Source organism: Phyllostomus discolor, chromosome 4 (genome assembly GCF_004126475.2).
Source record: "Phyllostomus discolor isolate MPI-MPIP mPhyDis1 chromosome 4, mPhyDis1.pri.v3, whole genome shotgun sequence".
Lineage (NCBI taxonomy): Eukaryota > Metazoa > Chordata > Mammalia > Chiroptera > Phyllostomidae > Phyllostomus > Phyllostomus discolor.
In genome coordinates, this window is record NC_040906.2 from 8,221,625 (window position 1) to 8,287,908 (window position 66,284).

Sequence of the window (66,284 nt, forward strand, 5' to 3'; positions counted from 1 at the left end):
GTGTAGATGGCAAATAAGCGCATGACAAGATACTCCCACCACCTGTCATCAGGAAAACCCCAAATGAAAACAATATTGAGACACCACTCCCTACCTATCAGAATGGCCAAAATCCAAAACACGGTCCACACCAGGTGCTGGGTGGGGGGGGACGTGGAGCAATGAGAACTGTTAGTCGTCGCTGGTAGGAATGCCAAATAGTACAGTTTGAAAGACAGTTTTTTAAAAAACCAAATATACTCCACCCAGCCATTGGACTCATTGGTATTTATCCCCCCAAAAGTTGAAAACTTATGTCTACACAAAAACAGATATTTCCAGCAGCTCTAATCACAAATCCCAAACTTGGAAGCAACCACAATGTCCTTCAAGAGGTGGATAGATCAATAAACAGTGGCACATTCCACACTAAAAGAAATGAACTAAAGAAAAAGGGAAAAAAAAAAGCCAGGGAAAGACGTGAAGAAACTTGAATGCATATTACTAAGTTGAAAAAGCCAGCGTGAAAGGCTACATCATGTGGGATTCAATGACACGGACATTCAGGAAAAGGCAAAACCACAGAGTCGGTAAAAGGATCAGTGTTTGCCAGGAAATTAGCGGATGGAGAGGAGGGATGAACAGGCACCGGGCACAGGGAATTTTTAAGGCAGTAAAAAATACTACAATACCAACCATGATCATGGATATACTTCCTCACACATTTGCACAAACCCGTAGGATGTACAGCACTGAGAGTGAACCCTGCTGTGAACTCTGTACTTTGGATGACAATGATGCGTCACTACAGGTTTGTCATTCACACCAGATGCACCACTCTGGTCTCAGATGTTGATGGTGAGGGAGGGTGTCTATAGGAAATTTCTGCACCTTCCTCTCAATTGTGCTGTGAACCTAAAACTTCTGTTAATAGAGCCTAAGGATCAAAGCAATCCCTGGCTCACACCATGTACGTAAACCGTATGGCATGTGATAGGTGAAAGAGGGTCAGTGTTCACGCGGTGAGACGGGCTGTGTGGGCACAGGGCTTGACTGGGCCACTGAGAAGCATGAACTTTGTTCCCAGACTATAGCCTGCCCCTTTCATCACATGGGCCAAAGAACAGACAGATATGACTTCCTACAGCTTCCAAACTCTCTCTCTCTCTCTCTTTATGTGTATTCTGGCTTTGTTTTTTGGCTTTGCACTTTAAGTGGTATTTGTGCTACTCTGGGGACCTCTGGGAGAGAAGCGCCAGAGGAGAGCCTCAGTAATGACCCAGGAGACCTCACGCCACTGGCCTTTGCCAGCTAGACTTCCCTTACGAGAAGCCCAACAGGGCACTAACAGACAACCTAGCAAAGTCCTTCGCTATACAGGGAGGCCCCAACAGCTCAAGAAGGCAAGGGGCTGGCCCCGAGTTATTCAGGGGGTGGGAGCAGAGCTGGATCTCCCGATACTGAGATCAATGCTGAAACAACTATGTTGACTCAATTTAAAACATTCCTCCACTCCAGCAAGCTTTCAACCACCACCCACAGGACATTCCTGTTTCTGGCACGGAGGAAATGAACCACGGTGCCCAACGCCAGCAGGCTGCGTCCTCGGCTGGAGCCTGTTGCCTGTATGAGTTTGTGTGAGCAAAACAGAACTCTGACACAGCTCCATGGGCTGTGGAAAGGAAGTCCCAGAAATGGGGAAACTCGAAGGAAAACACCTCTCGTGCAGACCGGGGGGAATTAGCGGAAGTCGTCACGACAGGGCCAATGGTAACAATCCATGACATACAGATAAGAATTTATAATAAAGAGCTGCTATTCCAATAAAATATATTTCCAGCAAACAAATGTTTTGTTGGCTAGCAGGTCACAGTTCTAAAGAATGCTAAAGGAAGCATTTTCTTTTTTTTAGAACAAGAGTTGTGGTTTTCTTTAAAGATTTTATTAACTTATTCATTTTTTTTTTTAGAAAGAGAGGGAGGGAGAAAGAGGGGGAGAGAAACATCAATGTACAAGAGCTACATGGTTTGGCTGCCTCCCACACGCCCCCAACTGGTGACCTGGCCCGCAACCCAGGCATGTGCCCTGACCTGGAATCAAACCGACGACCTTTCAGTTCGCAGGTAGGCACTCAATCCACTGAGCCACACCAGCCAGGGTGGAAGCATTTTCTTTGACCAAACTACATGTCCTAAAGCAAAAACCTTAACATTTAATGCAGTTCCATTGGCCATTTATTTTGCAAATATTTTCAGATCTTGTGAGATGTTCCCCCCAACTAAACATGATCCTCCTCTCAGTCATCCAGGGTGACTCAAGTTCAAGGGAAAGGTGCCGTGGTCGCTGAATGAGGGTCCCCTCATCCCAGAAACCTTCGACTGTGAAATCACCAGGCAACACAGCCTCCGCAGACGTGATGAAAGATCCCAGACTGGGAAGGTTATCCTGCATTATCAGGGCAGGGCCTGAACGGAATCTCAAGTGTCCTGACACAAAGAAGACAGAGGGAGCTCTGACTCCACGGAAGGAAGAAGGGACAAGCGAATGGAAAGGAGTCGAAGAGATGTGAGCACAGTTTTTGCCTCAAGGAATGCACGGAGCCTCCGGAATCCAGACCAGGCCAGGAAGCAGATCCCCCGCCCCCACCCACCCCCAAGAGCCTGCTGCAGGGCCCAGTCCTGCTGACGCCCGGATCTCCCCCAGTGAGGCTGCTTTCCGACTTCCAGTCCCCAGAACTGGAGGAATATCAGGGAGTCTCATATGGAGCCACCAAGTCTGTAGACAGTGGCAGTGGACAGTTAACACGATTTGTGATGAACTGCCACAGGGTGAGCCAGGGCGCACATTACCACTTAAAGATAGAGGTGACAGGCATTCTGGCCAGTGTGCGGTGCTGTCTGTGGTTTTTAACTGCATTTCTCCGATGATTAGTGACGCTGAGCATCTTTTCAAATGTCTGTTGGCCCTCTTTAATTGGATTGTTTGTTCCTTTGATGTTGAGTTTTGTAAGTTCTTTATAAACTTTGGATATTAACCCCTTATCAGAGGTACTGGCAAATATGTTCTCCCATCCCGTGGGTTTCACTCACAGGTGGAATCTAATGAACAAACTGAACTGCCAAGCAAAATAGAGACAGACTCACAGATGGAGAGCAGATGACGGCTGTGGCGGGGGAGGGGGTTGGGGGTTGAAGAAATCGGGCAAAAAGGAAAAGGATCTTGGGCATGGACAGCAGTGTGGTGATTGGGAAGAAGGGGGGTATGTGGGGGCTAAACAGTAATGGGAAAATGCACTAAATTTTTTTTAAAAAAAGATACAGAAACAGAAACGAACTCTACTGCATAGAAACCAGCAGAGTAGGAACCGGCACACAGGGAGCCCCACGCCCCTGGTCTGGCCCCTGACACCTTGCTCGGAGTCTGTTTACACATATCAGGACCTTCTTCTCCTACTTTTCTAGTCGCCCTAACACCAATTCCAGGGCATAAAGAATTTCCACATTAACAAAGGAGCCTGGAGTATGTTACTGACAAATTACCAAGCAATTCCCTTTCTTTTTTTTTTTAAGATTTTACTTATTTATTTTTAGAGAGGGAAGGGAGAGAGAGAGAGAGAGAGAGAGAGAGAGAGAGAGGAGAGAAACATCAATGTGCGGTTCCTGGGGGCCGTGGCCTGCAACCCAGGCATGTGCCCTGACTGGGAATCGAACCTATGATGCTTTGGTTCACAGCCCGCGCTCAATCCACTGAGCTACGCCAGCCAGGGCCCAAGCAATTCCCTTTCAATGCTGTTTTAAAGTCGTGGCCAAATTAAAAACATGCACGGTGTTCAGCAAGAGTGAACTTGAGCAGAAAAGGAGGGTCACAACGTTACCCCACTCTGCTTCGTAGGGTTCCAGATCTTTCTTTGGAAAGTCTCACATCGCAGACACCACCCCTGGGAGTGAGTCAGTCCCGCTCCTATCAGGTAAAGGCACGGACGAGTGTGTACCTAAAGACCGGGCTCTCGCCTCAGGGCCCACCCTCTGGCGTCTGCGGGGACCCAGGCCTCAAAGCCTCGCCGTCTGCACCAGCGGCGGGAGAGAACGCACTCCTTGTAGGAAGAAGGGGAAGGCCACGGCCACGTGAGCAGTGAGCAGTGGCAGGGCGGTTCATTTCCCCTCTTTATCCAGTTGTTTACTAAACAGAAAGAGCTCAGGAGTAACACTGGGAAGACAGCCGACAACGGGGAAAGGCACTTGGGACATTCATAAACCTCAAGACTTCACAGCACCCCTCCCCTTCCCAGTTTGCCATTTCGTCTAAAGCACCTGCCAGGCTCCCCCCAGTGCATCGGAAGACGATGGGAATTAGTTCGGGGCGGGGGGGGGGGGGGGGGGGGGGGGGGGGGGGGGGGTGGAGGACTGTGAGGGGAGGAAGCGTTTCGGCACTTCTTGACATTAGGAACAATGCGTATCCTCCCTGGCTCCAACAACCTGCAATTTGCTCCCCTTACTTCCTGTCTCTCTTATCACGACAAAACATTGGAACCGGCCTCCTGCACGGCCCCCGATATCAAAAAATACTGTCCTTTTCAGACCCCATGGAGAAACTGAGCCAAGCAGAGTTCTAAAACCACAAAGTTTGTTCCTAGCAAATGCGCGCTCGGCGTGCTTCACACACACACACACACACACACACACACACACACTGCCTTGCCTTGTCCTGGGTGCCCAAGGAGAGTGTCTGTATCTTTAAAGAACCTCCATGTTACTGCCACGGCCGTCTAGGCTTCAACCGGTGGTTTTCTACCTAAAACTGGTACCCAAGAGTCGCAAACTCTTATTAAACGTTGGCTTTGCCCCAAGGAGAGAAAGGAAATGTGAAAGTCTGCAAACCTTCAAGGCCTGAAGAGTCTGCGAAGTCCTGTCAGGCAGTTACTTTTCTCTCTGTCCTTCAGATCCTATATGTAGAGTTTTTAAAACAGTTCTTAGAAGGGGCAGCGCTGTCAGGTAGGGGAATCAGGTTACCTTCACTCTGGCAGCCTGGGGGATGTCAGGCGTCAGAAGGTGGTGCATTTCCACCTGGGCTGAGGCCGTGACCAAAATGTGTTGAGCCGAGGCAGGGGGTCCGTGAGCATCCATGGGCGGAGGGAGTCCAGCTAGCCCCCTCGGTGTACCTACCCACCACTGTGGGTTTGCAGCATTATTCTTTGAACCGGGTTGTTCACAGCACCATCGGTGGAGAATAACTCATCTCTTGCCAGGAAGTGCAGTGTGAAAAAGGGTTTTCTCCTCCTAGATCAGTTCAACACGTGATGTTTTAGCACCTGGCCAGGCTGGCCTGGAAGAGTGCCAGTTAATGCACACTCGTGGCTCCCCATCGCTGTTGGGATGAAGGCCCAATGCCCACCAGGGCCAAGGCCTGGGCGGCCGGGTCCCCGGCGGCACCTGGAGCCTCATCTTGCCTCTGGCCTGCAGCTGTGTGGCCTTGGAAGGAAACGACCTTTCCAGACAGACAAGGCCACCTTCCCGTCACTGACTCGGGCGGTGCTCCCCTCAGGGGTCAGCTAACGTGTTCTGCAAAGCCCTGGATAGCAGTATGTCAGGCTCTGCAGGCCCCGGTCTCTGTCACAACTACTCAGCTCTGCCGTGGTCACACAAGACCCCCCAACATTGAGTAAAATGCATGGACGTGGCCGGGTTCCGACAAAACTCTGTGACACATAAGTTGGAAGTTCATATTACTTTCATTTGTCACAAAATATTATGTTCTCTTGACGTTTCCCCGACCATCTAAAAATGGTGAAACTAGTCTTAGTGCACATGTCAAACAAAAACGGGTGCAGGTCCGATCTGGCCCTCGGGCCGCAGTGTGCCAACTTGCTCTCAATCCCCTGCCCTTGCAAAGCCCAGGCGAGGCCCTGCTACTAAGGTTTTGTGGCAGGAAACCTCCCTGAGCCACCTCACTGCAGAGGGACTCTCAGGCACTAGAGGACGCGGAGTGTAGAATCCACAGTGACTGGGAATCCATGCTGCTCACTCCAGCCGTCACCGCAAGTGACCGTTTCTACAAAGACGCCCGGGTAAGCCTGCTTGGGCAGCTCCAACCAAGGCCCCAGACTGAGCGACTTCAACAGCACAAGCCTACCGCCTCAGGGTTCCGGAGGCCGGGCGTCCAAGATCACGGTGCCAGCGTGGTTCCTGTTTGCTGAGACCTCCCTCTGTGGCCTGTGGATGGCCGTCTTCTACAATGTCTTCACATGGCCATCTCTCTGGGTGTCCTCATCACCTCTTCTTAGAGGGACACCAGGCTTATTGGATTAGGGCCCATTCCAATGACCTCTTTTCATCTAAATTATTTCCTTAAAGGTCCTGTCTCTACATAGGGTTGCATTCTGCGATGCCATGGGGTTAGGAATTGCATATATGAATTAGGGTTGGAAAGGCACCATCAGCCCATAGCAGCGCCCTTTGTAGGAAATCATCTACGGTCATCTCTTCGTCCAGCTCCAAAGGCCGAAGCACTGGGGGTCACACACACGGTAAATGGCAAGACTGGCCACCCTCCCAGGGCAAATGCACGGGCCCTTCTGCTCCAGAAGTGACCTCCTGAATCCAGACTCACAGGAAGCAACCACTTTCCTGTCTCAGCCAGGGACCCTTGTCAAGGCCGCCGACTGTCACACCCAAACCTCTCGGCCTCCAGTAATCCCCTGGAGTTCCCCCGGCTAGCAGCAGGGAGACGCTCCCTGGGGCAGTTCTGCAAGGAACGGGCCTTGGAGAAACGGGAAGTTCCTGCTTATCTCTAGGGAAGGTAACATTCAAGTGAATTCTTTTTGTTTTGTCAGTTTTCTGCATTTCTAACTTTTCCACAATAAGTATGTGTTACCTCTGAAATAAACACGAACCAACAGAATTTCTTTAAATGATTTACCACGGGGTGACCTGGTAGTTCATCCTCCGCAGGGGACATGGAGATTCATTTCTGCCCCTTTGCTGTTTTGCAGGGAGGTGGGGAGGGGTTGCTCATCTTTTTTTCTCTCCCTTCTGCATATACACAAACGAGTACACGCCAGTGTTTTACATAGTTGAGACAGTGCTTCAGATCTCAATTCACAGCTACCTATTTTTACTTTATACTACAGTGTGGATACTAGGGAGACCCTCTCGGTGTTTCCAGACCTGGGCTCCTTTAAGAGCAGAGCCTGTGTTGAAGCTCGGCTCCAGGGCAGCAGCGGGGCGGGAGGCGGGCTGGGAGGGAGGGCCAGCCTCACAGCACACCCCACAAAAGAAGATCCTGTGCTTCCCAACAGCTCATGGGGGGAAAGGGCAAAGAAAGACACCTGCTCTCCCAACTCTGGTCGGTCCAAGTCCATGCCATTCTGGGTCATGCTGTCCGCCTCTCAAGGCCGTGACCATGACCCCCAACCTTCTGCAGAGCTGGTCAGAGGAGACCCAGGTGCCTGCTCTCTGGCTCCTCATAGGGCTGACGGAGGCCCAGTGCATGGCAGGCTGATCAGACGACGGAGGATGTTGGCTGGAGGCTGGGACTGTCCTCTGAGCCAGCAGGTGAGGCCCCACAAGCAGCGGGTGGAATAAATCTGGGGTGACACCCACCCAGGGTCCTGTCACCTGCCTTCTGAATGTCATACCCTGAATCTGCACTAATGAGAAACCCTTTGTCCCCTAGCTGTAATATGTTTCATATTCTCAGCTTTTCAACTGAAAATAACTTGGGTAAAATGCCTGTGGCCAGCCCCACATTTAAACTGTCCCCTGACCTTCTATCCCAAGGTCTCCACCACAAGACTGCCCTGCTGGGCGCTGGCCCAGGGGCCCCACTCCCTGCTCCCAGGAAGGACGCCCTAAGAAAAGCCTGGAACTTACCCTCAGAACAATGAACACCTGTGCAGGAGAGCCTGACTCCTGTTAGCCTCCTGCTATATCCAGGGACTTCCCTGAAACGGGCGATAATCTAGCTGTCTGAGCTTCAGAATGTATTCCTGGACCTACAGACGCCTATGAACCCCTCACAGGGGCTGGATGAACACAGCCCCACTGTAGGCCAGGGACCGGCTGGGGTGCTCAGCCTGGGAATCTGTCCTGAACACAGCCTGACTTCTGAAACAGGCATTGGGTGGGCAATGCCTCTTCTGCTGTGGCCCACACGCTGCATGGGGGAAAGGGGCAGGGCACAGATGCAGGGCACAGATGCAAGGCACAGATGCAGGGGACAGGGCCTGCCCACAGCCTGCACCAGGTTCCTCGCCAGCAGCCACACAGCCAAGCACTGGCACGACACTGGGTGTATGCTGAGGCCGGCACCTTTGACTCTTGGGGGCTCAGAATGCTTTGCTGCGGGGGCTGTCCTGACTACAGCAGGATGTTTGCCGGCTCCCCCTAGCACCCCGCCAGCGCACACCCCCACCAGCTGTAACGACCACAGCAGTCTCCAGACAGTGCCAAATCTCTCCTGGGGGGCAAAACGCCCCGATAGTGCGGGCTGCGATGAACTCCAGGCGCAGTCCGTGACAGCTGTGACCATGTCTTTTTTTTTGGTGTCCCTGAACCTGCTGTCCTGCTTTCTCCTTGTTTCAGATCCTAGGACCAGACTACCAACCGGGCCAGTGGCACCCACTCTCCTCCTCTCACCCCGACCGCTCTGCCTCCCACTCACTTCTTCAATCCACGCCCTCCGCCCCTCCAACAGCCCCCAGAGATTCAGCCACTGCCCCTCTCCAAGAGGCTGCTCCTCCCCGGGTTCCCACGCCCATTGTCCTGCAGCTACTAGGGAACTTATATCCAGTGCAAACCGCATCACAGCTCCCCCGAGACGGAAAGGTCTTCGGTGGTTTCCCGTCGGCTCCAGGACAGAGTCCAGGCCTCTCCCAGGACCTGGTCCGCGGAGACCTCTCAGCGTATCTCCTAACACACCCCTCTCCTCTTGACTCACCAAGATCGTCTTGTTCCCCGCGCATGGCTCCATGACTGCAGCCTGCACATGCTGTTCCCTCTGTCTGGACCGTCTTCCAGCCCAACCTTCCTAATTTCCTGCAAGTTCACATCTTCTAAGGAGCCTGACCTCCCCAGCTGGCCCCAGGCCCTTGTACTGTTGCACCTCCCGCTTACAGCCACGAGGTGGCAGCACGGGGCTGTGTTTAAGAGCTTCCGCTCCACCAGCCAGGCTGCCTAAATTGAGCTGCCTGCCAACCACCAGTTAAACGACCCTGGGTAGGTCGTCTAATGCCTCTCTGTGCTTTGTTTTCCTGATCTATAAAGGTGAGGGTAAAATGGACTCTGTTTCCTAAAATCACCGTGTGGGTGACGTGAGCTAGTAAATGAAAAGTGCCCAGAGATTCCCATGGTAAATGCCCAATTATTTTCTGTTGAGATGTCTGCCTCCCACAAGACGGGGATTAATAGTCCCTGTGTAAGCATTCACAGCAGCCAGGCCACTTCTCCCAGGAGTCTCTTAATTCTATCCTCAGGGTTTACATTTTCCATTTGCAATAACACCGCCCACCCTTCGCCCCACTGCCCACCCCCACCTCCCGCTGTGCATTTCTTTCCCAACCCCTTTACTCTTTTATTTCCTTATCAAAGGGGATTTTAAGGGCCGTTCTAATCACACCACTCCCTTGGTCCAAAGTCCTGCCTGGCTCTCGGTTGTTTGGAGGGTAGAGTCCAAAAGCCTCAGCCCTGCTCCCCAAGGTCCCGGGGCTTCCAGGTTACTGCGGGGCATCTGCACACCTGCACCGCCCATTGCACACGCGTCCTGGCTCCACTGGCCTTTCTCACACTCGCGGCTGTGTGTCCCAGAGGTTTCTTTCTGCTTGGGGACACTGACTGTCCTCACGGGGCTTTCCCCCGCACCACAGCCCCCCAGCACCCCCAAAGCATCTCTTCCCCTCTCTGTGTTTCCACTGCAGGTGCTTCTGTCCCTCTGACAGGACTGTCTCCCAGTTGTCGGTGCTGGCAGCTGACTTGTACGGACAGATTTTCATGCAGCTAGTCCACGTTCATCAATTTTTCAGTCGGGACGGCATCTGGCTGTATGTAAATGCATCTTTTTTTTTCCTCCATTAACAGTAACAGTGTGGGGAGCCAGAAATGAACAGAGATTTGACCTTAAACGCTCAGGAAATTTGGCTGAGACACACACAAAAAAAGGATCTCAGCCTAAGCCAGTGTGGTAGAGTACAGGTGACCCCGAGTTCCTTCCGCTCCCCTTTCCAGAGGGGGGGTCCCGTGAAGAGGAGGGGCCTGGGGCTGATGGGAGGGGGGAAGAGGTCTGCGCTGCTGCCCCACGTAGGACCTGGAGGGTTCCAGCCCCACTCACCTTCTGAGAGCCAACAAGCAAGGTGAACGGGAGAGGCGCCACGCTAAGCCCATCAGCCCACAGCACTGCAAAGAACAAGGCAACGGCTGTGTTTTAAGCCACCGAGTCTTGGGGTGATTTGTGATTCAACAACAGATTGTGGAAGCAGCCATTCTCAATTACGAATGAGTTTTCCGAAGGATAAGAATTAGCACCTTGGCCTCCTGTCGACAACCCTGAATTTTGACGGACCAGAACTGCCCCACGCTGATGTGTGGTCAGTACATGAGTAGCTGTTTTAGCAGACTCAGCTGTCTCGATCCGATACTAATCAGCCCGACGATCATCAGACACCCTCCAGGGCAAGGACAGGGGAGGTTTACTCTCCTCTGAACACAAGGAAGGAAAATCAGTGCCCGTTCATTGTGTAATGATTGAGCTGAATGAACATAAATTCCTCCCACGTGACTTAGGTTTATTGCTCTCATTTTCTATGGAAATCATGAAAAGTTGGCAAGCTCGGTGGCGGTGGCAGGGGTAGTGGGGGACTAGCATTTGTTTACCTAAGCACACTCACATATTTTCTGAAATGAAAATGCTGAAGACGTATCTGTGGGCTTGAGATCTAAACGTGAGATTTTAGTCGTGATTTTAGTCACGACTCTGACCAGGGAATGAGCTATGATTGTTCGAGCATCAGAAAAGAAAGGGAAGACACGAGGTCACCACTTCCTGATGATATCCGCAAGCTGGGCGGTGACATGGATGTTAGCAGACACGTAGAAACAAAATCTGTGAGAGTAGCCCTCAAATGTAAAAGCGGTTACATTTAGGTGACCAGATTTCTGGTGGACGTCTACTTATTATTGTGTCTAATTGTGAACTGTTAAAATTTCTCCATTATCATGATGCATTTGTGCAACATACAGTGAACATAGGTGCGGAGTGGCAGGTAGACAGAATGTGTGCATTCTTTAGAAGGCTACAGTGCCTTGTGGTTCATGTCCGTTCCAAATCCTAGTTATCAGGAAAGAATTATAACAATATAAATACTCACAGCAACCTCTTAGCAAAGTCCAAAGTGGGCAGTGAGTTACAGAAGCCAGAGAGAAACATCCTAAACGTCCTTGTCCCTCTGTCTCTCTGGTGCCCTCCACACCAGAGCAGGGCACGACTCCTCATCTCCCCCACTCTTTCAAAGCCACCCCCAAGTTCCCGAAGAACTTGGTCTTGGCTTTCTTCTGAGGACCCCACCAGTATTCCTTCCTCGTCGAATCCTTCCCTGTCCTCCAAATAGAAATAGATTTTGTCTTTTTGGACTTGACGTTCAGTTCTGCACTCACTGGCTAACCCAAAGGCTGCGGGGTGGAGGGGCGGACAAGCATGGTTACCATGCCGGCATTTACCTATGTGACCCATGCCACACTTTGGACAAAGACTCTGAGCACACCTCTGTGTACCACGGTGATCCTGCCTTGGTTACTTCTCCCAGAAATACGTGAGCTGCAAGAAGCCAAGTGCAAGAAAAGATAACAAGGATCTCCGACGTTATTTGTTAATATTTGATTTATAGAACTTCCGACCAAGATGGAGGCATAGGTGAATACACTGTACCTCCCTGCACAACCGAAAAAAGGTCAACGACAAATTTAAACACAAAAAACAACCAGAACTGACAGAAAATCGAACTGTGTGGAAGGCCGACAACCAAGGAGCTAAAGAAGAAACACTCACCCAGACCGGTAGGAGGGGCAGAGCCGGGCAGCTGGGCGGAGAGGACTCACAACAAGGAGGCAGCTAAAGGACCAGGTGGGCAGGTGGCAGCTGATGGACCCAGTGAGGTGGCTGGCGGACCAGGCGGTCCCACATTTCTGAGCAGATAAACGGGGAGGAACAACTGGGGAGTGAGGCAGACCACACAACCCAGGGTTCCAGGGTGGGGAAAGAAAGCCTCAAAGCCTCTGACTAAAAACACCTGTGGGGGTTGAGGTGGTGGGAGGAACTCCCAGCCTCACAGGAGAGTTCATTGGAGAGAACCATAGGGTCCCAGATTGTACACAAACCCACCCACCTGGGAATGAGCACCAGAAGGGCCCAGTTTGCTTGTGGGTAGTGGGGGAGATGACTGACTGAAAGCCAGCTGAGAGCTGAGTGGGCCGCATTGTTCCCTCTTGGACCCCTCCCCACATAAAGCATCACAGCACAGCCAAGTGGATTGCTCCACCCTGGTGAATACCTAAGGCTCTGCCCCTTACTACGTAACAAGTACACTGAGACAAAGAAATATGGCCCAAATGAAAGAACTGATCAAAGCTCCAGAAAAAAATACAACTAAGTGATGAAGAGATAGCCAACCTATCAGATGCACAGTTCAAAACACTGGTAATCAGGATGCTCACAGGATTGGTTGAGTATGGTTGCAAAATAAAGGAAAAAGTGAAGGCTATGAAAAGTGAAGTAAAGGAAAATGTACAGGGAACCAACAATGATGGGAAGGAAACCAGGATTCAAATCAATGGTTTGGAGCAAAAGGAAGAAAGAAACATTCAACCAGAAGAGAATGAAGAAACAAGAATTTAAAAAATGAGGAGAGGCTTCAGAACATCCAGGACAACTTTAAACATTCCAACATCTGAATCACAGGGATGCCAGAAGGAGAAGAAGAAGAGCAAGACATTGAAAACTTATTTGAAAAAAATAATGAAGGAGAACTTCCCCAATCTGGCCAAGGAAATAGACTTACAGAAAGTCCAGGAAGCTCAGAGGGCCCCAAAGAAGTTGGACCCAAGTGAACACACACCAAGGAACATCATAATTACATTACCCAAGATTAAAATGAAGGAGAAAATCCTAGAAGCAGCAAGATAAAAGGAGACAGTTACCTACAAAGGAGTTCCCATAAGACTGTCAGCTGATCTCTCAAAAGAAACCTTGCAGGCAAGAAGGGACTGGCAAGAAGTATTCAAAGTTATGAAAATCAAGGACCTACATCCAAGATTGCTCTATCCAGAAAAACTATCATTTAGAGTGGAAGGGCAGATAAAGTGCTTCACAGATAAGGTCAAGTTAAAGGAGTTCATCATCACCAAGCCCTTAAAGGGACTTATCTAAGAAAAAGAAGATAAAAAATATGAGCAGTAAAATGACAACAGACTCACAACTCTCAACAACGGAACCTAAAAAAAGAAAACCAAAAGCAAACTAAGCAAACAGGTAGAACAGGAACAGAATCACAGAAATGGAGATCACATGGGGAGTTATCAGAGGGGCAGGGGGAAAGGGGAGAGTGAGGAGAAAGGTCCAGGGAATAAGTAGCATAGATGGTAGGTAGAAAATAGACAGGGTGGGGTTAAGAATAGGATAGGAAATGTAGAAGCCAAAGAACTTATATGTGCAACCCATGGACATGAACTAATGGCGGGGAGGAGGTCGGAGCAGGAATGCAGGTGGGAGGGGGTGTGCAGGGTAGAAGGGAATAAAGGGGGAAATTGGACAACTATAATAGCATAATCAATAAAATATATTTTAAAAAATATTTGATTGATATGCTTTTATTTCTTCATTTTGACCCTCACCTGGGAACACCTTCCCAATGCTCCTAGAGAGAGAGGGACATGGCTGCCAGAGAGAAACATCAATCAGCTGCTTCCTGCACGTGCCCCAGCCAGGGATCGAACTCACAACCGAGATATGTGCCCCGACGAGGAATCAAACCCCCAACCATAAGCACGCACAAACACGCATTATACTTCCTGCCCTTTTGAAGACAAAGAACAGTACCTACCAACTACGTTAACCCTTTAAGAAGCTATTTTCCCCACTTTAAAAAGAGAGTCTGGGGAAACGGCCATAAAGATGGATTGGAGCCAAATACTAAACTCTGCCCTTCCCTGGCCCGGGTGCACTTTGCTCCCCTGCACTGCGTGCCAGAGCTCAGCACAGAAATGTCCACGGTTATCCAACGTGCCGTTGACCCTTACTTCGCATGCTTGGCATTTAAACAAATGAGCATTGCTTGCGCTGTGTGTGACACCAGCTTTCCTCTCTAGGCCGACCTTGTGCAGAACGTCTGAGAAGTGCTCTCGCACCAACTAGCAACCATGCCTGGCATTCCTGCAAAGGCCAGCGGTGCCCAGGTACCAGTAAAATGTTCAGTGAAAATGTCTCCGGGGCTCATCCGCTTCAATAAATGTACACAGTGTTTAGTAACTGACTTCTGCTATCAAACAGTTCCTGGGAGAAGGTCCTAGAAAAGACTGGAACACCTCCATCACTGCACCCCTTGGAAGGCATGCGCCCTCCTCACCACCGTCACTGCCGACGGGAGACCCAAATGGGCACAGGAGTGAGGGCACCAGGATAATCTTCACCGGTCGCTCCTGGCTGACCCCAAGAGGCCCCATCCCTGGGCTCCAGCCAACTGCCCCTCCTAAAATAGCTTCACGGGGATGCACAGCCATTGCAGGCACGTCTATGCCCATGGTCGCCTCTGGATGCCGTGCTGCGGGAAGCTGTCCCTCTGTGGAATTTGCTCCGTGTCTTCACCTGCAAAGCTCCGGTTCTTGCAGAACAGGCCCAGGGCTCATGGGATCCCAACTACATCAAGGTCTGTTCCGTGACTGGAGGCTTAGCCCCAAAAAGTCCAGTGAAAAGAGATGTCTCTTGAACAGAGAATGTGCATGAACAATAGGGTTGTGAAGATATTCAAGTATTTATAGCTATTTTTTAAAAACTAATAAGGTTTTGTTTTTTTATAACCAAAAAAAATAAGCCACCAGAAAGGTTATGTCTATCTTGTATAATAAGAAGAAAAAATATTTTTCCAATACTGTTTTTATTTAGTAGTCATGTGCTAGTTGATTCCACATACATGATTTTATATATATATATAATATATATATTACATATATATGCTGTTTTTTCACGTGCAGAAATAAAAATGCAGTAACATCAAGAAAATGAAGTCAAGAGTGAATTTCATACAGAAAAAGGACTCTGTGTTTTCTTAACCAAGGATCTCAAATTGGGGTGAATGTCTCAAAAAGCAGTGTTTGCACAAACAAGCATGAGAAGACACCCCAGAGTAATGATTTGGATTTGGGGAACAGGCCACAGCATGGGAAGACGAACAGACAAGTGGTTCAACCCCTGATTGGACCTCAGAACGAGAGGCTGGGTGTGTCTCGGGGGACTTCAGCCAATCACTTTTCTCCCCCACTTGGGTGACGCTTACTCAAAGTCTGTGTTAGCAGGTGTGCCTTTCAGGATAAGAATAATTTCAGGGACCACCAAAAACATAATCTACCTGGATTTCCACAAACAAGGTATGACTGTGAAGCGTGCAGCCCCACCTCTGTGGATGAGAGGAAGGCAAGGCCTTTATCACGGTGCAGGTGAATGTGTCTCCTCCAGCCTCACCTGCCGCTTTGACATGATGCACAATTTACTACTTTGAGGAGTCATGCGGTCCATCTGGTATTATGCATCAAAATAAGGCAGCTGAGAGTTTGGGGAAAATCATCGTAGAGAAAAGTGACAGGTGTTCACAAAGCACGCATTTTACCTGCAGGAAGGAAAGGGCTCGGCGTCTACCCATCAGGGCCGATCAGAGAAGCCGAACTCCGGGAAGCTCCAGGAGAGAAAAGTCACCAGCAACGTGTTTCCTGCTGAAGCGCAGACGGCTTTTGCTTGACAGACTTTCTTCTTGCTTGCTTACCTGTAGTCCACTTCCTTTCACAGAGGATTCGAGATGGCTTTCAAAAAACACACAGAAAGACAAAGAGTTGATGAAATCACGGCAAAGGAGAAACAGGGCTACGTAAATCCAAGTTGAGAGGAAAGACTGATGCAGAGGAATATATAGTATGCAGCGCTCCTCACAACTAGAATGGACAGAGCAGTGGACGTCACGGTTTCTCCCAACCAAGTCGGGCAGAGAAGGTGGAGACCCACTTAACACGGTCTCCACAGCATTCAAAGTGCAGAAAATGGGCTTGGAAAATGACTTTTGCGGGGAAGGGCCTTGGGCTAGGACAGAGACACACAGAGACAGAGAAAACATATATATGTACGTATACACACAACCTTATTTTTCAACCAGGGACAGTTTGGCTCTCTAGGTAACACTGGCAATGTCCGAAGACATCTTTGGTGGCCACCGTGACGGGGAGAAGGGTGGCGGTGACAATGAGGGCCTAGTGGTGGAGGCCAGGGCTGCTGCTCAGCCTCCTACCATGACCACACGGAGCACAGCCCGACTGCAAAGAGCGACCTCGCTCACCACAGAGCCGAGGCTGAGACACTCTGACCTGAAGATGGGGGGAGCGACCAGAGAACGGTGCGCATGTGCGAAGCAGATCGGCGTGAACTGGCCTGCGAGGATCTCCAAGACGTAATACTAACTGAAAAAGATCAACGTTCTGGAAAATAAATACATTTGGATGGCACTGCTAGCAAAAAAGGATCAGGGTGCATTCCTAGATGTGTCCGTATCGGCATGCAGTACAAAGACAGCCCTCTGTAGGGAAGGGTGGGGTTGGGGGAGACAGAGGACCCTTCCTCCTGACACGATCACAGAGACTAGAACTGCAGGGACACGGTTCAGCCCATGACATCTGTCGTTACTGTAAACACACACAAGGGCGGAGGAGGTTGAAGGGAACACGTAGTATCAAGGGGACCCCAAACTAGAACCAAAATTAAACTCCGAGAATGACATTAGGAGGACGTGAAGTATCATTTATGCATCTTATGATATACAGCCACCGCCGTACCTGAGGCCATGTGCCGGGCCAACTGCAGATGCACGGAGGGAGAGGAGTCACGTGTTGAGTCATCAGATTCAGACACTGAGAATAGATATGCACGTGTACATAATATATATCCTCATAAGTATGTACAAACACACACGTGCATACATATACACAAATATAGGTGTGTAAACATTGGATATAACATATAACGCATTAACCTGGCATGCATATATGTATGTGTATATAACATGCATAATCTACATACATGAATAAATACATGACAAGATAAAATTTGATAAATATAATACATAACCATATATAATTTATAGATTATATATACACATGTAGTATCTATTTATTTTAACAATATTTATTAGCATACCATAATGTGTACCAAAGCCCTGTGATTCATACAAGCATGCTTTCAGTCTACAATCGGAATCTAAATATTCCTCTTACAAATGAATGCAAAAGGTTAAGATTAGATAAATAGACCAAAAAACAGTATTTTCAAGCCTAGATCTTCTTAGATTAGCCAATACAGCAAATTAAACTGACCTGCCTCTTCTCAAAATGTCCATGCCAATGGAATAGAATAAATACTTCATTGGCCCTGACTGGTGTGGCTCAGTGGATTGAGTGCCGGCCTGTGCACCGAAAGGTCGCCGGTTCAGTTCCCAGTCAGGACACATGCCTGGGCTGCCCGCCAGGTCCCCATTTGGGGGCATGTGAGAGGCACCCAATCGATGTATCTCTTGTACTCTGATGTTTCTCTCCCTCTCTTTCTCCCTTCCTTCCCTTCTCTCTAAAAATACATAAATAAAATCTTTAAAAAATATATTTCATGAATAGGACCAGAGTGATCTATGAGAGGAGATAATGTGTAATTTACGGGACCACACTTTTAGGTTGTCAACCCCCTTAACCTCCACGCCTTACAGAGTGAGACCAACAACCTTAGAGGAAATGGCCCGTTCCTCACCCAGGTGTTGACCATATTTATTATAAATTTTAAAATGTCCAGTATCCCACATCTCTCAGAAAAGGAAAGAGGTTACCATGTATTGTTACATCACTGTACTAGCCACCGCAGGCCACCAGACCAAAATGTCACGGGTTGGGGCTTCAACAGCAAAGCCTTGTGTCCCCACAGTCTGGAGGCTAGAAGCCCGAGATCCAACTACCACTACGGTCGGCGTCCGGTGAGGGCTCTCTTCCTGGGGTGCAGAGACCACCTTCTCACTGTGAGTCCGCAAGGCAGAGAGAGAGCTCTAGGGTGTCCACCTCTCCTCTTCTCGTAAGGGCAGCAATCCCCTCCTCAACCCCACCGCCTCAGGCCCCACGTCCAAGGATGGCACCATTGCCCTCCTTCTCGGAATATCTGTCCCCGATGTTCTCCACTTGTCAAAACCTTCCTAATTCTTCAAAACACACCCGCCCAAATGTCATCTCTTTCTTAAAGCTATTTTGCCCTGCACACCCAGTCCCCACCCAGACATGACACTCGGCATCAGGGCCTGTTGACATGTTTGTTACTATTCTGACCTGCGTTCAAGGTTATGGGTGTGACACTGTATCATAAATCACACCAGGGCATAATTATCTGTGTTATCTTTGACCGACCTACCCAATAGGAGACCATAATTAACAGTAGTTCAATAAAAGTAGCTCTAAAAATAAAGCAAGGGAAACGGCTTGGAGTTTGTATTTGCATTTTATTGAGAGATTTTTAGGAGAGCATTTAGGATGAGTCTATGGCCACGGTAAGGACAGAACGTGTAGGCAACAGCAAGAAGACTCGATGCATAGACAGGAAAGAACTGAAAGAAGTAAACACAGTAGAAATCATTATCACATCTTGCTGAGCTCAGTAATCAATATGTTCTCCATTTGTTTTTCTTGGGTGACATTGTATGAAATGTCCATGCGGCTACCTTAAAAACAGTGAACGTTGTTGAGATTTAGAACATGAGACCCAAGAGGACAGGGCCATGAGGTGGACCGACCAGGGAGACGACGGGAAGCAGACAGACGGAGGGAGGGAAGCATAGCCAGGGGGCGAGCGGAGGCCCCAGCAGTCCCTGCCGACCGGCCCCGTGCCTAGCAGCAGCACTGCCTCTGGCAGCAGCACTTCTGCTGGCAGCAGCCCTTCGCCCAGCCGCAGCCACAGCCACATGAGCCACAGCCACATGAGCCGCAGCCACAGATGCGACGGCGACAGCAGACCAAGGGGATGCTGCAGCAGCCCCCACAGCAGCCACAGCAGCAGGGGCAGCAGCGGGAGCAGCAGCCGACCCGGTAGGTGCTGCAGCCGCCACAGCCACCACAGCCACCGCAGCCGCCACCGCAGCCACCACAGCCACCACCACAGCCACCGCAGCCGCCACCGCAGCCACCACAGCCACCACCACAGCCACAGCACCCCATGGTGTCAGTAGAGAGAGGACTCAGGAGAGGCGAGCAGGGAGACTCAGGAGGTGAGGGAGGTCTGATGCCCCTCCTGCAGGGGGAGCCCTTTTATACCAACCCCACGAGCCGAGCCCAGGAGAAACAGCGTCCTGTTGTTGACCCCACTTCCCATAAAACACCTCGTGAGGCCTCTCGTGTCCTTCCTGGTTGAAGTCTTTGCCGGGTAATGTTGTTCATTTGAACTTGGACTCGACTCTTAGGTCTAAATTTGGACCAGAACACATTCTGAGAGTTTTGATCCCTGAGAACTCAAGCACGTGCCTCCGTGTTGCCCCAGGGCCCAGGACAGTGCCTGGCTCATTGCAAGTACTCAACAGAAGTCTGTTGAGTTAAGTAAATGTCTAAAATATTTAAAAATAATTCTTATTTTTTTATAACCATGAAAGTATGAATGTAGAGCCAGGTAAAATCCTTGTATTTCTGTATATACTTTTTAGTCATCATAGCTTAGAACAAAGATTATTTTCTCTCTACTGGGGTTCATTATACACCCCTAAATTACTTTTTTAAAAAGCTCTAGAAAGAAAAGAGGTAAAAAAAATTTTCAAAACAGAAAGGGTAAACATCTTTACATGTGTTTTCCATCATATCATATCTCACCATTAAAAACACCACAGAGACGTACTGCTTCTGGGTCTCCGTTTCTTTGCTTATAAGAAATGTTGGGGTTATTAGAAATTTCAGACATAATAATCATGTGATGTCAGATGCTAAAAATATCATTTTGTGCAGCCGGCTCCTCAGTCGGCTTCCTGGAGGGAAGTTTCTGCTTGCTGTCCGTCCCTCCGGTCGCTGGAAACACGAAAGCGAAGGCCGCACCGGCCGCTGGCGTCCGCTCCTGCCTCTCAGGGTGGAGACCTGTGGCCAGGCCCAGCACGCGGCCGACTGCGGTCCGGGGAGAAGTTTATTTTAAATGAGCCGCTTCCACGATTGTGCCCGATGCCCTCCACCTCCTGCACAGGCAGCCCGTGGGGGTGGTCAGCCGCCCATCGAGGCCTGTTCTTGCTTCGCCGTCTTGAGAACTCGGGCCAGACCGGCTCAGCCATGTAGGGCAAGACGACACCTCAGTGCCTCTTGGAACTTAAGCTGCAGCTCCTGGATCTGAGACAGCCCGGCTTGGACGGGTCTGCTTTTCCCCCAGGGCTGGTGTCCCTGGGTTCACACCTTGCACCTGGTTCACGGGCTTACCTTTCAAAAGCTGGAGAAGGAAGCCTTGAAATGCCCTCCCTTGATCTACTCCTCGTCAGACAGAAGGCTGGCGGGTGCTTCTAGCCCTCCCTCTCCACGGCCCGGGGTCCTGGAGACGCCGCCTGCTGGGGGACTCGGGAATGGCCACGCCGGTCCACGGCTGTGACGCAGGCACCGTTTGCAGGCCCCTGGCACGACCTGGTTTCCTGCCCTCTGGCTATCATTTCTCCACTTCTGGACTAAGACGCAGCACACAGCTGTCTCCAAGGAGGCTGCTGTGTTAAAAATAGCAATGTTATCATAGCCAAGGGGTGCAAGAAGGAAGTAAATTGAAGGTCTTGTGAGATTCTTCCCTGGAAATTGGGCTAAAAAATAAGGGAAGACGGTATAAAAGGGCTCCCCCTGCAGGAGGGGCATCACACCTCCCTCACCTCCTGAGTCTCCCTGCTCACCTCTCCGGAGTCCTCTCTCTACTGACACCATGGGGTGCTGTGGCTGTGGTGGTGGCTGTGGTGGCTGCGGTGGCGGCTGTGGTGGCTGTGGTGGCGGCTGTGGTGGTGGCTGTGGTGGCTGCAGCACCTACCGGGTCGGCTGCTGCTCCCGCTGCTGCCCCTGCTGCTGTGGCTGCTGTGGGGGCTGCTGCAGCGTCCCCGTGGTCTGCTGTTGCCGCCGCTCCTGTGGCTGTGGCTGTGGCTCATGTGGCTGTGGCGGTGGCTGTGGCGGCGGCTGCGGTGGCTGTGGTGGCGGCTGCGGCGGCTGTGGAGGCTGCTGCTACATCCCCGTGGTCTGCTGCTGCCGTTCCTGTGGCTGTGGCTCCTGTGGCTGCGGCTGCGGCTGTGGCTCCTGTGGCTGCGGCGGTGGCTGCGGGAAGGGCTGCTGCCAGCAGAAGTGCTGCTGCCAGAGGAAGTGCTGCTGCTAGGTGACGGGTTAGCAGGTACTACTGGGGCTTCCACTTGCTCTGGCTGCTAAGGCCTTCCTCCCTCCGTCTGCTCCCCACTATACCTCTATCGCTTGAAAGTGGCTGTGTGCACGCCACGAAGAGAGCCCTCCCCACAACCAGACCGTCCCCGCAGCCTGATCCAGGACCTCCAGCCTCCCACACCGTGAGGACATAACTCGTGGGTTGAGTCCCTCGTCCTCGGAAGCGTCACTGAGTCTTCACTTCTCGAGAAGGACAGCAGGAACCTCTTACAACCCTCGGACAGAAAGGGATGGAGACCATCTGAACTGCTCACCTATGGCTTGGTGGCTCTGGTGGCCACAGCACTTGGTTGCACTGCCCTTGAGGCAGGCAGGCCTGGCCTCTGCCCCAGGCCGGGGCTGTGGGGACCCGACACCCTCAGTCTGTTCTGTCTGCTGCCCCCTGACCCCTTGGCCTGCTATGAGGTTGGGCTGTGCGGTGGGACCTTGAGTTGGGGTCTCCCCCTTTCGCTTTGGATGGCTCAAGACTTCACACCTGAAAAGTGTCTAAACCAACAGGAATAACGCAATTCAAAGGTGTGAGCACCTCCCTGTGCCGGAAGAGCAGCCCCACAGCCTTGACCTCAGGCCAGCAGGATCAAGATCTCAGGATTTTCTCCGTGGCTCCTGCTCAGTGCGTGTGCCCCAATGTCTGCCTTTCCCCTCTCTAAGTGCAGTGGACTCCTGGGTTTTCCACTGCTGGTTTGTATTTCTGGTTATTACACAGTGGTCTTCTAAATGTCTAATAAACTATGCGAAATCACCCTCCAAATCGTGACTCTGAAAAGCTTCTTATCTGGTGGTGACCTCTGAGGGAGGATGGGCGGGCAAGGTGAGCAGGGAGAAAAGACCTTCCTGGATCACCTGAATTCACTGTAGCACAAACTCCTTCGGGAAGATCTACGCTAATCAACATTAGCATTTTTTATGGTTTTGTTCTGTTTCTCATCTAATTGTGACCTGAAGTTTTTTTTTTTTTTTCAAGAAGACCTCAAGCACACTGACAGTAGTAGCCAAGCACGTACACAAATTTGACAAAACCGACCAGCCGCATCAGAGCGCCTGCCAGGGTTCTGCACGTGTATCCCTCCGCAGGCGGGACAGTTTCGGGAAGACATGGATTGCACACACAATGTAAACCTCATTGGGAAGGGCATCTTTTTGACAAGTGGCTTGCCTTGGTTGAATTTAAAACCCTAGTTTAGTTACAAAAGATTGATTCCCCCCCCCCAGGTTCTTGGCCGACCCCAGGGGTACCCACGATCTAAACATTCTCTGTAACAGGCCAGCACAACACCGCTCTTTAACCTAGACCTTTATTTCTGCATGAAATGTGAACAAATCCACTTCTGTGGTTACGCCGCAGGCCGTCCAAGAGCGGGGCAGATCCCTACTGGAGGAATGATTGGAGATCTATTAAAGGTTCGAAAAGCAAACAACTGTACTTGAACAACAATAAAAAAAAAAAAACACACACAATAATTAGCACCCTGGCTGGCATAGCTCAGTGGATTGAGTGCGGGCTGCGAACCAAAGTGTCACAGGTTCGATTCCCAGTCAGGGCACATGCCTGGGTTGCAGGCCACCACCCCCAGCAACCGCACATTGATGTTTCTCTCTCTGTCTCCCTCTCTTCCTTCTCTAAAAAAAAAAAATAAAATCTTTAAAAAAAAACAATAATTAAATAATCCCCCCCTCCAAAAAGAGGAGAGGGTGGACAGATCACTTGTGTAAACAAAATTGACCCCCAAGGTTGTAACAGTCGAGGAGACGGAGTGATCAGTGAGGTGTGAGGAGGAATTGTGTGGGGCGCCTACGGAGGAATGAAAGGGAGTAGGGAGATTTCGGGAAGAAAAAGGTGGACTGATGGAAATCCTGCCGGATTTGGATGCACACACACCACGGAGCCGGGTAGTGCTCCTGTGACATCACACCTGAGAAGCGTTGGCACCCCGGGAGGCACCCAACCACGGAGAGCAGTGCTCCGGGCAGACGGTGGCCTCTCTCTGGGCACACACGCTGCTCCGGGGCTGGGCTGGGGGGGCGGGGGTTCCAGGTGAAACGGTGGGGACATTTGTGGCTGTGTGGGGTGCAGGTGCCTGAGTCTCAACTGGCCAAAGACCTCAATGTCTCTCTCGGGGTTCCTATGGGCTGAATTAAAGCAGTTTAGGGGGAAATCAGGGAATTCCTATATTCCCATTAGCTCAATCACATAATTCACCCTCATCTAATTCCCTGCGGGTTGTCCAATTCCTACAAGTTCTGTCCAAAAGATCTTCTATTGTCAGGGAATTAGACCCACAACTGTCCCTCGGATGCCTAAGGAGACACCCAGAGGAGAGGGACTTGCCCCGAATACATCCATCAGAGAGTGAGGAGTGTCCCAGAATGCACGCCACGATCACCATGAACGGACAGAGCACTTGGGCAGACTCGCAGAGAGGTGAGACGCGGAGGCACACAGGCCTGCCACCAGCCCCCTCCTGAGCCGCCTGCTCTCACGTCACATCCTGGAAATTGACGTGAAACATTGGGAAAGCAAAATGGAAAAAAACAGAGTATTCTTTCTTTCCTTGTTGAACATCTTTTTTCTGATTTTAAAGTAACAGAATCTCATGGTGAACAGCATTACAAATACCTAAAATTATAACAAAGTAAGTATTGCTTAAAATAACCCCTTTTACCATTTTTTTTGTGTTCCCTTCCATTGTTTTCCTATGCTTTTATGTTTCCCAATATTTTCACTTTGGAGAATAACAAACTTGCAGGAAAGTTGTAAGGGTATTAAAACAAGTTCCTGTATACCAGTGATTATCCTTTTGACATACTTTTAGTTTTAGTTCTGTGTCTCGCACAATTTGACAGTAAGCTGCAGAAATGATACTTCACCCCCCAAAATATCAGCATATATTTCCCAAAAGGGATGTTCTTCTGTGGGACCCCAATATAATTATCACTCAAGAAACCTCATAGTAACACATGCTGTTATGTACTGCACAATCAATTTTCAATTTCTCCAATTATCCAAAAATGCCTTGTCATTTACAGCTGCATTTTTAATAATTCTTTATATCTAATCAAAGATGTACTTTAAGCTGACTTGAATTGGTCATGGCCATCTAACATTTTATTTTTGTCCTGGCAACCTGGCAAGTTGTTTTGCAAAGTAACCACCCTCAAAATGAATTTGTGCAATTGTTCCCTCATGATCTAATCCAGGTTCCACATACTTCCAGAATCATAGCACAGGTGATGTCATGTGTGATGACAGTTCATCCCGTTACTAGTCACATCTGGTCCGGTACTCAATGTGGCATCCCCCACATTTCTCCATCATTAATCCACTCTTCTCCCTCTTAATAAATGTGGTGCTATTTCCTGTTCATTTATGTGACAACATGGAAAGTACTGATTGTTAACATTTAATCATATAAATTGCCCTTAATATTAAATATTTGCCTTTTAGAAACTATTTGTAACGACCATGTAATAGGCAATTATGTGCATAATTTCTATAACTACCTCATATCCACCACTAAGACACCTAAGCAATTAAACATTTAGCTAGCCATTTGGAAATATAAACTTGGATACCAACCACAACAAGGAAAGGAAAAAACGATTTTTTCTTGTTTTAAAATTTTCATAGATTTATGATTACAAAAATATTGTGTAGAGGTTTCATGTACTTCTAACCCAGTATCCCTCAAAGGTACATCACATCAAATGCCCATAAATTTGGGACAGATTAAGTATTAAAATACAAAAGTAAAACCATAAAAATAGTATAAAACATGGCAGAATAGTTTTATACTCCTAGAATGTGAAATGCCCTGTTTTATATGTCACCAAAACCAAAAATCATAGTGAAAAATGTATACATACGACTTATAAAACATTTAAACTTCTACAAAAAAATAAACATAAACAAAGTTTCAAATTTTTTAAAACTGGGAAAACTATATATGACAAACAAAAGATTAATATCTTCACCCTGGCTGGCGTAGCTCAGTGGATTGAGCATGGGCTGTGAACCAAAGCATCGCAGGTTCAATTCCCAGTCAGGGCACATGCCTGGGTTGCAGGCCATGACCCCCAGCAACCGCACATTGATGTTTCTCTCTCTCTCTTTCTTTCTCCCTCCCTTCCCTCTCTAAAAATGAATAAATAAATGAAATCTTTTTTAAACTATCCATTATTTTTAAAAAAAGATTAATATCTTCACATGTAAAAAGTTCTTACCAATCCATATGCAAAAAGATGTACAAAGAATAGAATCAAGCATTTTCAAAGAAATATAATCCCGGGCTCCTTGAAAAGTGAATGATTTCCAGTTCGGGTTGCGAAATGAACGCGATGAGCCCTGAACACCTCGTCCCAGGGAGACAAGGAAGCCGAAGAGAGTAACGGGACCCCATCAGGAGGACAATTGGAGCACTAAAAAGGGATAATAGCTACAGTGAAGTGAAACACATAAAACACTTTTAAATGTATAGCGTATATCAACACCGAAGTATAAAATACAAACTTCATTAGTTATCTTTGGAAGATCCCAGGGAATTAAGACATTCCTTTGAAACTGGTTTTTAAAAATGGTGGGGAACCAGGCACGTATCCTGCCTTTCCGGAATGAACTGCGTCTCGGAGCAGCCAAAGAGTGGGGGAGGAGCCCGTTCTCCCCACAGCAGTGTCCAGGGACTGAGAGGAAGGGAAATGAACAGCACCACTCAGCAACCCCGGTGAACGAATGAAGGCACGCAGTGACTAACAATGTCTGGTAAAATTCCCCCGTGAAGCCATCTGGTCCAGGGCCTTTGTTTGCTGGGAGTTTTTTGATTACTGCTTCAGTTTCACGAGGCACAATCTGTCTATGCATATTCTCTGATTCTTCCTCATTTAGTTTTGGAAGATTGTATGTTTCTCAGAGTTTGTCCATTTCATCCAGGTTGTCCAATTTGTTGGCACACCGTTGTTCGTAATATTTTCTTATAGGCCTTTGCATTTCTTTGGTGTCAGCTGTTACTTCTCCTCTTTCATTTTTGATTTTATTTATCTGGGTCCTCTCTCATTTTCTTCTTGATGAGTCTGGTCAAAGGTCTGTCAATCTTCTTTATCTTTTCAAAGAACCAGCTCCTGGATTTATTGATCTTTTGTAGCATTTTTAAAACTCTCTTTTGTTTATTTCTGCTCTGATCTTTATTATTTCCTTGTTTCTACTCACTTTGGGCTTTGTTTGTTGTTCTTTTCCAAGTTCCTTTAAGGGTAAAGTTAGATTGTTTATTTGAGCTTTTTCTTGTTTTTTTGAGACAGGCCTGTAATGCTATGAATCTCCCTCTTAGGATGGCTTTCCCAGTGTCCCACGGATTTTGGTTGTTGTGTCATCATTTTCATTTGTTTCAAGGTATCTTTTGATTTCTTCCTTGATCTCATCATTGACCTCTTCATTGTTTAATAACATGTTACTTGGATTCCACGTCTTTGTATATTTTTCAGTGTCCTTCCTGTGATTGATTTCTACTTCCATAGCATTGTGGTCAGAGAAGAGGCTTGATATTTTTTTTAAATGAGGTAATTGGAGAAATTTGAGCATGACTAATTATTAAAATACATTAAAAATTGTTCTCACTTGTGAGGCAGAACAGTGGTGTGGTGGCTGTTCTTTCATTGAAGTCCATACCTCTTTGATACACATAATAAAGTGTGTATGTATAAAACAGTATCTTAGAAATTGGCTTCAAAATAATTGGCCATGAACTGTCATTGAAGCTGATACATGGGAGTTTCTTATATAGGTTTGCTGAGGATTTTTTTAATAGTAAACAGTTTAAATATAAAAGATCAATGAATAGTGTCTAGTTAGAAAACGATGCTCAACTGTATTAATAATTAAGATAAATACTATTGATTTTTGTCTGCTATATTAACACGGTGTTATTTTAATTGTATCGAATGTTGCTCGCTGAAGGGAAACAGCACTCAGTGAGAAGCAGGTGTAAAGCAGGCAGCGTGCGCTGTGGGCGGGGACAACAGACACTCCTTACAGAGGGCAATTTTGTGTCTGTTGTCACTATGCAAAGCATGGGCAATCTCTGATCTAGTCACATCACCCCCGGGAAATCACCACAAGGAAATTCTCCAGGCGCCGGTTAGAGCAATCATTTTAGAGTGTAAGGCAGGCCACATCCTTTCTAAACTCAAACCCTATCCCAGTTGCATGCCACTCACAGTCAAAGCTGAAGTTCACAAGGACCTAAAACGACACCGTGAAATGCAATCCACCCCACCCCCACCCCCACCTTCCATCCAGTTTACCTGGCTGAAGCTCCCACTCCCACCGCCTTCCCTGTCCTGCCCTCTCGAGGGTCCCTTCCCACAGTCCGGGATGCTCTTGTCCCAGGTCACCTGGTCCCTTCCCACAGTCCAGGATGCTCTTGTCCCAGGTCACCGGGCAGGTCACTCCCCTATCGCTTCTTATTCTTCAGGAGGCTGTCCTGCCCAATGCCATGTCCACCGGAGTCGGTGATCTCCAGAGCTCCCCCAACGAGATTTTATCTATTTTATGTTAGTAACTGATTATCCACTAATGACGCCAAACCCATCCCAGGCTCCTTCAAGGCACCTATTATGTGACGGCTGGCATTGAGTAACGAGTGACACCAGTCCCGCCCTGCAAGCCTGGCATCTTCCGGAGACATCTGAAAAGAGACCAGGCCTGGCGGGAAGGGCCCTGTTCCCCCAGTCCTGGGCAACCCTGGCACACGCAGCCTCTCTCTCTCTGGAAGCACCTGTGCCTTTGTTACTGGGTGCGTGCCCCCTGGCCAGTACCTCCCGCATTGCTTTAAAAGCAACAGTTCTAGAGCATCAGCTCATTGTGAGTGGGAGAGAGAAAGGGCCAGACCTCTGTGGTCCCAGGGTAAGGGGCTGGGGGCAAGAACAGGGGTGGGGGGTAAAGCACCCTCCACAGCCCCAGGGCAGCCATGTGACCCCACTGAGGCCCTCTTCCGCCCCTCTCTCCGGCCCTCACTTTCAACACGGAGCAAATGTGGGCAGAAATCCTAAGGAGTAGTAGTACATTAGAAAAGGCACTGCATTTAGAAGATGGGTTTCCCAACACTGGGCTGTGATGTGGTTCCCCGCAGGGGACTCGGAGAGATGCTGTGTGATGTCCTCACTTCTATGTCCTTGTTTACTAAGGATGGAAAATAACCAAAGTGGGTAATGTTTTGCCCACAGCTCTTACTAATAGATGTATTCACTTATAACCACACTGGTAATTTGTAACCGTAACATGTCAAACAGATCATTAACTAGCACTGGTGAGAGAATACAATAATCCCATTAAACTGTAACCAGGTTTTAAACGATTCACAGAACCAAACTGAAATAACCAAGACCTAAATAGATAGACATTGCTTTAGGCGTTCAATGTTGAGTCCAAAATACAATGTTTTCAGAATCCTTTTTCTAACTTATGTAAGAGGAGAGTTTAAGCCACCCAATCTTAACTATGTGTGAAAACCTATTAGAAGCAGACTATCCATTAATTACACCAAACCCATCTCAAACCAACGTCAGGGTCTTACTTTACGGATTCAATTCCATCTTTGGGTGAGGCACATTCCGATAAGAAAAATAAAGGAGATGTTGATGAGATTTTGAGGCCAATGTGATGTGGTTTATTGAGAAAAGAAATGACTTAGGTTTGCAGAAATGGAAAACAGTAGCAGAAAAAGGGAAAGAAATAGCAACAAACATTCTAACAGTAAAATTTCAAGAAAACACTGCATGAAAATCATCACTCTGATTCAGAGTATGAATCACTGGGTTCATACTCTGACGGGCGATGGATGGAGAAGTTCCGTGCTGGTATTTTTCTTATGGAGGCAGGAACTCATGGACCAAGGGATGGAGATTAAGCTCCTCTGCTTGAGAACCAGTCTCCTGTCAGCCTTGTGACTTTCAGATCGTGAAGGACTGGCAGGGAGAGAGAGAGCACCTGACCCAAGGGAGAGTCACCTGCAGCACCTGTCCAGAGGCCGGGCTGGGCCACCTCCCAGCAGCGTTGCTTCTGGCGGCAGCAGGTCTGCTGACCACAGCCCTTCCCACAGCCGCAGGGCCTCAGCATTTGACACGGCCGAGCACTCCCTCCTCCCGAACACGCCCAGCCCAGCCCGCTCCCTCCCTCCTTCTGCATAACTCCCTCCTCTCCCTCCACCCCTCACTGCTGCTCCTCTCTGGACTCCTCTGCAGGTCCCTCCCCAGCCCTGACTCCCTGGGGCTCAGGGCTCGGCTCCCTTCTCCATCATTCTACATCCTCATCCTTTCTCTGTCTTTTTTCTTTTCCACAGTGCTTGACACTTTCCAGCATGCCCTAAAATCCATGAATTGGTCACATTTACTCTACAGTGTTCCCTCCGCCTCATCCCATGAACACACACATTCTACAAAGCAAGGATTTCCAACTCTCTCGTTCCCTGACACACCCAGCACCTAGAACAGCAACATAGCCCAGTGCTCAACAAGTAGCTTCTTAATTGTAACAGTGAATGAAAAAAACATAATATGCTAATGAAGTAATAATTACAGAATAGGTTGTACTGACAGACTCATAGAAAAATCATGCATTGAAAGTTTCCCTATGAGTACTTTGTACACATCAGCTGTCACAGTTCCTGCCTGACCGAGGACCACCCTGACCACAAGAACTAGACAGGCCACAGCAGAACCAGGAGAAATGTTGCCTGTACCGTCAGCAGTGGAACTGGAGATGGAGCAGCGGACCTACAGGATGACACATGCTGGAGATTACAGTGAGACCACCCAAGAGCAGAGCTGAGAAGCCACACGTCACCAGAGTTTCCTCAGCCCCCTCTTCCCATGGCTCCCCTCTATAACCCAGTCAGGACAGCGGAGATGCTGAGGTGACTTTGGAGGCAGGAGCCTGGCATCTTCTCAGGTTGTTGACGCCTAAATAAATCCCTTTCCTTCTCAGCCAGAACGTGCCTCACGAGTTTGGTTTTCACGGTGGTGGGCAGCCAGACTTGCAGGTCCTTTTCCTGGTTCAAGATGATTTTCACCCTGGCTGGCGTAGCTCAGTGGATTGAGCGTGGGCTGCGAACCAAAGTGTCACAGGTTCGATTCCCAGCCAGGGTACATGCCTAGGTTGCAGGCTATAACCCCCAGCAACCACATATTGATGTTTCCCTCTCTCTTTCTCTATCTTCCTCCCTTCCCTCTCTAAAAATAAATAAATAAAATCTTTTTAAAAAGATGATTTTCAAATCCTTTTAATTGTGGAAAATGCCAGACAGACACAAAAGTGGAAAACAGTACAATACATTCCTAAGAACCATCACCCAAGTCAACAATTATCAACACATGGTCCGTCTCTGGTCATCTATAACATCACCCGCACACCCCCCTCCCACCACTGGACCACAGAGAACCAAATTTAGACCTCATGTCAACGCATCAGCAGATCTGTTCACTTTCCTATGAGTGAATGACCTTCTCATCGTGTCTCTGGTTTAGGCTATCTATGTCTGTGACATATCAAAGAAACACAGGAGTAAACTTCTCAAGGTCCAAACTGAAGTCGTCTCTTGGTGAGAGGTGAAGAAACCATGACACCCTCGACCTTCAAGAAAATGTCACAGTGTGGTAAACTCTGGGTGGGGGGGACATGAAATTCACGAGGGCATCTGTCCCACTAGGAACAGCGCATTTCCGATCCTGAAGTGCATCACGGTCATTTGCAGGAGGATTTCCGCAAATCGTAGGAGGGTGACCGCAGAAAATCAAAACCACCAGGACAGCGACCCAAGACAACCAGGGTGATTTTGATCAGCTTCACTCCCACTGGCAGCCCTTAGAAACCAAGCAGTGTTTTTCTTGGGGGAGCGTTTTTCATTTCCACCAACAGCTAAATAAATTTTTTAATTCCATTTTAACCAATGAGAATGTTACAATGCTTTTTAAACTTCTGTTTAATAAAAAGTGTTTAATATATGAACTATTTGTATTAGAAAATTCTCAACGTGCCAGAAAACCACCCCACCCCATCACCTTGAAAGAAAAATACAGTGATCATAAACATTGGCGCTGGAGCCAGGGTGCCCAGATAAAAACAAGAATGATCCCTGGCTCTTCTATGTATTAGTCTTCCCTCTTTCTCAATTTCTTCATGTGCGGAATGAGGATCAGGGCTGAACCTCACTCATAAGTTCGGGGGAGAAATAAATGAGTGTATAGCAAAAGTAATATTTATAAAAGATGGACCCTGCACTCAGTCTGCCTTGCTTTATTGCGTTGACACTGGTTATCAGTATATTCCTTTAAATTGCCCCTTGCTTTAAGGTCTGAAGTTGGTGTTTGCCCGAGGCCTGAGAATTTCCGCCTCCTGTTTAAAGCTCTGGACGCCCGTAACTGGCCAATACAATACGTTGGGCGGGGCTTCGGGGCTCAGTCCGGCCTCCACCCCTACCTACAGCGCTGGGCTTCACTGGAGGGATGGCTGAAGGTCATGGTCTCCCGCAGCTGATCATCCAGAGATGTGAGCGATTTGCGAGCGGACACCCCCTTCCACAGGTAAGAGCGGCTCCTAGGGACCGTGAATGAACTGAAGAGATGCAGCATCTCTGGTCCGCGGCACTCCCCCTTCCCCAGACTGGGGAGCGCAGGTGAGGCAGGTCCCCGCGCGCTGCTGCAGCGCGTGGTTGGGACTGGATACGCTCGCTCGGGAGCCTCCTCCTGCTACGGCCCTGGATCTCCTCCAACCTCAGCTCACGGGCACAGACTCGCCCAGGTAGGTAGGTGTGCCTGGACTTGTAACTCTCAGCCAGGTGGAAAAGCAGGTGAATGGCATCCCGGATGCTGGCGACGGGCCAGCCTGTCCCTCCGCTGAAAACCTCAGCACAGAAGTCCAGATCCCCACCCGAAACTCGCGCCTAGGCCCCGTGGGGGGAAAGAGAGGGGTCTTGGGAGTGGAGCGATCCAGGGCTCATCTGAGAACCCCTTTAACTGAAGCTGAAAGAAAGCACAGCCATCCGGGGAAGGATACTTAATTCATCAAATAACACGCACAAGCAACGATTGGTCAAGCCGGTGTCGCTGCTGTCTACCTGCAAAAGGTTTCAGCTTGTACCGTGTGGAAAGGGTGAAAGAGATGATGTTTTCTGAAAACACTCCTGCCGGTATCTGAGCGCATTAGGGTCTCCTAGGGCCAAAGGTGTATTTTCATTATGGTACCTGTTTTAAATAGAGCAAAACACTGCTAAATTCCGATGTGCTTTCCTTCGGTCCGTCTTAGGAGTAGCTGAAACGGACACAACTACTTTCGTCCCCGTCAGTACTGCCATAGACCAGCAAGAGTGATTCCAGTTTGGGAACGGTGAATGCGTTTCAAGCATAAATATTCCAAGGTAAAGGTATTTGGCCTGTGGCGCCTTATCAGGTTAGGGGAGATTATGTCCTGTGAATTATTTACCTTTCTGAAATCACTGTCTGTGAACTCTGAGTGCCCAGCTGTGTTCATCCGGGTTAAATCTACCGCTTGGACTTCCAGGGCAGAGGTGGAAGGAAGCTGAGCTGAGCCCAGGACCAGATGAAGCGGCCCCTGAGACAGCCTTGTGAGGTGGGTGCAATTATTCACACTTACGAACAGGCTGGGAGAGGTGGAGTCCCTGCCACAAACAGCAGTGGGTCAGGAGGAACATGAACTTCAAACCCCTAAGTCTTGCTCTTTCCATCGGGCCCCATTGTCCACAGAAAACCCAAGTCTGGAGAGAAAAAAAACAATAAGCCTAAGTCTGGGAAGGTCCGCGGTGAGATGTCAAACTGTCAAAGCTGCTTTGGTAATTTAACAACCACTAGCAAGTGATTTACGATGAGACGAATAAACCAGAGGTTACCTGGGTAGGTTGGAGGTGCAGTGAATGGTGGTAACAAGCACGAGAAGATAATTTCTGGAAAAGGAGAAAGTCGTGCTTCTCATACAGATATAAAAATGAACACGTATTCAAGGATGTATTAACTCGTTAATGAGGAAACTGGTAAGGATGGTCCAACCAGATCAAAGGAGAATCCAAAGAATGGGTACATTTCTAGGTCAGGAACTCTGAAATGCAGGCGAACTTGGTTTTCCACGTGGGCTAAGGGAAGAGGGCTGTTGCCTCACTGGACGGAACTGGTCTGCATGGCTCTAGGCAGGAGTGATCTCAAGTTGTTACCAGTTCCTGCAGTTTACAAAGTTGTACAATAGCTCAAACAGGGCATAGTTTTTTCCTTGAAGGGCAACTTTCCCCTACCTTCCACCTCACCACGTGCACTGGACCAATCACCCGTACCACATTCAGGGGTTAGATGCTGTGGGGTGGCTTTCTAGCTGGGTTGTCCGCCCGTTTTATAGTTTTGCTAGGCACGTGTCCCCTGGCGCACCTGAGACTCGGTCGGTGTCACCGGAGACATACAGAGAATAAACAGGCTGGGAGGGGACGATTAATTCATCAGCCAATGTGTCGTGAAAGTGAAAAAGGATGGTGACATAGACGATGGATGGAACCCGGAGCATGTACATATTGTGAAGGTCACCTGCATCTGCTCCTTCGGTGGCTTTGACCAGCTGTTTGCAACCAATGTCACCTCGTGGCTCACAAACTATTATAATTATTAATATTCTGCACCATACCAAAAGATATATTTTTTGCTGATCTGACCAAAAAATAGGTATCATTTTGATTGATTCACACCAGACGGCTATTGTTGTATCAGCTGTTGTCATTTTTTTAATTGGACAATCTAAGGAAAAGAGGTCAGCACCCCTGACTAAATAGTCCGGTATTGCATGTTTTATAAATTCTTGCAGCACACCAGTTTTGAAAATTGCTGGTTTTGACCAAAAACAACAAGTCAGGCTGGCATGTTGAATATCTGGACCTCATTCGCATGCTTTGAAGTTGTATGGAGTGCTTCATTCCCATGAAGAAGGCATGATACTGGGGTGTTGTTCTGTTTTGGGGGGGATACATAAAGGATGATGAGTGGGTGATAGGGCTACTTTTTGGTTTTCTGAGACTCTAAGTCACTTCATACAAAATTCTAGAGAAACTAAATTCGATTATTTTAGCACAAACACTCAGGGGGAAATGCTTCTGATATGTCTACCTTCCTCATTGTCTGTGTTTCCGAAAAATCTGGATCTGGCTGTCTGTTTCGTTTAATGAGGTGCCAAAGAGGGTGACCACGGAAGAGGGTGGTTCCAGTGATCACAGCCACGGGAAGGCGATGAGCTTTGCTGGGTAAAGCCGTCATCCTCTGCCAGCCCAGTCCTAAGGCAGAGGACTCGAGGCTCCAGTGAGTGGCCACAGGAAGGAGCAGAAGACAGGACTGAAGACAGGAAACTGGACTTAGTTCTAGAAAGGAATAAGCTCAAGCCACAGAAGGAACAGGTAACTCTAATTCGATCTATTTTGAAAAATGTGTGTCGCCGGATTTACAAAGATTTTTTTTTTTTGCCTGTCCTCACTTTGATGGAAGAGCACTGTTTCCATTCTGAATTCTCTAGGACAGACCCAATTTCAAAGATGCTCTTTTGTTTTCAGATTAAATAGAATAGAAAAAGTCCAGGGCAGTAGGGGAGTTCTACAGAGTAAAATGTTTTGAAGGGAAAGGGAAGGGAGAGGATGGATTTTTTTAAATTGAGGTATCATTTACATACAATATAAACTATGGATTGTAATCTGGGTGTCTATAATTATATACACATATGTCATTATGTGCCATGAAGATACGGGGTGTTTCATCACTCCTGAAAGTCCCCTGTGTCCCTTTCCAGGCAGTCCCCATGCACCCCCACCTCAGAGGTCACTGTTCTGATTTCCATCACCCATGGAATCTTACAGGACGTCCCTGTCCTTTTTGTGTCTGGATTCTTTTTATGCAGAAGAATGTTCGAGATTCATTTGTTTTGTTTCATGGATCAATGATTCATTCCTTATTTCAAATCATCTGTACTGAACTATAATGGATATGTAATAAAATGTACATTATATGTGCAGTAAATAAGTTTTGACAAAAGTATGTAACTTTGGCCCCGGCCAGGTGGCTCAGTTGGTTGGACAGTCATCCCATGCACCAAGAAGGTGTGGGTTTGATCCCCAGTCAGGGCACACACCTGGGTTGCGGTTTCAGTTCCAGGTCAGGGCACGTGAGGGAGGCAGCTGATCAGTGTCTCTCTCTCTCCCACTTCCTCTCTCTCTAAAATTGGTAAACATATCCTTGGGTGAGAATTTTTTTCTTAAAGTATGTAAGTTTCTAACCACTGCCACAATCGAGATACACGGCATTTTCACCACTGCAGAAAACTCCTTCATGGTTTATTTTAGACAATCTCCCCCTAGTTCCCACCCCAGGCACCCACTGATCGGATTTTTATCACCATAGATTAGTTCTGCTTGTTTTAGGTAGTTCTGCTTTATATATATATTTTTTTCTTTCTTCCCCCCCGCCCCTACCCCACCACACACACTCATGGAATCATACAAGTTTGTGTCTGGATTCTTTGGCACAGCATAATGTTTTTTATTTACTTTTTTAAAATTATATTTTATGACCTGGCTGGTGTAGCTCAGTGGATTGAGCACAGGCTGCGAACCACGCATCACAGGTTTGATTCCTAGTCAAGGCACATGCCTAGGTTGCAGGCCATGGCCCCCAGCAACCGCACATTGACGTTTCTCTCTCTCTCTCTTTCTCTCTTTCTCTCTCTCTCCCTTCCCTCTCTAAAAATAAATAAATAAAATCTTTTTTAAAAATTATATTTTATTGATTATGCTATTACCGTTATCCTGATATTTCCCCCTTTCACCCCCTCCTCCACCCAGCACCCCTACTCCCTTAGGCAATCCCCTCACCATTGTTCAAATCTATAGGTCATGTGTATAAGTTCTTTGGATACTCCATCTCCTATACTGTACTTTACACCCCCAAGACTATTCTGTAACTACCAATTTATACTTCTTAATCCCCTCGCCTCTTCACCCATTCTCCCCACCCCCTTCCCCTCTGGCAATCCCCTGGTAACTAACTTCTTTTCTTTTCCTTTTAAGAGTCTTTCTTTATCTTTAAGCTTTGGAGTGGGCCTCTTTGCATCCATCATAATTGGGACTTTCTGTGCTTCCTGGACTTGCATGTCCATTTTCTTCACCAAATTAGGGAAGTTTTCTTTCACTATTTTTTCAGATAGATTTCCAATTTCTTGCTCTTTTCTCCTTCTGTTGGGGAACCCACACACGGGCTCACCTTATGATGTGAGTGTTGGACCTCTTAAAATTGTCCCAGAGGCTATTTATACTACCCTCAATTTTTTGGATTCTTCTTCCTTGTTCTGATTGGTTGTTTTTTGGTTCCTCATGTTCCAAATCATTGATTTGATTCTCAGCTTCATCCACTCTACTGTTGTTTCCCTGTAAATTGTCCTTTATTTCAATTAGTGTGTCCTTCATTTCTGACTGGGTCTTTTTTGTGCTGCTGAGGTCCTCACTAAGTTCTTTGAGCATCTGTATAACCCGTGTTTTGAACCCTGTATCTGATAGATTGCTTATCTCCACTTTGTTTAGCTCTTTTTCTGGGGTTTCGATGTGTTCTTTCATTTGGGTCATGTTTCTTTGTCTCCTCATTTTGGCAGCCTCCCTGGGTTTGTTTCTATGTATTAGGTGGAGCTGCTTTGACTCTGTATCTTGGTAGTGTGGTCTAATATAGTAGGTGCCCTGTAGTTTCCAGTGACACAGCTTCCTCTGTCACCCAAGCTGAGTACTTGAGGTGTTCCCTTTGTGTGGGCTGAGTACACCCTTCTCTTGTAGTTTAGCCTTGGTTGCTGCTGGCAGATCAATGGGAGGGATTTACCCAGGCCAGTTAGCTGCAAGGACTGTCTGTGACCACTTACCACCAACCTCCACCCTCCGTGGAGGATCAGCTGTGCAGGGGCCGGGTAGTGATGCTCCAACATGGTCTGTAGCTGCCCACCGGGTGCCTTGGCCCTGGGGTTTCCCCAGGCAGTGGAGGCCAAGGTCAGCCTCAACCTGTTTCTATGTATGCCCATGGTGCCCTGTCTGAGCTGTGCAGCAATCTGAAATAGCTGCTACTTGTGCTGAGCTTAGAGATTTCCAGGCGAAGTCAAGCTATGCCTCTAATCTGGTGCAGTGAGGGTTCACTGAAGCCAGCTATTGCTTGTTTGCTAGGATTTAGGAGCCAAGACCAGTCATTGTTGTGGAAAAGCAGCTTGGGTGGGCCCACAAGTTGGGTGGGGTAGAGTTTCTGCGGATCTCCAAGGTGGGTCACACAGTGTTAGCCAGGTTGATGGAGTCTCAGATATGGCACCAGCCTACCAACTCTGTTGGGAGAGGGCTGAACAATGGGGATCATAGCCTTTGCTCACCCCGATGCCAGACACTTCAGTCTCTCCCTGTGTATCTCTGGTGTCTTGCAAGTTGCCACCCCGCTGCTGGAGCTCAGAGGCTGTGAGTCTGAGTAGGTGAGTCTGTATGTGTGTTTCCCAACAGGAACTGCGGAGGGCTCCAGCAGCCTCCTCCACCGACTCAATCCCCACTGGCTTTCGCAGCCAGCAGCTGTGGGAACTTAGCATCCAAGCATTGGAATCCTGGGCTGGAGGGCCTCCTGTGGGTCTGAGACTCCTTTCTCCTAAGATATCCAGCCTGAATGTTTATCCTTGTGGATGTGGGGCCAGCCTGTTCCACATCCGTGCCCCTCCTATCAATCTGGATGAATATGGTTTCTTCAGTTCTGTAGTTGTCAGACTTCCCATTCAACTTAATTTCTGACATTCCTGAGCGATGGTTGTTCTATATTTTAGTTGTCATTTTGATGTGGTTGTGTGAAGATGTAACCGGAAAAGACACCGACATTCGGGCTGCCTGTCACTACCAAATCCAATTAAGCAATGACAGTGATTGAATCTTTTATAGGCGCTTTATTCAGATGGCCAGTGATCCGAGAAGATGGCGGGCTCATACCCTAACAAACCATCTCTCTCTTTCTTTCCCAACCAGATCTTTTATAAGGGGGTTGGGGGAGGGCAAACAAGGTGTCAGCGAAAGCCTTTGAAATTCAACAGTTGCCTCCAAGGGGGGAAGGGTGGTCACTTCCTTCTTCCTGGTACAGACATCTCCAGGAGTTCAGCTGCTTATTCTCAGGCACCAGGATGGGCCTTATCTGTAGTTACTGAAACAAAAACTTAATATACACATTACTTGCTAGATTTATGACTATTTACCTTAAGCTAAATTTTCCCAAATCTTAAGCCCCTATCAAAGAGGCAAGCCACGTCTGCCCACGTCACCATCTTGACCAGAAGCCACATAATGTTTTTTATATTCATCCAAGTTTTTGCAACATTTCTTTTTTTTTTTTTTTGCTTCTGATTAAATCAATATTCATTGCTCTGGGGAAGGTCTTTGCTTTGAGAAGTTAGGTCACTTCTAATGCAAAGGTGTTACAATGAAAGTGTCACACAGGCTGTCTGGTAACCCCAAAGGTACACATGGCCATTTATCCCCAGGGCTCACACTAGGCAGTGCACCTGTGCAGATATGCAGATGGTGCAACTGAGCCTGCGGCAGGTGCTGTCTGGCCTGCTGGGCAGGTGGAGCAGGGAGGCTGTGGTTCACTCCTGGGGCCGCCCTGCTCCGGGAGTGAACTCAGAGCTGATCTCAGCGCCGGCCTACTCCACCTGCTGCTGCTAGCGAGAGCTTCCCACATGTCCCATCCCACCCAAGGGGGCGCTAAATCTCTGCTGGGAAAGGCAGGTGATTCATTCAGCCTCTCTTGTGACTTCTGGCATCTTTACTGTAGATGTGAAGTCATGATAGCCTGATGGGCTGACTTCATCTAGAGAATGTCCTTTTATCTTTTCACTCACTGTCCAGATAATGTTCTTGTACCCTTTTTTTTTTAAGTCCTGGCGGAGCATATGAGTAATTTATGAGGATTATTGCCACAGGAACAACTGTTGAAAAAAATTAAAAATTATCTCCTTTGGAAAGCGAAACAGGGGAAAGGTAAACATCTTGCTCTAAAACAAAGGACACCGCGCCCATCTGTGCCCTCAAGTTAAATTCAGTGACGTGAAGGCAGGCCCAGCATTCTCTTTGAAGGAGGAGGATTATACTATGAGGTCAAAGTGGAGCGATAAATGGGCCAGTTGCAAAACAGCGGTGTGTTTCAGAACGGTGCTTTGCCATGGAGGGCTGCATCCCAACGAGACAGAACGTGTGTTCTCCAGTGATGACAAGAGACGTGCTAGTGGGGGCATCGTCCATGGTCAGGGACGCGGCTTCTCGCTCAGCATCCTTGTGTCGCAGCGAGGCGCATACAGTGGACAGCGTGTCATAAATGGGTACTTGTATATTGATAACCCAAACAAACGTTTTAGGGGAAAAAAAACAGCTAAACTCTGAAGTGCACTCGGTATTTAATTTTTTTCTGCAGCGTTTTATTAAAATCTTGTGCAATTCACCAAATTGTATTTTGACAGCCGCCCTCTGAAAAGCAGCACCCTGGAATACACTGGGACCAGAATTCTGCGGCTGTCGCCCGGCCAGCTCAACTTCTCCCGAGAGGAAACACTACTGAATTGGAATCTGGAAACCTGAGTGAGCCCCAGGTGAGGCCCTGAGGTCGGCTAAATGTGGAAAGGACACAGATCTCACTGCCACTGGCCTGCGGGTTCCCCGCCTATAAAACAAGGACAAGGCTACCTCTTCTGTCACCTCGAAAAATTGCCAAAGAAACATTTAAAATTGTTTCCAAAGGTAGAAATTACGGGAAGAGATTCTATAAGCAATTTTACCATCACAGTCTTCATCGTGATGACGTAAAAAGGGAGCATCCCCCACTGATGAGATCAAAATCAGAGGTGGGGCTGGTAGTTCCCAACATTCTGAGCCCACTAGCCCCAGACTTCTCCAGCGGGTGAGACACTGAGTGGGACAGTCCCTGGGTTGTCCGGCCGGAATCCTAGAGCCCACGCGGACGTGGCCTTTGGGGCAGATGGCAGAGAAATGAGGTGAGGAAAATGTTGAGGTGGCGGGCATGCGGTGCCACAGAGGTAGGAGGCGGCTACCCATTGGAGGAGAGGGAAGAAGTGAACTTGCCAAACACTGCCCCGACCTTGAACTCAACTTGAACCTTTCTTAGCTGAGTGGTCATGAGCTTTGAGGAGGCTTGGCTCCCCAGCCTGAAGTAGTGGAAACATTTTTATACATAATTATATAATAAATAGATAGTATAACCTATATAAATATAATTATATATTATATGATGTGAAACATGCAATTATATACTTACGTATATAACATATACGTATAATTAGGATTGCTCTAAAGCTGAGAGACGGACAAAGCAGCTAGCCCACTGCTTGGTGTCAAGCAGGAATGAAGTAAATAGCAGCTGGCAGGTTGGTATCATTTGACCTGTGTAAGCTGCAAGCTTTATGTAAGGAAAAAGGTCACAGCCTTCAGGAGGGGTGGGGTGAAAGGTCATGCTGGGCTGGAGGATTTTACTCATCTGTGTGCTGTGCTAACTGACAGAGCCCGACTGTGGGATTTTATTCAGTGCTAACCACAGGCACTCAGGGCCCGTGTTGGGCAAGCAGTTTATGTTGGATGGGACAGTCACAAACATGCAGTGGCATGTGCCTGTGAAGGGGTTGATGTCAGGATCACCTGAGGGTGTGTTACCTGCCCCGCTCTCTCCAGGGCCCAGAGGTCCAGGAAAGAATTTCAGGGTTGCAGGTTCTTTGTGTAGCTTTGAAAACGCTCCCTGGATGATTTGCATCCACTTCTCCCACCACCCTGCTAAGGTCCAAGGCTGTGGCATGGAGCCAAAGGCTCGCTTTGGGCCAACCAGCCCAGCGGATGGATGAGGGACGGTGGTCCTTGGTCCTCCTGCATCAGAATCACTCAGGGTATATAAATGCAGATTCCGGGGCCTCTTGTACCTTCTGAATCCCATTCAGGGATGGAGCCCAGGAACCCACATGTTTACCAGGTGATTCCGATGTGCAAGTCAGGCTCACGCAGTCTTGCTTGACTAGCCAGGTTTGGAACGGGTTCTGCAATGAGGCAAGTGCTGGAGCACGGGACTCGGAGTGGGTAGGAAAGGCAGGAGGTGAAACAAGAGCCCGACGTTAGGAGCCGAGAGTCCCAGAGAGGCCCACCGGGCAGTGACGGTGGCTGTGGCTCTGCGGGCAGAAGAACGGCCTCCAGGAGACGCATCATCTCTGAAGGGGTCTGGGAGCCCCAGGACACCCCCGCCGCTCTGCCCAGGCCTTCTGGATTAAGGACTGCTGCTAAGGTTTGATGAGACGCCTTTTCTCATTTTCTCTGGCAGAAAAGCAAGCTTTGGAGAACGTGTGTATTTCCACGGGGAAGGGGCTGGATGGAGGGCTGAGGGAAGGAAGCCCAGGCTTCTAGGGCCCAGTGATGAGCCCCCCCAGAGATTTCTCAGCTGTTTGCAGCTAAGTCAGACACCCCCCCTCATTTTCTGCCCATTAGGCTAGAGTCACCGTTGAGTCCTCCATCCAACATGAGGAGAGCAATGGGAGCAACCTGGGTTTGAGCAGCAAACCCGTGCCCTGCGTGACGCCACGTCCTTTCCAGGTGCCTGGGTGCGCCGTGCTTACACAAGCCCGCACATGCCATTATCATCGTTATCCCGTTCAGCCGAGCTTCAAGGCATTTGTAGGGTGGAGGACTGCCCTGGCCTTGACCTGGCGCAGCCAGGAAGTACACTTAGGAAACCCAGACAGAGCTTTACTAGTCCTCAGGGGTGACGTTTGACTTTCTTCCCTTTATTTTCACAGGACCTACTATGTGTTGGGCACTCTTCTAGACACTAGGGGCAGAGCAGGGATCCAAACAGACAGAAAGCCCTGCCCTCCTGCTTATACTCGAGTGAGGCACACACTCTTCCTCTGCTTGACCTTCCCAGTGAAGTCCAGTTGGGAACAGCATTAGAACAGTAAAGAGATGGAGAGATTGATAATCCGGGGGACGGCTAGCAGCCCAGGGAACATGGGCATAGTCCTAGGTCTCTGAGATGCACGGAGAAGGTGGTGGCTTGCAGTCAGTGAAAAATCCATCATCAGCATAGATGAACTTTCTAGATGTACAGCCCCAGGTGCCACCCCATTAAGACCCCCCCCCCGTGAAAGATGGCCAACACAGACTGCCTTCCCAGGGCAACCTTTTCTACTCGAATATCACTCGCAGCGAGAGAGGCCTCGGCAAGGCCAGCAGCGTTGCAGGGAGAAGGTGCATTCCGTGCATTCTTGTCCGAGGGAGGTGGTGGAGGGCGGCCAACCCCAGATGTTCTTGGCAAAATTTCCCCCATTGTCAGCATTGCTCACCGTTGCCATCATTTGATTCCAAATTATGATTTCCATGGTCTCAGCATTGTCTCATCAAGGGTTTCATTGACCTAAACGACAGCAGTGTCTACTTTACTTTACCCAGAGGAACTATGCAGCTTCCTGAGACCACCTTGCGAAAGAGTAGGGTAGGCGGCAACTGTGGTGTGACCCAGCAGCCCCTCCCTACCTTCACGGCCCTTAGCCAAGTTTCTCCCCCTGGACACCTGCAGTTCCACCCAGGTGGCTGCCGTTCCTGAAATGAGCCTCATCTTCCTTCTCTCTGCCCCACCTTCAAACTGCAGTTTCCCCTGGGAGCCCTGTGTATTAAGCCATAGTCTTTTAAAAAAAAGGATTTTATTTACTTATTTTTTAGAGAGGGAATGGGGGAGAGAGAGAGAGAGAGGGAGAAACATCAGTGTGCAGTTGCTGGGGGCCATGGCCTGCAACCAAGGCATGTGCCCTGACTGGGAATCGAACCTGTGACACTTTGGTTCACAGCCCACGCTCAATCCACTGAGCTACACCAACCAGGGCTAAGCTATAGTCTTTAGTGTGAGTGTGTTCCTAGGAACACCTTCTTCCCTCGCTGCGGGGAAGGACTGCCGTTAGGTTAGTTCCGGCAGCCGAGGAAGAAGGGCCACCAGAATGAGGCCGAGAGGAGCAATCGAAAGGACGCCAGTGGGAGGCAGGAAGACCTGAATTCAACTCTTGACCATGCAGTTTGCAGCCATTGGCTGGATGTCTCGGATCTCCCATACACTCACCTGGGAATCTGGGGAAGTGATATATGTTTTACAGTCATTATGAGGATTTAATGAGATAATATGCAGAAAAGCGTTGTACTCATAACAGGTTAGTTTCTTCTTCTTTTTAAAAATTTTTATTGGATTTTCTCCATTACCGTTAATCTCCCCCTACCCTCTTCCGTAGCTTCTTTCTTGTGAATTATCTCAGAGCACTTTCCCACGGGCACTAAAACTGGGTAAGCTTTACATAGCATGATCTAAAATATGAAGGAAAAAGAGTGAATTTTCCTGTGTACATCATCCACGTGAAAAAGCAAAGTGTTTTCAAATATAACCACCATAAAGTGGGGGTCTCTATGCAGTGACAGATGGGGTCCTCCACCGAGTGTTTTGTCTGATGTTTGACTTTCAAACAATTTTATTTCTGGGTTAGGGTAAAAGTACAAATTATCGATTAGCTACCTGCCCCCCTGAGTGAGAAACTGTAGACTAACAGAAGAAATGGGCCCAGCTATAAATAAAAATGAAATACAGTCTAAGAAATGAGGACTTCCTCTCCCAATGTAGAGTTAGCACCAGTATGGGAAAGGGGTGTAGTGGCATGGGGTGGGCGGGGGTGGGGGGGGGGAGCGTGCAATATGGAAAAGATGGCAAGTCTGATCATTATCCAGTTCAATTTTTTAACTGAACAATTATAAATTTGCAAGAGATTGAAGACATCTAACAAAAATACCTTGGATGCCTGTTATGTGTCGAGTGTAATGCTAGGCAAGGGACAGCCTAAAGGAGAGATACATGTGTAAATGATTACATGCCACTGCGTGTGTTAAAGATTTCAGGGTCGCAGTGCAAAATAGAGTGGGCAGATAATAGAGTGCCTACTCAACTCCATCCATGTCCTTTTGGGTTTGATCTCCTACAAGGACCTTGCCTCCCACAAGTACACAAATAACCCACCAGCCAATGTCTTACTTACTTTCAAACATTCATTGGCCTGTTGTTCACCCTCCATTAGTGGCTCCTCAGTCCCGCGTTTGTGATGGAGAACACTGAAGCGAGTGAGACTCTACCCCAGCCGTAGTGAACGAGAAGTTCATTGACAATGGACCGTGTGACTGGCTCACCTACAGAATACTCGAGAGCACAGCTTTCCATTTCAGCTGCAGATGGATGAAACTTCCATCCAAAAACATTTAGATCTCCTCAGTTTTCATTACTCCCAAGATGGCAAGAAGAGCAAAGGTCAATTAATGTTGGCTTTGTTTCCATTCCCTTAGCCATGGCTTGTTTCCAAATTTCGCCGAGCCGTTCCTGGATTTATCCCACTACCGTCCTCTGCCTATTTGGGTTTTTCTCCACGATGAGACCCTCGGAACCCTTCCTTATCCCGTATTTATCTGGACCAGATAAAAACCTGACCAGCGCAGAGGTAAGTGAGTATCCACGCATGTCTTAATGTGGTTTAATTTTACAGGACTTGAGCAAGAGCAGAAACAGGGCTTCATGCAATCTGAAATACTATTAACACACTGACTTCAATGAATCTCATCCTCGTGGTAGTTGGTATTTGAATAGCAAACCATTCAAACTACTCCTTTCCCCCAAGACTTGCAAAAAAATGGGAAACCAAAATACATTACAGGTGTAACAAATATTTTAACCTTTTTAGAGTTCTAGCATTGGTCTTCCCACCTAAGAACCTTTCAAGTCTCCGTCAACTCTGCGATACCAGGTTCTCCACCGAGTCTGTTACACTAATCGTGAAATAAAATCCCTGCCAGGCACTACATCGAGTCCTAGTAAATTTCCAGGCTGCTGGTGGATAAGCAGACTCTCATAAAGAATTGTTGCCTTTCTTTACGACAGTCAGTTTTGAAAAACGATCTACCAGCATTATCTGCCCCAGAAAACCAAATTCTCTTACTTAAAAGATCTACTTCTTTTTTTATACATAACAAGTGCCACAGAAAATTCTGTGACCCAAGTGGAGAGTTACCCTGGGCTAGATTCAAAGTCCCCAGCCAGAGCTATGAAAACATGGCAGAGGCTGTGGTTTCACTGGGAAGATGCATTGATCCTGGTTTCCTTGGGGACAAGGTGGCAAGGACAGAGAGGTGAACTTATGCTGTGGTGTAAAATCACTTAGGGACAACTGTGTTCCAAAGACCCCCAGATGGAAGCAGGTCATGATTAAGGCAAAAGAAATGACAGACATGGGCTCAGAATCAGCCAGTGAACCTCCTGGGGTCTGCTTCTGAGACCGCTAGGGACTAGTTAATGTATCCATCCTCCAAAGCACAGCTCAGTCGCACTAGCCTGTCTGATCACTGAACTTTCCATCATCATTGGCATTTAAACCCACAAAGGTTGCCGTGGAAAGCAGAAGGGACAGAGCAAAGGCTGCTGTGACCTGCACCCATCATGATCCAAAAGTGAACAGCTTCTTCAGTCCTTTCTCTCTGTGAATGAACTTTGAGGTCCCTGAATTTCTGACTAAATCCATGATACAGCTAGCCCATACCAAACAGAGGCCAGAACTGAGACAAATCAGTAGAACTGGAAGAAAGGGGGTTAGAGAGCCCAGAAAATGTGACCAGGAAGGATATTAAAGGCATTACTATTTCCCACTCCATAATCCTGCAAGGTTATTTACTCTTTGATCTTCATGTATATATTTATCCAGACTTGGGAAGGGCTGACATTTTTGACATAGTGATAAGTCAAATGAAGATAAAGCTTGTCAGATTGTTTCAGCATTGTAGCCTCTTTATCAAAGAGCATGGTATTTGTCTAAGAGCCTGAAAAAAATAAAAGTGTGTTGAGCAAGTTTTCACTGATTTGCTCAACCGTGTACATTATCTGAACACAATATAGTTCAGGTTGTACATATATTCTCCTGCTGGGATGCACGTAAGTATATGATTATTTTTGCAGGGGAAGGGGATCTCTGTTTTCCTAGTGGCTTTCTTGACAATCCCTTTTCTAAAGTTGTTTTCCATAACCTGAAGAATATCCCTCCTATCGGACTGGATGCAAACTTTGGTATTGCACCAGCGACATGTACCTTAGCGTGCACGTAGCTGAGAAAGGTGCTCTTCTCACTTCCCGGTGCTCCGTGGCCCCACAACTCGTGTTCCACCTTCACAGATAACCAATGAGATCCTTCCCGTGTGGACATACTCTTACCTGGTGCTGCTGTTCCCCGTGTTCATCCTCACCGATTTCGTCCGCTACAAGCCAGTCATCGTCCTCCAGGGGATCAGCTACATCATTACCTGGCTGCTGCTCCTGTTCGGCCAAGGAGTGCAAGTCATGCAGGTCGTGGAGTTCTTCTACGGGATGGTCACCGCCACCGAGGTGGCCTACTACGCCTACATCTACAGCGTGGTCAGCCCAGAGCACTACCAGAGAGTGAGCGGCTACTGCAGGGCCGTCACGCTGGTGGCCTACACGGCGGGCTCAGTACTGGCCCAAGTCCTGGTGTCCCTGGTCAACTTATCGTACTTCTACCTCAATGTCATATCCTTGGCCTCTGTCTCTGTGGCTTTCCTGTCCTCACTTTTTCTGCCAATGCCCAGGAAAAGCATGTTTTTCCATGCAAAAGCCAGCAAAGACGTCCAGAAGCCATCAAGCACAAATGCCGTGTCAGACGAGCCACGTGGGGACAAAGCACCCCGCTACAATGAGGAGAAACCCACTCCGGAAATAGCCGCCTCTTCGGGGAACTGGGATGGTGGGCCGCTGGGCGGCCCAAAGCAGGAAAATGTCGCTGCGAGAGTTTTTGTGCAGTGGTTCCAAGATCTGAAGGAGTGCTACTCCTCCAACCGTCTTTTTTACTGGTCCCTGTGGTGGGCTCTTTCCACAGCAGGCTTTAACCAGGTTGTGAACTATGTTCAAATCCTGTGGGACTATAAGGCACCGTCCCAAAATTCTTCCGTCTATAACGGGGCGGTAGAAGCTATTGCGACCTTCGGAGGTAAGTGTGCACTGATTGATCTTCCTTTGATGGGACACCCCATTAAGTTCGTTTTCCCATTTGCTAAACTTCCGCTGGTAGTAAAGTAGCTCTGTTCAGAGGGCACATTAATCTTCTTTAGAAATGGAAGGTGCTGGGAGAAGACACGGGGGACGTGCCACTTCTGTTTTATGTGTTACGGTTGCAACAGGTAGCTCGGAAGCTCAGGGTTGAGCACCAAACAATTGAATTGTGGCCAAGTTCCTAAGATTCCCTTTCAGCATCAGGAAAAGTCCTAACAATGCCCTCTGTTCTTCTAGAATTGTTTTTCATGCCAAAAGGCAAGTACACATCTTGAATACAAGTAGGAGTTTTTCTTATTTTAGAAAATGAGCTGAACTATTAAGGCTTCTAAATTATCCCTGGAAGGGTTTTGCTTAATAAAGAATTTGGTTTACATAGCACCCACCTTTAGAAATTCCAGTCTGTACACCAAAAATGTTCGAAAGTTGCTGTCTGATGAGATTTCAGTAAGGAGCGGGAGAGACGTGAGAGCCAGGATTCTGAGATCAGTGGGAAATCTGCCTTTGAACTTGGCTCTGCAGTAAATATTTGTAATCTGGTGAGTGGAAACTTGAATGTCAAGTAAGACTTTGAAGCTATTTTCTAGGAAGTAGGAGATGCCCACACCCTCGTTCACAAAAAGTTTCAGAAAACTCATGCGGCGCCTGTTTATTGTTGCCCCCCCCCCGCCTTTGGGAGACTTGAGAGGAACTTGGAAACCAGCACTGTGCTGGGATGGGCACCGAGGTCCTGCCTCCCACGTCCAAAGTCGAAGGGGAAGAACGGCTTTCTGTTTCCTTTGCAGGCGTCGTTCTTTCTCAGATCAAATGTGACAAAGTTCACTAATCACGCGTCAGTAGTGTGAAACATAAATACCTAACTACAGTCAATTATTTGACCTCTTAAGCTCCGCACATCAGCCGAGAGCTGTTCACTCAAAACCTCAAGCAAATTAGGACAGATTTGAAGATGTTAAGATGGACACTAGAATTAAGATTAAGATTAATAAAGATTTGCATTATTTATAATAGTTATAATACAACCATTGTATAAATAAGATTAATATAAATAACATGTAAGGCATAATAAAATATAAATATATAAATAATAATAAAGATGAAGACTTACTCCCCAGTGCAACACAGCTGTTACTCATCATTGAAAAAAAAAAAACTTAACTACAGCCCTGGCGGGTGTGGCTCGGTGGATTGAGTGCCGGCCTGTGAACCAAAAGGTTGCCAGTTCAGTTCCTAGTCAGGGCACAGGCCTGGGTTACAGGCCAGGGCCCCAGTGGGGGGCACACAAGCCACACATTTCTCCCTCTCTTTCTCCTTCCCTTCCCCTCTCTAAAAATAAGTACATAAAATCTTTAAAAAAAACTTACTATAAAAAATGATAAAGGCAAATATAGATGGGCTGGGAGTACCTCCAGAGCAACTGTTTCATCCTTTCCTATCCCTACCCACCCCCACCCTGCCCCGTGCCATATTGAATGAATGGGTTCACGTCTCATTTCTCCCCATTCTGCTGTGGTCAGGAGCCTTCCCAGCCCTCTGGCTAGTACAGTGCGTGGCACGGAGACAGCACTAATAAAAAGTGTGGCAATTAAATGAGTCAAAGAATAGGAAGTAAGAGAGAAGCCAAAGGAAAACCTGGTGGAGAAAAGGATAAACCCTCATTGAAGTGGATCACACTATTTTCACAAACTGTGAAAGCAATATACGTGTATTCATTCATCTTTTAGAATTGCCCAAGACCTGAGTTTTCAAAAGCACGAGCTGATATTTCCCACGTGCAAGGCCAACGTGGTTGATCTTCTGTGTTGTTTCTTTGTCAGGGGCTGTGGCTGCCTTCGCAGTGGGTTACGTGAAAGTCAACTGGGACCTTCTGGGAGAGCTGGCCTTGGCGGTCTTCTCCGTGGTCAATGCCGGCTCCCTATTTCTCATGCACTACACGACCAGCATCTGGGCATGCTATGCTGGCTACTTGATATTCAAGTCCAGCTACATGCTTCTTATCACCATAGCAGTGTAAGTATTACCAGCCATCTGTGTCCACTCCTAAAACTAAACCCTGCTCTCTCTTCTGTAAGCTTCCAGTACTTCGGAGAACCTCAGGGGGATTTTAACTAATTGCAATTTTAAATGTTGACTACTTCCTATTAAATTAGACACACTTAGGCCATCTTTTTATTTCACTATTTGCCGTCTGAGTATTACTAAGACTAGTCATCAAGGAAAGAAGTTCCTCACTGGGCAGGTCTTGGTGGGTAGCAATACCCCGGGCACACACTTTCTGGAACAAGGTCTCTCTTTGCCTCAGCAAGCCCTGGCCGTTGTTTCTGGGCATCTAGGTGAACACACCTTTGAAGTGAAGGTAACCACCTTCAAGGAAGCACGTGATCTTGTGAACTGCCCTGCAGTCCAGTCCTGGCCTCGCTTCCTCCCACAACCTTAGTTTCCCTCTTACTTTCAGATGCAAGAAAGAAGGTGCAAAAAAAACAAAAGTTACTCTTTGGTGAATTTGAGATCTTGCTCCCAGGAATATGTCATCCATTTGGCTCAAGTAAACTCTCTCTTTTTTTTTAAGATTTTATTTATTTATTTTTTAGAAAGGGAAGGGAGGGAGAAAGAGGGAGAGAGAGAAACATGAATGTGCGGTTGCTGGGGGCCATGGCCTGCAACCCAGGCAGGTACCCTGACTGGGAATCCAACCTGCAACACTTTGGTTTGCAGCCCGCACTCAATCCACTGAGCTACACCAGCCAGGGCAGCTCAAGTAAACTCTTATAAAAATTCTCAAAAGAAAAAAAAAAAGAAATTTCTGTCAGTTCGTCAACCAAGAGCAATGATACATGGTCAGGTCGTGATTTTTTTATTCCAAGCGATTTGCCATAGCAACATGGGATGGAATCGGGCTGTGAATGATTCAGTTTAAGTTTCAGCCCTGATTTCACGTGGTTGCTCGAGTAATTCCAAGCATGTTTCCGAAACAAAATATTCTTAGCAAGTTATAATAAGTCAGACATCAAAAAGTGCAGGTGCAAAGATTATTAGCAACGAAATTCCAGGGATCATTTTTTTAAAGGACAGTTAGAAACATTTGGTTCTACATCTAAGCACAAGGAAAGCTGACTGTGTAGGAGATGTACTTTAGTGGTAACCAAAAAAGAGAAGAAACATTTGCATTTAAAATCACATAAAGAAAGTAAAGACAAAAACTGTATCAGGTTTCATTTTTTCATTTGTGAAAAATGTTTGATAAGTGATTGACAGGGCACAGAATTATGAGCACCCTGGGGAAACACTGTGAAATGGCAGAGATGAAACTTGTTAACAAGTTTATTTTTTTTTCACTGAGATGTGTCATTTAATGAATCCAACTCATGTGTCTTGAATTTCTTTTTTTAATGTGAGCATGTGGTTAAGGTGGCATTGTATTATTTCTTTTCATTGTAAGAATATTCAGAAGACAAAGCCTTAACCTGCATTCCAAGGGAGAACTCTGAGTAACACACTTTTCAGTCTTTCAGAAGTGTTTTAAGATTTCAAAATCTATTATTTATTAAAAATTAATTACAGACTCAGCTCTACAACCAGTCATGGTCTGGCTCTTCCAAAGAATAATTCACATGCCCTGGCTGGCATAGCTCAGTGGATTGAGCACAAGCTGCGAACCAAAGTGTCACAGGTTCGATTCCCAGTCAGGGTACATGCCTGAGTTGCAGGCCATGACCCCCAGCAACCGCACATTCATGTTTCTCTCTCTCTCTCTCTCCCCCTCCTTCCCTCTGTATAAATAAATAAATAAATAAAAATCTTTAAAAAGGAAGAATAATTCACACCAAATTTTAACACTCTCAAAACAATTGACAATAAAATGAATAACTCTACAAAATTCCTCAGATTGGGTGTTGCATGCATTTTTATAAAAATTCACTATAAAACACTCAGATCATATCGCGTCCAATATCCCAAATTATGAGAGCTTAGAACATTTAGGCTTAATTTCTGGAAGTATTACTTTGGATAGGAGGAATTTGGTATCTTTCCTATAACTCATTTAATTAAGCCTTTATCTATTTTAAAACTCCCTTTCTTTGCCCTGTCTGTTTGTCTGCACTGGAGGAGATTTCGTTGAGAATTGCTGTTAACAAGAAGTAAGCGAGTCAGACAAAGACAAATACCACATGATTTCACTTACATGTGGAATCTACTGAACCAAATAAACTGAGTAGAAGCAGACTCACAGACACAGAGAACGGACTGACGGCTGGAGGAGAGGAAGGGGCTGAGGGCTGCAGGGAAAAGGTTGGGGGATGAAGCAGGACAAAGTGGCGGTTGCAGAATAGACACAGAGACGTGGATTGCAGCCTGGGGAACACAGCCAGTAACGTCAAAACTGGGTCTGGGGCAGGTGGGTCCTTGGAGGAGCAGGGGCACCCCTCTGTAGCGTGCAGGGTTTCCCTGCCCCTGGGCTGTACATCTGAAACTGGTGCGGAGTGGTAGTGAATGCAAACTGTGTTTGAAAAATACAATTAAATAATAAATAAATATGGTTTAAATGCAAAACATTGAAGACACTCTTTTGTCTTTTTTTTTCCAGTTACGGTTGACCCACAATATTATACCAGTTTCAGGAATACAACACAGTGACTAGCCATTCATATAACTTACAAAGCAATCACCCCTAAGTCAAGCACTCATCGGACACTCATATATAATTATCGCAATATAATTGACTAAATCCTCTATTCTGTACATCCTGTGACTTTCTATAACTGGCAACTTGTACATGGTAATTCCTTCCCCTTTTCACTCATCTCCTGAATCTCCTTCCCATCCGGCAGGCTGCATTTATTTTATTTTATTTTTTTGTCTTTTAAAGATAAGAATCCCATGTCTACTCTTGTGAAAAACATGCTCAATGTTTAATGACAGGTTTCAGATTGCCGTCAACCTGAGTATGGAACGGTATGCCCTGGTGTTCGGAATCAACACCTTCCTTGCCCTGGTGGTTCAGACCCTTGTGACTGTGATCGTAGTAGACCCGAGAGGGCTCAACCTGCCAGTCAGCATTCAGGTAAGCCGCAAAACTGCTCTTCATACTTGGTGGGAATGGAGAGTAACGAGGTCCTCTCAAAGGACCCTATACCCTTACCACTGCCAATGCTTAAATTGCTCAAATTCCTTGGCTAGGCAAATTTTAAAACAAGAAACTCCTTAATTACCAGTATAACACACCCAGTAGTTTCGAGCAATAATCGCAGTAAGTCAGCATTTATCTTTGGCTCCTAAAACATTGTCAGGTGTCCCCACACACATCATTGTGTCCCCAGATGCCTCTTCTTCCTCCCACCATCTGGTTCCGAGGTTTACTGAGGTTTAACTAGGAGGCTCACCAGGCTGCAGACCTCTGTTCCCTGTTCCCCGTACTCCTGAGGGGCTTAAAATTAGCTCAATCTCACATTTTATATGAGGATCTGAAAAAGGAGGATATAAAATAGATAAAAAAGTATCCTCAATGTCTGAGATTCGTTACTGGAGACATTGCACATAGCACTGTACCATCCTACAAACACAGGTGCATAGGTCAGTGGGAGTTCGTACTTTTCCACCATTGGCAAGGTGAGCTAACCATGAACCAAGCCACCCTGGTTCCAGAGCCCGCACTCTTAGTTACTGTATGGTTAACGCTTTCATACCTGGTTCTTCCAAGTTGGCAGAAGAAAGTACTGTGCAAACCTAAATATCCCATATTAAGGTCCCGGGTCTCAGTTATTCCCTAATCCAAGCAAATCAATGGCATCACGATGAATAATCAATACAAAGATGGTCAGCTATTATGTGTATCTAATTCCATTTGTTTTCCTACAGTTTTTGGTTTACGGGGGTTATTTTGCCGTCATTGCTGGGATTTTCCTCGTTAGAAGCATATACATTATCTACTCAGTCAAATGCCGAAGGGAAGCACAGAGCTCTCCCCTAAGTCACAGTGCACAAGGGCCACACCCAGAGGGACCCAGGGATGCCCTCTAATCCTATGTTAATGACTACAGCCTCTTGGCAAGAACCGTGCTGGTCACAATGTCGCTGAGTGCCATCAATTGACACTCATCACGAGCCTGGATTCCGATGAACCTTTTCAAAACCACAGCAAAATCCCAGCTTCAGACCAGATATCTTTATGCCCAGCCGAACTGGATGCAGTCGACAGGACCCACGAATCTCAATTAAACAGCCCACGTTGGGACTCTGGTGAATGGTGGTGACTGAAAAATTCTGTTCCGAGCACTTGCGAGGGGACAGGACAATGGCATGGAAACAGACCACCGTCCTGGGGTTGATGTTCCCCATCGGTGTGCAGAAGTGCCAACAGCATGGACCCTGCTTCCTGGCTTACACACGTGTTTCATCCTACCAAAACAGGCAGCACGTGGAACATTTTTTGTCACATGAGTCATTTTCCTTTTTCTTCCATTAAGAGTATTTCTGTATAACAGTTCTCTAAGAGAATTACAAAGTTTGGTCCCATTTCTAAGGACTCCTCTCCGATCTTGATAACTTAGCATTATGAACAAGCTTTTATGTGATAATATCACAATTGGATTTTTTAATGATAATTTTTTACTTTGAGCTTTGCTGAGCTTTATTGTTGAAACTCTACCTCAACAATAATTCAGACACTCCTGTGTGTCCCCAGAATGACATTCATCTCAATTCCTAGTGGCCCAACGAGAGACAATGTGCTTTCTTCCTGTTGGGACCCCAGATAGGTATCTTATTGCTATGTCAGTGTAATGTCTGTCTAAAACAGAAAACTTGAACAGAAATTCCAGGGGTCTCTACAAGTATTCATAAATAAGAACACAGTGATTGGGGGTGGGCACCTAATTTTTAAGTGGTAGAGATTGTACTAAATAAAATAATGTGTACAGAAATATTAAAGAATCTTTCTAATTTTCTGATGAGTTGTATTGAAAATTGTCCAAGCTTGTCTGCCCTTTGACACTTCAGCAGAGGATACATTGAGCAGTATGCCACTGGGAATAAAGACTGCTGATTCAAGGTTTGTGTTTCAAATATACTTTTCTCCAAATCCCCAAATCCAATCACTGGACTAAAAACCCAGCTCCAAAGTCAACACACACTCAGTGGAGAAAACTAATGACAATCCTACTTATGTCAAAAGCAAGAAAGGGATGACCACTATTATCCTTCTCACTTAACTTATTGTACTGGAGAGATTAGCCAACACAATTAGACAAGCAAAAAAAATGACATTAAAATTGAAAAGGAGGAAAACTATTACTATTCCAGAGGCTACAAGTATATACCCAAGAGACTCAACTAAAAACTGAGATAGTGGAATAGAAAGTAAGTATATAGAAAACAACAGCTTTTGTGATATAACAATCATTTAGTGAAAGACCCCATGTATGGCTAAAATAAATGTAATCTATTTAACGATTTAATAAATGTGGAAGACATATATGAATATGCCTGAAAATATTTATAAAGAGTATGAAATAACACCCAGGCATATGGACAAAAAACTACCTTGTTCTTGGTTAGGAAAATGTATATATGAAGCCATCAGGCTTCCTAAATAATTTAGACATTAAATCTAATTCCAGTGAAAACATACAACACGTTTCTTTTTTCCAGAAATAGTAAGGGTGATTCTAGATTTTATTTGGAAAAATTAAGAACCAAGAAAATGTGTTTTTTAATAGAAAAACAAGATAAATTATTTGCAGAGAATAAAATCCTACTCTCGACTCTTAGTCACAGTGACATGGTCAGGAGCATGAAGAGACAATCCAATAAAACAGGAGAAAATTCTGAATTAGTCTTTAATTTATTGGGATTTTAGACTCTAATAAAGATAGAATTCCATACAAGAGGAAGAAAAACAGAATATTTAATAAGATTAGAACAATTTAATTTTGGTTTTAAAGGAAAAACTAAGTAGGACCCAAGAGTGCTAGAATAACTCTATCAATATGTAATTGTATATGTACCAATCTGCAGCTATAAAAAATGAAACTACAAAGGACAGAAGGAAAACATATAAGAATTTATAACCACAAACCTTTCTAAAATAAATCCTAGAAGTCAAACAACTAAGCTTATGCATGGAAGCAAAAAACACTCTAAGCAAAGCAGCAACAACAAAAAAGGTAATCTGGGGACATTATTGCAACTCATCAAAGCTACTTTCCTGAACTTAAAATGAACAAATACAGATCAATAAGAAAAAAAATCAACAGCTTCATAGAAAAACAGGCAAAGGGTATGAACAGGGAATTCAGAGAAAGAGAAATGCAAATGGCTCAGACACGTAAAAGATGCTAAAATTAACTCATGTGAGAAATGTATATTAAAACAACAGTGAGCTATCCTGTTCAATGTCATACTAGAAACTAATCCAAGAGGGTGACAATACATTTACTCTCTGGGAATGAGTCAACAGGTAATCTCAAAGATTGTTGAGGGGAGTGTAACTTAGTTTCACCACTACAAAGGAAAATTTGGTATTCTCAAAATTTTAAATATGTTTATCCTTCTATATTTCCATGTATAGAGTCCTCTGATAGGAACACACAGTACCAATAAACTTGCATACCTGGTAACTGACTTGTAGAAAAGGTTTTTCATTGAATTATTGTTTCTAAGAATAAAGGGCTGAAGACTATTTAAATTTTATTAAATGGGGACAGGGAAAATGTATTATGGTATACCGATATATTTACTCATAATATATTAGCTACATAAAAAATGAGGAAGATCTTTACATAGCGATAAAGGCTCTAAATTATATGATTAAGTGGGGAAAAGTCAACTCTCAAAATAGGAATAGGTGTAATGACCCATCATTTGTGTTAAAGTAAGGTGAAAAATATGGTATTGGCTTAGATACACATACGACATTTCTAGGAGGACAAACAAAACCAAGCCTAATGATCACCTGTTGTGGGGTAATGGGACCTATGGGGTAACGTCCCCTTTTTATGGGTTTTGCATGTTTGCACCATCTGAATGACCCATCCCCAAATTAAAATACTAATTTTTAAGAAATGTTTTAACCTCATAAGAAATAACACTAAAGAATAAGGAGCTGGAGATTTTTAATTTTTATATGCAACCATTCTGCTGTTTTTTACATTTTTGGGCAATATGTATGAATAAGTCAATATGCATTTATAATGAAAAGGAACAAACACAGAAGAAAGGATAGAGTTGTTTTGTTTTTTTTATATAAGAGAAAGGCTTTTTGTATTAAAACACAGCTTTGTGCCCTGGCTGGTGTGGCTCAGTAGATTATGTGCCAGTCTGCAAACCAAAGGGTCGCCAGTTCAATTCCCAGTCAGGGCACATGCCTGGGTTGTGGGCCAGGTCTCCAGTGGGGGGGGTGTGAGAAGCAACCACACATTGATGATTCTCTCCCTCTCTTTCTCCCTCTCCTAAAAATAAATAAATAAAATCCTTTTTAAAAAAATAAATAAAACATAGTTTTGCTTGGCAAGCTGTAGGGTTTTGTGCGGTCGCATAAGAACACCTTATGGAGAAATAAATGTTCTGTACATAGGATGACTCTGAAATACCAACGGCATCAAAGTTCACAAAGAAATGACAGATATTAGGGGCTAGAAACAGAGCACACTCGTCTTGGGAGAAACGGAAAAGGTTGTAGGTCTGCTTGCTCGGACTTGCCCCCTGCCTGGGACTCCCGTCACCACTGTGGTCTGTTGTTTACTGACACATTACTATGTGCTGCGTGACTGGGCAGAATTTAACAGCTTCTCCCATGACCCCGGCTGGCATTCCCTTTATTGCTAGGGCTTCCAGCCTTGCTCCACTGGAGTCTATTTGTAGCACCGTGTGGGGGCGGGGGACTCTGTTAGAACATGAATCTGGTCATGCCACTCCTGGCTCCTCCAGCGACTTGACTTTTCACTGCAAGTCACAGGGCCACCACCGCAGAGGCTCTGATCTCCGAGGCCCCGCCCCCACAGGAGCCTCACCGGCTTTGGCCTCCCTGACTCCCTCCTGCTTCCCCATCCGGGTCTCAAGGAGGAGGAGGAGAGGATGGAGTGACCCAGGACACATGACAAATGGCTTCTTCCTTGTGATTATCTGTTCCAATATCCAGAAAACAATCTCAAGTCTTTCTCATTTGCCTACTTACTAGAAACCTTGAGCTTCACGAGATAATTGACTTTTAAGAGAAATTGTTCTAAAATGTCAGAGGACCCATTCCCACATGAAGAACCAGGCCTCACAGGTTTAAAAACTCAGAAGGCGGGACGAACAAAAACAAGAAATGTGAACGCCTCTCTCTGACTCAGCTGGCTATGGGGAAGAAAACAGAGGTGTGAGTTGACATGGATCCTCTCCTGTCCTGGGATTTAACTTAAGAGCATGACCCCGAGTGCCCCCCGATCCCATATGGAATGGAAGAGACCCAGAACATCTCCTGGCCCCGTGGAGGTGCAGAGCGGACGGCGGGCAGGGGACAGTGCTGCCGGATGAGGTGGCCAGCGTTCAGGGCGGAGGGATAAAATGATCGAAGGATGAAGGAGCTCGGGGCTGACAGCCAGCACCAGGATCGAGTGACAGGCACAGCCCTCTTCCAGGCTACTGGCAGCAGCAGACAGAGCCAAGTGGGCGCGATGCCGTCAAGGAAGAGCCTCGAGGTATTGACAGGGGCCAGAGAACAGGTTTTAGCCCATTGTGGGCCACGTAACTTTATTCCATTGCCATAGCCACAGACTCGACCTAAATCTCCCTACGGTCTTGTAGTAGACTGTTCTGTGTGGCATGGGCCCAGCTCCCACTCGGAAATGCACAGGATCCACACCCACGAATAGGTGCTCCTGTGGGGAGTCAGGCATGCAATGTACCTAGGCCGCTATGAGTCTTGTTTTTTGCTAAAACTCCCTCACCCTGAATTGAGGACATTTATTGCAAAGCAACTTCCTAAAATCCACGCTAAACCTTCCAAGGATGAGTGTAACTGGTTCAACCGCGTTTGCCTTTTCATTTGCAAATATCCCTCTTCTGTGATGTGATTAGCAGCATTGGCTCCTTTGTTTTCTGTAAAAGGTACCCACCTAAAGCGAACCTGTGCATAGTAAATGAGGATGATCATGTAATGGGTGGAGGAAACCCAACAGAGGCCTGTCATGGCTGAGGCTGAGGCTTTTGCTCCCCTTGAGACAAAAGCCATGTCCCTTTTCCCCTACCGGACTCGGTAGTCCGTGTGAATGTCACATTTCATCCATAATGACGCAGACACTGAGCGCCAATGTCTCCCCACTGTCTTATGAATGTACAGCATGGGTAGCAGATCAACTAGAGGGCAGAAATGTGTGTTACTCAAAGCAGCCCATCACCACCTCCAGACACACGGTTGAAAGTACGCATTCTTTGGACAATAAAGAATATGCAAATGGTATTCATTATGTCATCCATATCTGATGTATTGACTTGCAAATTCAAAGAAAAAGATGGTGTCATAGATAAAAGAGAATGAAAGATGTTTTAGAATAACTTTGTAATTGAATGTTATATTACCAAACTAGGCTTTTATTTGAATTTTTTATTATATTAGAGTCACCATCTCTCTGATATCTCCCATTATAGTCCTAAAACTTAAGCCTTAATTCAGATTACAGGGAAATGGCAAGAAGAATGGCTCGATGTTTGATCAGTTTCCAAAGATGGGTTTATGTCCTCAATACATTGAATAAAGAAGAAAAAATATTTCTCCATAGAGGGATATCGTAAGAACACTTACCAGTCACAGAGAGAGCCTTTTCTTTTTCTTAGTGATACATAAATGAGGGGTGTTTCTTATAGTCAGTGACATCTTGGATTGCACAAAATATATAAATACAAAAGGATTAATATGTTTCAAGAAATGAAAATATGTAATGTAAATACGGCAAGGGAATACAAGGCTATCAGCCATTACCAAATAAATTTGCAACGGAGCCACATTTCTAAACCATCTAGCAGTGAAGAATGAAATAGAATTTAAAAACTCCAGAAGGTTTAGACGGAGTTTCAGACACAGCTGAAGAGAAAAGCAGCGATAGAAAACACAGCTCCATACATTAGGACTCAGCACAGAGAGGCGGAGATTAAAAGTATGGGAGGTGAGAGGACACGGCGGAACGAGAGAAGATTGATCACAGTGTTTCCCAGGCGGAGGTGCCGCTGCTTACCCTAGGGAGCATTTGGAAGAATCTGAAGACACTTGCATTACAGTGGCGTTTACTGTCCGGAAACCAGGTAGGTAAAATGTCCCATAATGCAAGGAATAGTCCTACACAACAAAGCATTTTCCCGACCAGAGCTACCATAGTGTGTCTTGTGAGGAACATCAGCTTAACCAACGCCTGACGGAAGTTGAAGAAGATAACACAGAGCATGGAGAAGACGTAACATTCAGAGAGAGTGGCTGATAGTTTTCCAAAGTGATGGAAGACACCGATCCTCAAATTCAAGTGTCTCAACAAATCCCCAGTTGGACAAAACCAATGACATTCCAACCACACACATTGTAGTGAAACTGAAGAACAGAAAAGAGATATAAAATCAAAAAATAGTCAGGAAAAAAAGGGGAATTGACCTAGAAAGAAACAATCATGAAACCAAAGGCAGATGTCTCCACACAATGGCGGTCAGAAGCCAGTAGACTATAAAGGGTGTTCCGAATCTTTCAGATTCGTACCTGAAAGAAACTCTCTTTTAAGAATTTTCCCCACAGGAAAGGAGGATGGTCCCTCTACTGGGCAGAATTCACGTGCGCGTTGATAGACAAAAGGCTGACAATGAAAGACTAGAATCGGGTCATGAGCAAGAGGTGCTCCAGAGTCTAGAGAAAGGCTAGTAGTTCTCTAGTGATTCATGAATGCTCCTCTACATACGAGAACATTCCAAGTGAGCACGGTGCTGAAACCTACCCATTACAGCCTTGGCAAATGGCCTGCATGAAAGAGAATCAAAGGAGACAGGCACACTGCAGGGAACATGAGGGAGATGGCATCTGGGTTCTTCCGTTTTCTCTCCATGAAGTAGATCCTAGTCTGAGAGTGAAGGAAAGATGAGGGCATCAGAGGACTGAGAAGGACAGGTAAGTTGTGCAAAGGCCTTTAAGGAGAGCAGGACTAGGAACTTAAGAGTGCGAGCATTCTGCTTTGTGGGGTGACTTTCTCCAGAATGCAGATGAAGGTCTCCCCTCCCCCAGAACTGAAGTTTTCCCTCACAGGTGTAATCAAACCATAGGCAGACAATGGAGCTTAGAGCTTTCGTATGATTATTATAGAAATGACAAGGGAAAGGAAGACAAGCGCATTCTGGGGGCTTGGAGGAGAAGAGAGGTATCTTGATGAAGATGGAGAATGGTACAGTGAAATTAGTGGACCAAGTAAACAAGAAGAGGTCGTTGTAGACAGAGGCGATGACTCAGTTTCTTGTACTAGAATGAGAATAGGGTGTGACCATGAGAATGGGCAGCTGAGATAAAGCACAAAAGGAGTCTTTGAAATGAGGAGACTGAGGAGCTGGAAAGACAAGATGCCTTTCATGTGGATACTGAAGAAGTGCAAGAGAACGGCAGGATCTGGGATGGAGAGTTGGTGCCGAAGAGTTCAATGACTGAGGGAGAGACGTCAGCTCGGTAGACAGCAGCACCCAGATCCCTGGGAGGTGGCCTGGTTAAATGAGTTTCAAAGAAATGAACGTTTCAATTTTCTCCCAAGAGGTTAGGGATAATCGTCTGGAGTCAGCAAGGAGAAGCAGGAGCAGTATCAACAACCACAAGTAAATGTCCAGTATCTTCACATGAAAATGAAGAAGCTGGTATTTGAACTCAAGAACCTGGAAAATTCTAGCAGTATTAGTGTGCTCATTAGTCGGGGGGGGGGGGGGGGATTAACTTCCATCTCCCTTGTCCCTGGAATCACATTCCTCCCTCTTGTAGTCATGCCTGTTTCTGACGCCTGTTCCTGTGCATCCTCTCCTCTCTCCAAAGACGCTGTGGTTCTCTCTCCCCTCATCAAGTGGGAGGTTGTGGGCTTTTTTGTTAGGTTTATTTCTGATACCCTCGAGCCAAATTCAGAGGGCAGCAGGGCTAACACAGGCAAAAAGATGAGAAAAGGCAGAGGAACTTCAGCATTGCCAAGCTGGCAGAAATAGGGGTGGGCCCATGAAAGGCATGGAGAAAAAAGATGAGAAACTCAACGGAAAGTTCAGCGATGATGTTGCGTGAATGGTCAGACTAGGCAGAAAGAGCACGGATGACAGAGGAGAGAGCGGGCTTCCAGGGGCACAGACTACAGACGGCCTCCAGGAAGGCTAGCCTACGTGAGAAAGATCTAGAAACCGCAGAAGCATTCCGAGGAGAACAGCCACTCCATGCCTTCTGAGAAGAATTAGATAGAACGCAGTCACCTCAATTTAATCACTGGCAAATTTTTTGATTTTCATTGTCACTCTTTGTAGATGTAATTCAGTTTCTGATTGTCTGTTCTGTTTAAGAGCTTTGTTGATACCAGTGAGATCAGTCTCTACCTCAAAGAAGAGGTAAATCCTTACCCAGTGGGTCTCCGAGCAAGGCTGCCTTCCTGTGACCCGCCTGGGGAGAGGGGGCGGTGGGGGGGGGCGGTGGCGGTGGATGAGGAGGGATGGTCTGGAAGGTCCTCCCTCCCAGAGTCCTTGCTCCATTCCAGGGGCATCGTCTTCCATGACAAGCATTATCTGTAAGCTCCTTTCCAAGTGAGATTCTCAGAGGACCAATTGATCGTTACTAACAAGGACATGGAAATGTGTTTGTAGCAACACTACAGCCAAGGTCGCTGCAGCTAAAAATACCTAAAGCCAGGTCAGCATCACATCACATTTATTTTCAGGCTTTCTTTTTTTATTGAAGATCTCACACACACACACACACACACACACACACACACAGCCCTCCACTCCCCAACCCTATTGCCTCACTGTAGGCCGGGGATGTGGGGCCTTGTGATGCAAGGACAGAAGATAACCCCCTATGAGGCTCAGCGGGGGAGGGTCCTCACAGAAAGTGGACCTTATTATAAGTCGGTTAACCTCCAAAACATCTTTGAAGGGCCCTGTGCTTCCCTGTCTGTTAGCAACTCAACACCCCAACACCTCTGCCACCTTGCAGGGTCTCCTCCCGCCTGCGTGGAAGCAGCCTGGGACAGCATTTGCTGGATTCGCTTCCTTGCAGAGACCAGGTCTGTCTGCCCACCGCAGGAACTGCCGTGAGATGTGGAGATGGACGACTGTGAGCTGGCCTATTCCCCAAGGCCATCATCTCAACTGCAGTCAAACCCAGGGTAGAGTTCCCGCTCTGAGGGGCCTTTGGATAAATATAAATGCCTGTCACCTTAATAACATTTAAATTCAAACTTCCCAAAGACCATAAGAACATTCTCTAACACAACCAGACTGTATAAAATAAAATACCAGTAAATTTAAACAATAACTGGAAAGTGCCATACATGACACTTCTAACCCCAGAAATGCAGGTGGAAATTTTTCTATAAATTCCTATAGAATTCAGATTATCTGGCTCCTGTTGGAACTATTTCATCAAACCCACTAGTTTTTACCATTTGCGTACATTTGACATGTAACATATGTAACTCCTTTGGTTCTGTGCCTCTGGAGAACCCTGGCAGTGTAATCAATCTTACATTACACTCTTTGATAGATTAGTTAACTTATCCAAAAAATGTTGACAATTAAGAATACGGCAGGCACCAAGATGGATAAAATCCTTTCTTTCAGGTTTCTTCTGTTTCAGAGGTAGGAAACAGAAAAAAACAATTAAGCGTATTAATCTATAAGCAGCGGTGACAAGGCAAGGGAAGGAAAAAGAGAGTGACCAGAGGGGTGCCAGTCGGGTCTTCCAGTCATGAAGTCTTCCCTGTGAGGGGCGTGGCAGTGCCACCTGGAGGAGGGGGTGGGGCGTGGCCTGCAGAGACCGGGAGGAGGGGCGGTCCGGCAGCTGGAACACGCAGTAGCCCCTCCCCTCGCCTGGGTATTGTCACCGCCCACAGTTCCGCAGCTGTTCTGTCCAGTGGAAGCAAGACCAGTCCCTGTCACTGCTCAACAGTGACTTTATCTTCTGGTCTCTACTTCCTTTATGAAGAAGATGAAGGGTTGGAATCAGATGGCTGTTTTCTGTTCGGGTCATCTACTTCCTCCTCCAGAAGTTTCCACTGTCCAGATAAAGGTTCTGAGGAACGTTCCAGTAATGATACCCACGTAACTTTTTTAATGCCATGTTTCTGAACGGATTGGGTCCCACAACTCTGTTTCATTATTCATAGGATTCAGGCGCGTTGAAAACACGTTGAGAAACACCGAGCTCAGAAGCCAACGCCTCCTTCGATTCTAAAGTTGCCTGAAAAATGAGACCTATAATCACAGGCGCCCAGAGCCTCTGCACTCAGCTCTCAGGCCCTGATGTGACAACGAAGGGACGGGAGAGACAGCAGCTTTTACACTTTTTAAAAAAGATTTATTTATTTTTAGAAAGAAAGGAAAAGAGGGAGAGAAACATGCATCAGGTCTCACACAGACCCAACTGGGACCTGACCCACAACCCAGGCATGTGCCCTGACTGGGAATCGAACTGGCGACCCTTTGGTTTGCAGTCTGGAGCTCCATCTGCTAAGCCACACCAGCCTCATTTAAACTTATTTTAAATAAGTTTAAAAATAAACTTATTTTTACCAGCAGAACCTTTCTTCCAGATAAATTCTTATATGAAGTGTGAACAAACGGAACAGGTTAAACACAGATGCCTGGGCTGAAGCGGTGGTTAACACCTGCTGGTGTGGAGTTCAGTGAGGTCCATTTGCTCTCCAGCCCCTGAGCTGTGATCACACCGCCCTCTAGTGTCTGATCTTTAAAGAACGAAATCTAAAATTCAAACTTGCAGCCTCCAGGGTGACCAAGACGGGTTGCCAAGCAATGACCTCACAGTGAGGCCCCCAACCACCCGCATCACTACCACCTGGGAACTTGTTAGAAAGAAATGGAAATGCTCAGTCTCAACCCCTCCCCCACCAAGGCTCGCTGAGCCAGTAAAGTGGGGAGAGACCCAACTATTGGCGTTTCCACAAGCCGTCCAGAGGAGGACCAAAATCCCAACTTAACCCATTTCCCACAGGTGAAAGCAGACATATTTTTTGTACCATGTCGCTTTCAATGAAGAAAAAAAAACTGGACTATGGGAACAACTTGTTGGAAACCAGAAAGTTCATTAACAGAGGAGCTTCTACACTTAGCGTTAGTTCAGCAGTTGTCGCTTTATGCCACGTGCTCAGACTCAGTACGTCTTACATCCACTCGGACAACACCGCTGGACCCAGTGTCTTTGTGGCACTGCCAGGGGTAACAAAAGAGGGTTCTAGAATGGACCTGGTCATCTTTTCTTTAAAATAAAATTTCTATGCTGACAATGCCCGTTGTAAAAAAAAGAGAGAGAGAACAGGTTCTGTGTAGAGAAGGAGCCGTGACGGCCCTGTGAAGCTACCTGTGTCTACCATATACAGTGATGGTCCTTCCGGTACAAGTCTTTCTGGTGACCAGCATGCTGGCTTCACTCTCTGTCCCTGGCCAGGGAAACCAGACCTGTGTGCATGAGTGGGTTAGTGTAAGTTTGTTACAATTACAAAAAAAAATATGCCTTTCTTCCTTTGGGGTCCTTCTTTCTTCCATGAGGCTGGATGGGGATCTGTTTATTGGAAGTTCAGACTTGTTTGGCACACTTGTGTCCAAAACTTGGTAACTTGATAAAGAAGACAGACCCAGTAGAGAGAAAGATCAGTGGTTGTAAGCATCAGTAACTCAGGGTAAAGATCAGTTTAAAATAACTTTACAAGTAGTTACTAAGCTACAAGGAAAGTATAAATCATTATTCGAAGATTCCAGTTTGCTTAGAAAGGCAGGTCACTGGGTAAAGGTGCCCCTTTGTCATTTCCATATTTCATAGAACATTGGGTTTAAAACTTAAAATTTCTGTCTCTATGAGAACACCAAAGCTTTCAAACAGCCACCATATGAAGTAGTCCAATGTTCATTACCTACCTATCAATATCACTGGGTGGCTACAGAAAAAAAAAACAGTTCTATTGAGTATTTATATCTAATAATAATGGAAGTATAGAAACATGGAAATACAGGGTAGGCTATATTTAATGAAAAATTTCACTGTGAAATTTCCACATTTTGTCCAAATTATCAAAAATTCATTTAGGTGTGTGAGAATCTTTATCAGGTTCCTAGGGTGGCTGTAACAAAATACCACAAATGGGTGGTTTGAACAACAATAACATATTGTCCCACGGTTGTGCAGATTAGAAGTCCAAAACTAAGGTGTCGGTAGGTCTGTTTCTCCCTCTT

General features: G+C 46.8%; 1 protein-coding gene and 1 long non-coding RNA gene across 7 annotated transcripts; one reads left to right on the forward strand and one right to left on the reverse strand.

Annotated features, from left to right (window-relative positions):
- Positions 1–29,195: 29,195 nt before the first annotated feature.
- LOC118499856 lies at positions 29,196–30,172 on the reverse strand. The gene is made up of 3 exons (XR_004902404.1): positions 29,994–30,172; positions 29,888–29,889; positions 29,196–29,596 (listed from the first exon to the last, which is right to left on the reverse strand). It is a non-coding gene; the product is annotated as an uncharacterized LOC118499856 (long non-coding RNA).
- Positions 30,173–32,090: 1,918 nt separating this feature from the next.
- On the forward strand, positions 32,091–55,471 carry LOC114495147 (thiamine transporter 2). 6 transcript variants are annotated; one of them, XM_036022761.1, is made up of 8 exons: positions 32,091–32,234; positions 33,216–33,279; positions 34,869–35,092; positions 44,978–45,246; positions 46,965–47,793; positions 49,673–49,865; positions 52,776–52,917; positions 53,712–55,471. In XM_036022761.1, the coding sequence occupies exons 4-8, from the start codon at positions 45,097–45,099 to the stop codon at positions 53,871–53,873; spliced, it is 1,476 nt and encodes a 491-aa protein (XP_035878654.1). In that variant the 5' UTR covers positions 32,091–32,234; positions 33,216–33,279; positions 34,869–35,092; positions 44,978–45,096; the 3' UTR covers positions 53,874–55,471. The 6 variants fall into 6 exon arrangements, with proteins under 6 accessions (XP_035878654.1, XP_035878653.1, XP_035878651.1 ...); XM_036022760.1 differs by lacking the exon at positions 32,091–32,234 and adding an exon at positions 32,753–33,067; XM_036022758.1 differs by lacking the exon at positions 32,091–32,234 and having other exon boundaries at positions 33,101–33,279.
- Positions 55,472–66,284: the final 10,813 nt, after the last annotated feature.

Excerpts from the sequence above, each read along its gene's own strand:
- LOC114495147 (XM_036022761.1), top strand. The coding sequence starts at position 45,097 with ATGGCTTGTTTCCAAATTTCGCCGAGCCGTTCCTGGATTTATCCCACT. Across the intron at positions 45,247-46,964 it reads AAAACCTGACCAGCGCAGAG|ATAACCAATGAGATCCTTCC; the intron begins GTAAGTGAGTAT and ends CCACCTTCACAG. Across the intron at positions 49,866-52,775 it reads CTTCTTATCACCATAGCAGT|GTTTCAGATTGCCGTCAACC; the intron begins GTAAGTATTACC and ends GTTTAATGACAG.